The sequence below is a fragment of the Lycium barbarum genome, chromosome 11 (assembly GCF_019175385.1).
Source record: "Lycium barbarum isolate Lr01 chromosome 11, ASM1917538v2, whole genome shotgun sequence".
NCBI lineage: Eukaryota > Viridiplantae > Streptophyta > Magnoliopsida > Solanales > Solanaceae > Lycium > Lycium barbarum.
This window is the reverse complement of record NC_083347.1, coordinates 88,138,345-88,210,433: the sequence shown is the minus strand read 5'-3', so window position 1 is coordinate 88,210,433 and position 72,089 is coordinate 88,138,345. Positions and strand designations below refer to the sequence as shown.

At 38.6% G+C, this 72,089-nt stretch overlaps 1 protein-coding gene across 1 annotated transcript; it reads left to right on the top strand.

Annotated features, from left to right (window-relative positions):
• The first annotated feature begins 40,193 nt into the window (after positions 1 to 40,193).
• On the top strand, positions 40,194 to 42,002 carry LOC132619968 (uncharacterized). The gene is made up of 3 exons (XM_060334724.1): positions 40,194 to 40,542; positions 40,854 to 40,927; positions 41,883 to 42,002. Exons 1-3 carry the CDS (start codon positions 40,194 to 40,196, stop codon positions 42,000 to 42,002), a joined length of 543 nt encoding a protein of 180 aa, XP_060190707.1.
• The last annotated feature ends 30,087 nt before the right edge of the window (positions 42,003 to 72,089 follow it).

Below are 72,089 nucleotides of genomic sequence, written 5' to 3'. Positions count from 1 at the left end.
AATATATTCTAACATGATTCAAGAACACTTCAAACAATTTACACAATATTCAAAACAACCCAACCAATATGCCATTCCACCCGAAACCTCCAAAGTGCAACAATAACAATAACAACACATTTCCTTCCTTCAAATTCATGAACTATACCAATAATTCACACAGTAACCACATTATTTTCAACAAATACAAGAGACTACATTCGATCCACATTGGCTTCCAAAATAGCCCACAACAATTTCAACTTCAATTTGAATCATTGAACTCTCATTTTCATCATAGAATCCATGACGACAACAACCAAAATACTAGATAGAATTAATTCATTCTTGCCATACAAAGTAGCCTATTTTCGGCCACCACCCCAACACACAATTTTCATGGTTTTCATCCATTTCCACACACTACAACATGTACAAAACATTCATAACATATGAACAAGAAGATTATATCTTACCTTTCTCACTTCACTTCTTAACTTGGCTAGGGTTTGTAGATCACCCAAATAAATGCTTGGCTTGTTCCAATAACTACTCCACGTTAAAGAGAATGTTCCAATTGGTTGGAATACAAGAAGAAAATATTTTTTTGATCAAATTTTTTCTAGGTTCTTGGTCGGCCAAGTATGGCCGAAGATGGCCTCTTTTTTTTTCTTGAAGGTTCTCCAAGTTTTCTTGATTTAAAAGATGAATATATCTTATTTTGTCATGAATTGTCTATATATATATATAGCTTCTACCAATACAAGGTGGACACATGTCCCCTTCTCCCTCTTTCTTGAAGTTTCTTAAAATAAAGCAAAGATGAATAATGTCTTGCTATGTAAGATTTGGTCCATATATATAATTAGCCCCATCAAATAAAAATGTGGACACATGCCACATGGCCACTTGTGGCTTCATGACCGTATGTTTTTGAATTTTTCCCTTTTTGCCCCTAGCCTTCCACAATATTACCATGAACCACCATGTGAATTTCCCTTTTTACCCTTAGCCTTTCTCAATAATTCCATGCTAATAAACAACTTGTATATTAAAATAACTTTGGAAAATAGTCTTGCACTTAACTTACCACGACTATCTTGAAATATCCGAATGTACAAAATACGGGATATAACATTAATGCAGCACGACAAAGTTATTGCTTATGCTTCAAGACAGTTGCGGAAACATGAAAAGAACTACCCAACTCATGATCTCGAATTGGCTGCAGTTATTCATGCATTAAAAATGTGCAGGCATTACTTGTATGGTGTGCATGTTGATATCTATACAGATCACAAGAGTCTCCATTGCATTTTTAAGCAGAAGGAGTTGAATCTGCAGCAGAGGCAGTGGTTAGAATTATTGAAAGATTATGATGTGAGTATTTTATACCACCCCGGGAAGGCAAATATAGTAGTTGATGCACTTAGCCACCGATCAATGGGCAGCCTATGTGAAGTTCCTCCGGAGAAGAAAGAAATAATTCTTTAGCTCCACCAACTAGCTAATCTTGGAATTTGTCTAGTTGATTCAGGCAGTACAGGAATTGATGTCAATAATCCCACTATTTCATCCTTGGATATGGAGGTAAAAGAGCGTCAACATGAAGACCCTCAGTTAAACCACTATAGAGGCACATTTCATGCGAAATAGAAGTCTCCATTTGAAACTTCTATAGATGGGGTTCTTAGATACCTAGGCAGGCTATGTGTTCTGAAGGTTGCAGAATTACGTCGCCGAATTCTAGAAGAAGCCCATCATTCTCGGTATTCTATTCATCCAGGTGCAACAAAGATGTATCATGATCTCAAATTGATGTATTGGTGGGATGGAATGAAGAAAGACATAGCAGAATTTGTAGCTCAATGTCCGAACTGTCAACAAGTAAACATCGAGCATCAAAAGCCAGGAGGGTTATTACAGGCAATGGAAATTCCAACTTGGAAATGGGATGCAATAAATATGGATTTTATTGTAGGGTTACCTCGTTCCCGAAGCAAGTATGACTCTACATGGGTTATCGTGCACAGACTCACGAAATCAACCCATTTCCTTCCGGTTAGAACTACTTACTCAGCAGAAGATTACGCAACACTGTATCTTAAAGAAATAGTGTGACTCCATGGTATTCCGATGTCCATTATTACTGATAGAGGAGCACAATTTATAGCTAAGTTTTGGAAGTCTTCCAAGAAGGTTTGGGTACTCAGGTGAAGCTTAGCACAACATTTCACCCACAAACTGATGGGCACGCCGAACGTACTACTCAGATCTTGGAAGATATGTTAAGAGCATGTGTTCTAGATTTTGGTGGTAGTTGGGACGACCACTTACCCCTTATCGAGTTTGCATACAACAACAGCTATCATTCCAGTATGTAAATGGCTCCGTACGAAGCTCTATATGGAAGGAAGTGTAGATCCTCAATTGGGTGGTTTGAAGTCGGGGAAACACAATTAATAGGCCCTGAGTTGATCCAACAGACAGTGGAAAAGTTCAAGGTTATCCGAGATCGATTGTTGACAGCCTAGAGTCGTCAGAAATCTTACGCGGACAACCGCTGGCGGGATTTAGAATTTAAATTTGATGGCTGGGTATTCCTAAAGGTGTCACCAATGAAAGGAGTGATGAGATTTGGTAAAAAAGGAATGCTGAGTCCTCGATACATTGGACCTTATAAGGTTGTCCGCAAGGTGGGTCGAGTAGCTTATGAATTGGACTTACCCTCGGAACTGGAATCAGTCTATCCGGTTTTTCATATCTCAATGCTTCGTAAGTGTGTTGGAAATCCTACTAGGATCGTCCCAGTAGATGATATTCAAGTGACAGAAAATTTGGCTTAGAAATACCCATTGCCATACTAGATAGACAGGTACGGAGACTTAGAAATAAAGAAGTAACCTCAGTTAAGGTATTATGGAGAAATAACAACAGGGATGAGATGACTTGGGGGACACTAGAAAATATGAAGGCTAAGCACCTACATTTATTTCATCCCCTGGAAGAAATCCAAGATGAAACGTCAAGATTATGAGGTATGCATGTTTTCTTTTTATGTTTTCGGGTAGTATGTGGCCAAACTTTATTACGATGATGTTGTGTCCCTGTGAGGCATTGTTATGGACTGTTGTGACAGGTTGGTAGTGCCATATAACAGAGGAAATTCTGGTGAAATTTTCGTAAAATTATCGAGAACTTAACATTCGAGGACGAATGTTTTAAAGGGGGGAAGAATGTTACACCTCCCATTTTATTTCAAGGAAATTTCAGCTTATTAGTGATGTACACCATTGGTACGGTAGCCCGCACCAAAGTCTTGGTTATGGGATATTTTGCTTGGTATGTGTGCAGGTGTATAAGTATGTATTCTGGACATTTCGAGGGAATTGGAAATGAAATGAATTGAATCGGAGTAGTTCAGGAAACTGCAGACACCAGTCAGCGTCGACAGCCCAAGGGACGGACTATCGACATGTCGACGATTCGTCGCCTGGCACTGTCGACAAGGTCCGGTGATTATACATCTCAGGAGGAGGATTGACGGTGCACGTCGACGAGCCGTCGACATGTCAACGGGCCGTCGACCCTGCTCGTCGACCCGCGGATCTAGAAGTTTCCAGCCCTGTCTATAAATATAAGAACCCATGTTTTATTTCATTATTTTCCACAAAAAGCAGATTCTATATCTCTCTAAAACCCTCCCTCTATTTTCATAACAATCTATACCAAAAAGACACGATCAAAGCTAAGAATTAAGAGATTCAAATACTAGGAAGCCTATTAGGGTTTGTGAAGGGTAAGAATTTCTTGGGCACGCAAGTGGAGGATATCATTCTAATGGAGTGGAGTAACTCAAGGCTTATTTCCAAGTGATTAAGATATGTTTTATGATTCTTCCATGTTATTTAAACTATTGAAGGGTTAAAAGACTTGAATTATGGAGAAAAAGGGAACATAAGGTGAAAGTATGAAAATAAAGATATTTTTAAAATCATGACTTGACTTGAATCATAGTTCTTGATATGTAATGAGTGCAATCTTGCTATGAATGGTGGTAAAGATGTAGTAGAGGCATTGTGTGAGGATGGACACGGATGGTGCCATAGCTAGGGTTATGAAGGAGTGATAGGGAATGTTGGGATTGATAATGCCTAGATTGATGAAATTGTCGATTAAGATATGGTGGTTGTTGTTGTGATTTTGGGAATTATTATTATATTCATTATTATTATTATATGGAGGAAGTTATCGAAATAAAGGAAGATGTTAACCTATTTTCGATACCTTAGTTAAGCATAAGTATGTCTTCGATTGTCTAATTTTGGTGCAAATTTCCTTGAAGGTAGAAATGTGAGTATTGGAGAGAAGCATCCAAGTGATAGAGTTAACGAATCATTAAGGTATGAAAGGCTAGTCCCTTCCTTTTAAGGCATGATTCCCATGAAACGAATTCCTTTTTCCCTTCCATGACTTTCTTACATTCCGGGAAATATGAGTCAACATTATATAGAGATTCTAAAGCCCATGGTATGACATTAATTATTATTGATAGACCCACCTTACGATACTAGTTCCTTCAAGGTGAGGTAAGATGATTATGATTTCCCCATAATAGAATCGGGGGTTCTCGACCTTACGTCACCTCGATATGGTTATATATTATCTTGGCACTCTAATGTATGTTTTATGATGAGGTTATGTAATGTACGTGATGATACGATTACACCGCGCCTAGATGGCCGGACATGTCACCGCTAATGCGGGCTGCATATGATTCTACCGCGCCTAGATGGCCGGACATGTCACTGCTAATGCAGGCTGCTTGTGATTTTACCGTGCCCAGAGGGCCGGACATGACACCACTAGTGGGCGGTGTATGATGGTACCCGGACGCGGGTAAACGAGGATTATATATGTGATAAGTTGATGTATGTGACGTGTTTAAAATGCATTTACTTTTAAAGGCTAAGCAGGTTGTGTTTTCACCTTATATATATGGATCTCTTTATTATTCCCATTTTATTTACGCCTTACATACTCAGTACAATGCTCGTACTGACGTCCCTTTCTTTGGATGTTGTGTTCATGCCCACAGGTAGACAGGGAGGTGATCCAGACTCATAGGAGCTATCAGCAGACTTGAGAGCATTTCATTGTTCCGGAGGTGCCATTGCTTATGATTTTGTGTATATATATCTATTTTGGGCACGATGGGGTCCTGTCCCGTCCATTTGTTTAGTACTCTAGTAGAGCCTCGTAGATACGCATGTGTGGGTAGTATGGTCTCACGATTTTTCCCATATGTATATATGTATTATTTTGATAGCCAGAGGGCTTATGTATATAAAAGTAATTATGTTTCAAATGGAAATGGTTTTCCTATGATTATAAGCAAGTTATTAACGAATGATCACAGAATGAGTATGATTATGAGTAATATGAGTGATGCTCGGTGGTTATCCCTGGGTACCCGTCATGGCCCTTAGTCGGGTCATGGCGCCCTTAACCACTTTAATCTTCAGTTTGATCCTAGGTTTAGGCTTTGAAATATGTTACAATACATTTGGAGAAGTTTCTAGAACTTCCTAGGACTTGGGGCTATGCTGAAATGAAATAAAAATGACCAAAATTGTCATATAGACTTTTAGGAATATTCATGTATGTTATGGAAGTTGGAGGAAGGTTCTGGAGGAGTTGGGAAGGTTTTGGATCTTGGATGAATGTTGTGGGAAGTTCTAGAGAGGTGTGGAGATGAAAAATGGTGAAAAATAAATGATTTAAATGGACAGCCAGAAGCCCGCGAACCTACACGGGAAAAATACCTCATTGAAGTTGACCCAAAATTGTCCCCCATCTTTTCTCTAAAATTCCAACAAACTTAATTTCCTTAATTCACTTGTCCTCCAATCCTTCCATAGCTTATTATATGAACTTAAACCCTTATAACCATAAGATAGGCGCATATAATTTTATATACCCTTGAAGGTAACTCTAGTGTCCTTACTTAAAACAGCCAACGCATAACGAATCTCAACATATAAAGCTACAAGGTGTAACAACTTAGCCATAGTTCAAGATACTTACATTCAAATTTGATAAGTGCTTCTCCGAAAGTACGGGGTGTGACATCCTTCCCACCTTAGAAACATTCATCCTCAAATGTTTAAACTAGTCTTGTACTCTGTCCTTGATCCCATTCTTCGGTACATCCCCTTATCGAATCAATCTTCCCATTAACATATCGCATTTAATCGTACCATCACTATAACAGGTCTCCATTGGTTATTACTCACTTTTTCCTACGCTTACTTCTATCCTTCCCAAAATCTTGTCGTCCATTCCCTGATTATTAACCTGTTTAAATCCGTTCATACCCTTCATAGCCTTTTACTGAATTTACTAACATCATAGGTTTACAAACCTTTCTCTACTCTCGTAGCTAATCTCTTTGTTCTTGAACTCGTAAGTCGGAGAACATGCTTCTGAAGAAATCACTAACATACCTGGATACCGAACAACGGGGCTTCTGGCCTTTTAACTGAGGTTTGAACCAACTATGACCTCATGTACTCCAATAGCTCGTATCTTTCTCATTTTTACCTTACTTACCTTTAAATCTTATAACATAGCTCTTGATACTCTCATAACCCTCTTTCTGCACTTGTGTTAACTCTCTAACTAGTCGTAGCTCTTCTCAATGTAGTCATCTCCACATCAATGGCAAACATAAGTTCTGACTCCACTTCATTTTACTGACAACTCCCGATCTGTAGGAACTAAGTACCCCAAAATCACCAATCTAACTTATATAAAAACATCTTAATATCTCCAGCATCCATAGTATGACAAGAACAACCCATATATTTATGACATTCTTTAACTCAACTTTAACATATAATCGATTCCATAATCCTTTCTATAAAACATTTCTTTTAGTTAGCTGCACTAACCTTCTCCTTGTATTGAGCCACTCATTTGTCAACTTTCCCCGAATCCCGCAATAGACCTTGTTCCTACAAAACCTCGAATGTAACTCATTTTAATCCTTTGGACTACTAATAATCTTTCTTATAAAAGTCATTCTTCAAACCACACTAAGACTATCTTAAAATTCCCTTAAAAGTAACTCACAATTAACAACTCGACATATCTCACCTATCATCTTGCCACCAGGTTTCCCTTTACTCTGCTTTTGTAATATATACATATTCAAATGACATAGTTTTCGAAATAAATTTTTTGGCAGAGTCTCCCCTGTAATTCCTACTATCCCAAACCTGCACATAGCCCAGAAAACACATCCAATGCCTCACAGGGCAACCACAGAAATACAAACGATCTATAACTCTGCTATACCAAATTCTTCTCATATACCAACATCAATAGACCGAAAACCTACCTTTATGATAACCAGGCTTCAATTCTTACGAATACCGTTCAAGGTTGAACAACCAACTGCTTATCAACAATCAAATCACTCGAGGTTAGAATAAGGGATTTCTACCCTATGACTTAGCTTTATAGCATGATCTAGAACAAGAAAGAAGAGTAACCATCCTAAATGCCCTGTATCCTCCTGTTTATAAATGTGGCATGTAACACACCATAAACAAGACTCTACTAGACACGACTTTACAGAGAATCTCTAGGACGAACTGCTCCGATACCACTTCTGTAACGACCCAAACAGGAGGGCCGCTACTTAGACCAAAGACCCTACTCGGCAAAGTGCCATACTACCATTTTATTCATAAGTCACACATTTTTGTAAACCTTTAAATTATGAAATAATGCTTCCGTCAAGTAAAACATGAAAACTTATTAATAGAACTCTTTCATCATGTCAGGGACTTCTCCCTTATCATTTAGTCAAATAAAAACGTTAGTCACAATAAAATCTTTGAAACAATGCATATGAACATGTCGATCTATGTGGCCGTTTTACACAACTGTCGACATCTCGACGCACTATCCACATGACACTATCTGCAAAGTCTCTAACATGAACCAAGATACCATAACATAGGTCGGGATAGGGCCCCGACGTACCCACAATGCATATGACACATATATATACATATGTACTCCGACTCGGCAATACTTCGAATAGAAATGGAGTTCACCAAACTAGCTGATAGCCCGAGGATATCCTATGGCAAGTGTCCTCTACTCAACTGTCTGCACTTGTGTGGCATGAAGCATAGTTCCCCCAGGCAAAGGGACGTCAGTACGAATAATGCACCGAGCATGTAAGGCAGAAATGAAACAACATATCAAGATTCAAAGGATGAGAAAAATGTATAAGTCACCCAGTACCTGTGACTGTCGCTAAGGACCATGAATATGCATAATGTAATTTTGAAAACGGGTATATATGTATATGCACCTTTACCCATTCGCTCATTCGAGCTTCGCCCCGTCGGGCATCATATCATAATGGCCCTATCGGGCAGCCCCTTCGGGCATCTCAATCATCATATACCCGCTGATCAGGTGGTTTGCATATATAATGCCATAGCCCTTTCCTTTTCCCCATAAAATCATGATACATGATAATTTTTGTAAAAGATCAAAAGACTTCCTTCGGAGCAAATTTTAGTTCAAAATGGGAACTTCTTCCCCTTTTTCATTTGTCTCCTTCGAGACTCAAAAATCAAATATGAAATGCATATGAATAAAGAAACCTCATGAATGTCCCCTTCGAGATTTAGACTCCATTATGGAAACATATGTCCTATGGATGCCCCTTCGGAACTTAAGAAGCCATGGAAAAATCACAAATGGGCTACAAGAACATCAAAGACTGAAGTACTCCTAGAGCTTCTAAGAGCAGAGTAATATGGAAGCTCGCTTACTGGTTTATTCGTTCAGATCATAGGATCATGCAAAAATGAAAGAAAGGATAGGCTTAACATAATTGGAATCTCGCTTCTCGACTTCCCAACATACCTCCTGTCTTGAAATCTACATATAAAACCATTCATACCATTGTTAGGCTCATCGACATACGTGTTACACCTTGGAAAATTCCCCGTTAGTGTACAGTGAATAAGCTAGCGAAGGACACGATGTATACGGTGGTTTGATAAGTAAGAGATAGCATTTGATGATCTTAATCGGGATTCGAAGACATTAGACATAAAGAAAGAAGTTTGATGAAGAAAGTAAAGGGTATGTTATGTATCGGGTAGGAATTATGGACGACGAGTTAATGAGGGCCTAATGATGTCTTAGAGACAAGTAACGACTTCCCTTAGATTGGTATTGAAGTGTTAAACAAGTGTTAAGAAGGTTCCATAAGGATCAGAGATCAAACGAGTCGACGAGAACAAGTTCCGGACAACTGGACACTATACGGCCAGACATACTGGCCGTATAAAATTCACAGACCGTATATCCAGGCCGTAGATTAAGTCTAGAGAAGCATAGCTAACTGGACCAAACATACGGTCCAACATACGATCAGTGAAAAATATACGGACCGTATGTTGGTCCGTATAAGTTGGTCAGGACAGCTTGTGTGACTTAATATAAGGGACCCTTCTCATTTCATTTTCATTCCATTTTCACTCTACAAGTCAAGAAGCCTCTAGAATATTCTCTAACATACATCCATAAGAAAATCAAAGGATAATCTAGGATCAACCACTTCAATCCATGAAAACAAATGTACGAAACTACGTAAAAGTCATCCAAACCAAGAAAATCCCAAGAGAGGTGAAATAGGGTTTTGGTGCCAGAAGAGTATTTCCATTCAAGGATTGTTCATCCACCATTTAAGGTTATAAGACACTTGAATTGTAGAAAGACATAGAAAATGGGTCATAAATGAGTGAATAGTGTCATGGTTGAAGGATAGTTGGATTGAATCATGAATGTTGGTGCGTTGTGATTATGAATATGTTATAAATGACGTTTAGACCATGAAACAAGTATTATATAGGAGAAAACGCAATAATGAGCCATAACCATAATTGTGGAGAAATTGAAGAGAATTGGTGGATTGTGGTAAATGTATAAAAATGATGATTGTTATTTGCAATAATGTGAATGTTGTTGTAAACGTTTGGGAGCTGATATAGAACATGGGAAAAGTAGTATAAACAAAGGAAACGCTGCCCAATTTTCTCTAGCGTTAGTAAGTCCGTTCTTATAATTGTTAGCTAATGTCAATGCGAATTCTCTCTTGAAGGTAGAGACGTGACATTGAAGGAGAACAAGCGAGCAATAGACTAGTTAAACGTCAAAGGTATGTGAGGCTAGTCCTTTCCTTCTAGTGGCATGAATCATATATCATGACTCCTCCTTCCTCTTCATGAACTCTTACATTCCGGAAAGCTAATAGTCTATGTCCATGAACAGCTACATAAGATAAGAGATATGCTATGAGCCCAATGATGATGATGAGTTAAATTATAGAGATTATAAAATGTATGATATGATGTCATTTATTGCTTACACTCACCTTATATGCTAATCCCTTCAAGGTGAGGCAGAATGTCAATGAATGTTCCACAATGAAATCGGGGGATCACGACCTTACATCACCCCGATAAAGTATAGTTGTTCTTGAGCCTTATGCATGCACTATGATAGGCATATTATGATGAGCATACTATGATGAGCATATTATAATGATGGTATAAACCGCGCCTATATGGCCGGGCAGTCACCCCTAAGGCGGGCAGCATATACACCATGGCCAGATGGCATGTGCAGACACCACTAGTGGGCGGCCTGAGATGATACCCCGGACGCGGGAGGCCTGGACGCAGGATAATGTTATGATTATCACACCGATCCGATATGGACAGGCAGCTTATACATTTATGCATATATGATATGATGATGAGCATGAGTAAGACAGTATGATTTATTTCCTTTATAATTGACAGTCAGATACAGATGTTCCATATTGATATTTCCTTTATATTATGGTGTTATTTCATTGTTTAAGCCTCTCTTACTCAGTACAATGTTCGTACTGACGTCCGTTTCTTTGGACGTTGTGTTCATGCCCACAGGTAGACAGGGAGGTGAGCTTGATCCTGGTTCGTAGTAGCTGTCAGCTGACTCGAGAAGCACTCCTTTGTTCCGGAGGTGCTTATGATGATTCCTTTGTGTATATTTATGTATATGTATTTTGGGCATGACTGGGTCTTGTCTTGTCCTTATGTCTAGCACTCCAGTAAAGGCTCGTAGATACGCAGTGTGGGTTATATGGTGTCATGAGGTGCTATTATGTATATATATTATTTTGATGGCCGAGAGGCATATGAAAGTATTTATGTTTTCAAGTGAAAGATGATTTTCTTATGATTTGAATATAAAATTGATAAAAGAGCATTAAATGGGTAAGATGAGTAACAGAATGAGCGGTGCTCGGTGGTTAGCCCCGGGTACCCGTCGTGGCCCCTAGTCGGGTCGTGACAGAAGTGGTATCAGAGCAGTTCAGTCGTAGGAAGTGTCTACGAGCCGTGTCTAGTAGAGTCTTGTTTATGGTGTGTTGCGTGCCACATCAATAAACAAGAGGCTACAGGGCATTAAGGAAAAATTACCATCTTTCTTCTTATGAGATCGTGCGATAGAGCCATGTCTAAGATTTTATCCTCCTTAATAGTGAGTTGTGATTTCAGAATGCGCCAATGGGAAAAGCTACAGCTGCCCAGAAGGGCAAGACTACGACAAAATACGGGTGGAAAGAAAACCTTCGATGAACATAGAAGAGGGCGAGTCACAAAATGAGGCCCCATCTAATACTTCCTCCACCCCACCTAATGTGGAAGAACAAGGAGGAGCTCCAGCTCCGGTTGCTTCGGGTCAACAAGTGACCGACACCATACATCTATTGACACAGTTGGTTGCCGCACAGGAACAGCGGCAAAATGTGAGTTCAAGTGATCGGGCAGCAAGTACCAGAGCTCGTGACTTTATGAGTCTAAATCCTCCGGAGTTTTTCTGGTCGAAGCCGGATGAAGACCCCCAGGGTTTCATTGATGAGATGTTGAGGACGTTGAGGATTGTCCATTCCTGCGAAACTGAATCCGTGGAGTTGGCCTCTTATAGACTCCGAGACGTGGTGGTATTGTGGTATAACAATTGGGTATTATCAAGAGGAGAGAACGCGCCTCCTCCGGTTTGGCAAGAATTTGTAGATGCCTTCGTTTGACACTATTTGCCACCCGAGGTCCGCCGAGCTATAGCAGATAGATTTCTAAATTTGAAGCAAGGAAATATGAGTGCCCGGGAGTATAGCATGCAATTTAATTCATTGGCTAGATATGCCCCGACTATGGTGGCCGACATGGGAGATCGGGTACATAGATTTGTGAGTGGCCTAGGGCCACATTTGTTCAAAGATTGTTTGACGGCTTCCTTACAAGATGGGATGGATATTTCCTGAATACCAACCCATGCCCAGAATCTAGAGGGACGACAGCAACCACAAAGAAGCGATCGTGATATTGATAGAAGGAAAAGTAAGAGGACAAGATATATAGGAGCAGGAAGTAATTATAGAGGGGGATCAAGATAGACACATTCTAGGTACTAAGGCCAGTCGGTGACTAGTGCACCTCCTCGAATCGCAGGTAGGAGATTCGATCGCTCCTTCCGCTCAGGACAGGGCTAGAGTTCGAGAGCCTCAGATTCCCAGTTCAGGGAAGATTATAGCCAGAGAAGACCCCCGGTGCCGCGATGCAGCCAGTGCGGTAGATTACATTCCGGACAGTGTCGCCAGGGTTCGGATGCTTGCTACGCTTGTGGCCAGGTTGGGCACATGATGAGAGATTACCCGCCGATGAGTGGTAGAGTCGGAGTTCAGCCCACAGGTTCAGCAGCTGGTTCTTCCTCAGTGCGCCCGGTAGGGCAGACTCCCCAGATGTCAGCAGGCCGAGGTAGAGGCAGAGGGGAAGAATCTACTTCAGGTGCCACTCAGCCCCGTGTATATGCTTTAGCCGGACGACAGTATCTTGAGTCCTCCCCAGATGTGGTTACAGGTACATTGTCTATATTTTCCTGTGATATGTATGCATTGATAGATCCAGGTTCTACTCTCTCATATGTTACTCTATATGTGGCTGGTTGTATCAGGGTGAAACCTGAGCCAATCAAACCTTTCGAGGTATCTACTCGGGTTGGTGAACCCGTGATAGCAAGGCAAGTGTACAAAGAGTGTGTAATTGTGATATGCGACCGCCGAACTAAAGCTGATTTAATTGAGCTAGAAATGTTAGATTACACTGTAATCATGGGTATGGATTGGTTTGCATCATGTTGTGCTAATGTCGATTGCCGAATGAAAGTAGTTCGATTTCAATTTCCGGGAGAGCCCGTACTTGAATGGAAGGGTAATGCAGCATCTCCAAAAGGTAGGTTTATTTCCTACCTTAAGGCGAGAAAGATGATATCCAAGGGCTATATTTATCATCTAGTTCGAGTTCATGACACCGAGGCAAAGTCGCTAACTTTCCAATCAGTTCCGGTAGTGAATGAATTTCCGGATGTATTCCCAGTGGAGCTTCCAGGTCTTCCTACAGAAAGAGAAATTGACTTCGCCATTGATGTGTTGCCGGACACCAAGCCTATTTCTATTCCTCCTTATAGAATGGCTCTGGCAGAATTGAAAGAGCTAAAGGCGCAGTTGAAGGATTTGCTTGAAAAGGGGTTTATTAGACCCAGTTCATCACCGTGGGGAGCACTAGTCTTATTCGTGAGAAAGAAAGACGGATCCCTACGAATTTGCATCGATTATAGGCAGTTGAACAAAGTGACGATAAAGAACAAATATCCCCTTCCAAGAATTGACGACTTATTTGATCAACTACAGGGCGCCAAATGGTTTTCAAAAATAGACTTGAGATCGGGTTATCATCAAGTGAGGGTTAGGGAAGAAGATATTCCCAAAACATCCTTCAGAACGAGGTATGGCCACTATGAATTTCGAGTGATGTCGTTTGGGTTGACTAACGCTCCGGCAGTGTTCATGGATCTGATGAATAATGTATTCAGGCAACTCTTGGATTTATTCGTGATAGTATTTATTGATGACATCTTGGTATATTCTCGCACAGAATCAGAACATGCGGATCATTTATGTATTGTACTCGGAATTATCCGAGCCCGAGAATTATATGCCAAATTTTCAAAGTGTGAGTTTTGGCTAAATTCTGTAACATTTCTGGGCCATGTTATTTCAGATCATGGCATTCGAGTCGACACTCAGAAAATTGAAGCTGTGAAGACTTGGCCAAGGCCTACAACGCCTACAGAAGTTCGTAGCTTTCTGGGATTGGCTGGTTATTAGAGAAGATTCGTAGAGGGCTTCTCATCTATTTCAGCCCCATTGATGAAGCTAACTCAGAAGTCAGCTAAATTTAAATGGAATGATGCTTGTGAGCACAGCTTCCAAGAGTTGAAGGACAAGTTGACCTCAGCTCCAGTCTTAACACTTCCAGAAGGGTCAGATGGCTATGATGTGTATTATGATGCTTCCGGTGTCGGATTGGGATGCGTATTGATGTAGCATGGTAAAGTTATTGCATATGCTTCGAGACAATTGCGGAAACATGAAAAGAACTATCCAACTCATGACCTTGAATTAGCTGCGGTCATTCATGCATTAAATATGTGGAGACATTACTTGTATGGTGTGCACGTTGATATCTATACAAATCACAAGAGTCTTCAGTACATTTTCAAGCAGAAGGAGTTAAATCTGTGGCAGGTTATGTGTGCCATTACAGAGACATATCTCGTGGAAAAGAGAAGTCTCCATTTGATGTTTCATTGGATGGAAATCTTAGATACCAAGGCAGGTTATGTGTGCCGAAGGTGGCAGAATTGTGCCGACGAATTCTAGAAGAAGCCCATTATTCTCGGTATTCTATTCCCCCAGGTGCAACCAAGATGTATCACGACCTTCAACTAATGTATTGGTGGGATGGCATGAAAAGAGACATAGCAGAATTTGTAGCCCAATGTCCAAATTGCCAACAAGTAAAAGTCGAACATCAAAGGCCAGGAGGGTTACTACAAGCGACGGAAATCCCTACTTGGAAATGGGAAGTGATCAATATGGATTTTATCGTGGGGTTACCCCGTTCTCGAGGCAGGTATGATTCTATATGGGTTATTGTGGACAGACTCACCAAATCAGCCCATTTTCTTCCGGTTAGAACCACCTACTCAGCAGAAGATTGTGCGCGATTGTATCTCAAGGAGATTGTACAACTCCATGGTATTCCATTATCCATTATCACAGATAGAGGAGCACAGTTTGTAGCCAAGTTCTGGAAGTCTTTTCAAGAAGGTCTAGGTACCCAAGTGAGGCTCAGTACGGCATTTCATCCGCAGACTGATGGACAGGCGGAGCGTACTATTCAGACCTTGGAAGATATGCTACGAGCATGTGTGCTAGATTTCGGTGGTAGTTGGGATGATCATTTGCTGCTAATCGAATTTGCATACAATAATAGTTATCATTCCAGTATTCAAATGGATCCTTACGAGGCTTTATATGGAAGGGAATGTAGATCCCCAATCGGATGGTTCGAAATAGGGGAAGTGCAGTTAATAGGCCCTGAATTAGTTCAGCAAGCGATGGAAAAAGTTAAGGTAATCCGAGATCGACTGTTGACAGCCCAAAAGTCGCCAAAAGTCCTATGCGGACAATCGCCAGCGAGACTTGGAATTTCAAGTTAGTGATTGGGTATTTTTGAAAGTATCGCCAATGAAAGGGGTGATGAGATTTGCCAAGAAAGGGAAGTTAAGTCCTAGATACATTGGACCCTATAAAATTATCCGCAAGGAGGGTCATGTAGCCTATGAATTCGACTTGCCTTCGGAGCTTAAATCAGTCCATCCAGTCTTCCACGTTTTGATTTTACGCAAATGTGTGGGAGATCCCACAAAGATTGTCCTGATAGATGATGTCCAAGTGACAGAAAGGCTAACCTATGAAGAAGTGCCTATTGTCATCCTAGACAGGCAAATACGAAGACTTCGAAATAAAGAGGTAGCTTCAGTCAAAGTCTTATGGCGAAACAGCAACCGGGAAGAAATGACTTGGGAAGCTGAAGAGAAAATGAAATATGCATATCCATACTTATTCCAAACCCCAGAAGAAATTCAAGATGAAGCCCTAACACTATGAGGTACGTACGCTTACTTTTCATGCTTTTGGTCGTGTGTGGCCATAGATATGTTGCTATTATGTTGTGGCCCCGTGAGGCAATGATATTATGGGTTGTTGTAACAGGTTGGTAATGCCATATTACAGGGGAAGCTCTGGCGAAATTTTCGTAGAATCCCGAGTGTTCAACATTCGAGGATGAATGTTCCAAAAGGGGGGAAGAATGTTACACCTTGGAAAATTCCCCGTTAGTGTACAGTGAATAAGCTAGCGAAAGACACGATGTATACGGTGGTTTGATAAGTAAGAGATAGCATTTGATGATCTTAATCGGGATTCGAAGACATTAGACGTAAAGAAAGAAGTTTGATGAAGAAAGTAAAGGGTATGTTATGTATCGGGTAGGTATTATGGACGACGAGTTAATGAGGGCCTAATGATGTCTTAGAGACAAGTAACGACGTCCCTTAGATTGGTATTGCAGTGTTAAACAAGTGTTAAGAAGGTTCCATAAGGATCGGAGATCAAACGAGTCGACGAGAACAAGTTCCGGACAACTGGACACTATACGGCCAGACATACTGGCCGTCTAAAATTCACGGACCGTATGTTCATGCCGTAGATTCAGTCCAGAGCAGCATAGCTCACTGGACCAAACATACGGTCCAACATACGGTCAGTTAAAAATATACGGACCGTATGTTGGTCCGTATAAGTTGGTCGGGACAGCTTTTGTGACTTAATATAAGGGACCCTTCTCATTCCATTTTCACTCTACAAGTCAAGAAGCCTCTAGAATATTCTCTAACATTCATCCACAAGAAAATAAAAGGAAAATCCATGATCAACCACTTCAATCCAAGAAAACAAATGTATGAAACCAAGTGAAAGTCATCCAAACCAAGAAAATCCCAAGAGAGGTGAAATAGAGTTTTGGTGCTAGAAGAGTATTTCCATTCAAGGATTGTTCATCCACCATCTAAGGTAAGTTTCATGACCATACCATTCTATTTAAGGTATTGGAAGGCTAAGACACTTGAATTGTAGAAAGACATAGAAAATGGGTCATAAATGAGTGAATAGTGTCATGGTTGAACGATAGTTGGATTGAATCATGAATGTTGGTGCGTTATGATTATGAATATGTTATAAATGACGTTTAGACCATGAAACAAGTATTATATAGGAGAAAACGTGATAATGAGCCATAACCATAATTGTGGAGAAATTGAAGAGAATTGGTGGATTGTTGTAAATGTATACAAATGATGATTGTTATTTGCAATATTGTGAATGTTGTTGTAAACGTTTAGGAGCTGATATAGAACATGGGAAAAGTAGTATAAATAAAGGAAATGCTGCCCAATTTTCTCTAGCGTTAGTAAGTCCGTTCTTATAATTGTTAGCTAATGTCGATGCGAATTCTCTCTTGAAGGTAGAGACGTGACATTGAAGGAGAACAAGCGAGCGATAGACTAGTTAAATGTCAAAGGTATGTGAGGCTAGTCCTTTCCTTCTAATGGCATGAATCATATATCATGACTCCTCCTTCCTCTTCATGAACTCTTACATTCCGGAAAGCTAATAGTCTATGTCCATGAACAGCTACATAAGATAAGAGATTTGCTATGAGCTCAATGATGATGATGAGTTAAAGTATAGAGATTCTAAAATGTATGATATGATGTCATTTACTGCTTACACTCACCTTATATGCTAATCCCTTCAAGGTGAGGCAGAATGTCAATGAATGTTCCACAATGAAATCGGGGGATCACGACCTTACATCACCCCGATAAAGTATAGTTGTTCTTGAGCCTTATGCATGCACTATGATACACATATTATGATGAGCATACAATGATGAGCATATTATAATAATGGTATAAACCGCGCCTATATGGCCGGGCAGTCACCCCTAAGGTGGGCAGCGTATACACCATGGCTAGATGGCATGGGCAGACACCACTAGTGGGCGGCCTGAGATGATACCCCGGATGCGGGAGGCCTAGACGCAGGCTAATGTTATGATTATCACACCGATCCGATATGGACGGGTAGCTTACACATTATTACACCGTACCTATATGGACGGACAACTTATACATTTATGCATATATGATATGAAGATGAGCATGAGTAAGAAAGTATGATTTATTTCCTTTATAATTGACAGTCAGATACAGATGTTCCTGTTACATCCGACATTTTTGCTTGTTAAAAAAAAATTGAGATAAATTGACTTGTAATAAATAAGGACATATTTGGACATTACTTGGTATGAATGTGTAGGTTATGAATACAATGGTGTGGAATTACGAAAGGTGGCCAAGGGCAAAAATTGGAATTTTGGAAACTTGTTCCATGAATTATGAAAATTAGCCAATTGGGCTCAAAAAAAAAAGAGAAAAACAAAGCCCAAATTGGGAAGCCCAACCGGCCAAGGGGGCCTTTGAACCAAGTCCATTAATTAGTCATGTGACTAACTATATAATTGGATAATTCTCTAGAACTTTCAAGAAAAACTCAAAGCAAGAACAAAAGAAAAAGAAAGGGAGCATTTCGGGTGGAGAAAAGAAAAAAAAGAAAAGAAAGAAAAAAAAAATTCTTGGAGCTAATCCTTGGTTCAAAAATTAAAGTCTTGTGAGATTAGTACTAAGCTCAAGGCCCTCTACAAGTTGATATAAGTATTGTGGCAAGAAAGAAACCTTAACCCCAAGTGAAGAAAGGTAAGAATTTTATGCTTTTGACATGTTATGAGAGGTGTATGTATGTTGTAGTAAGTTGAAATGAATGAAAAACATGAAAATTTTGTGTGTTGTGGTTGTATGTATGTTGGCCGAATATATGCATATATATTGCATGATTATGGTGACTTGAATTCATGTTGAAATTTAGTTGTAGTGTGGTAGAAATTGTATTAGAAATGAATTGTGGAAGTTGGAGAAACATAGGTTGTAGCCGTGTGGTGTTGTGTGGTGATGGAATATGAATTTAATCTTGTTAATATGTTAAGTGTGTTATGGTGAAGTGAATGGAAAGATAACAATCTTTATTGTCATGGAAAAGTGGTTATTAAGTTGTTGTAGGAAAATATGCAACTTTGTTATGGTTTATGTAAAAATGGAAATGAAAGTATCAAGAGGCAAATTATGATTAATGTTGATGAATTTGGAAGATGGAAATGTATAATGAACTTGTATGTTGAAGGTTAAGAGAATTGGATAAGTAGTGGCTTTGATGGAAAGTTTGTATGTTTGTATATCTTATGTATATCTTGTGAGGATGGTATGATATACCTCCGAATCGTGTTGTAATGAATTTGATGGGTAATGAACATCAAAATAATAAGTTTGGTTTGGAAGTGTAAGGTCGGAACGGAAAATGTTAAGTTATGACGGAAAGTTGGCAAATTGTGCCTTATTATGTATTTTGAGCTACTTGTCGTTATTATGAATATTGTTGTTGGGTTGTGTTGATTGTTTGGCTGTGTTTAACTTTTGGGGATGTCATATATACAGAGGAAATGCTGCCGAAATTTCGGTAGGCAAGTATGTGTTAAGTTTGGACTATTGAAAAGTTGAAACTAACAAATGGTAAACTTGACCATTTCTAGATTTTAGACGAAATTGGAATCGACGCCAAGCGAGCGTATGGCGCTATCGAGGTATGTAAAGCCTTCCCCTTTATTCTTAGGCATGTTCTGAATGTAATAGGCTCGGCCGCGAGCCTTGAATACGACTCCGTTCCGCGGAATTCGAGATGGAAATCCGCTCCAATTCCTTCAGTACGATTGAAACTAATTTCTCATAAAATGCCTTTAAAGTGAACTTTTGTACGAAACTTTCTCAAACGGAGTCTGAATACTTCCGAATGATTATGGATGACCTCATAAGGTCTTTTATCAGTAATTTACGCATGTCACCTCGAGTTGGTCCGAGGTGGGCCCACGGGGCCCCGATACCTCTTGTATGGCCTAAATTGCCTTATTTTTTTGTCTGTTTCTCACAACAAATATCTGAACTATCATTTTGACCATGATATGACCGTTGTTATATAAATCTTGCGAAATGGTTTTGGACATCTGAAAATCTGATTCTGGTAATAATCTGTCGTGCCTTCCCAAGCAGGATATAGCCGCATTTTATGAACGCGATCCGATTACTTCGATTTGACTCGCCATTTGGCCTACTTCAATTTGATTGGGTCTGTATAATGATCTGTATGAATGTGGTTTCTCATTAATCAGTTCGTGCATGTGCTATGATTCCTTTCACCGGTTTATATCGTGCGGATGGGCCGCCGAGTCCCTTGTCGGGGGCCGGGTCCCAAGTATGAATTCCGAAGTATGATGTGTCCGGTTCCGTGGTACTGTGGTATATGTCCGTCCCCGGTTACCGTGTATATGTTACGAAGTATGATGTGTCCGGTTTCCCGGCGTGTGATCTGTCCCCGGGGTTACCGTGGTCATGATATGGTGTGTTATGTGACGGAGATGTTCGAAGATATGAAATCTTCTGAAATATTATGTGTTGTGGCGCCAAAGGCAGGAGTGGCGACCACGTTTCTGTACCCTATGTATGATTCTGTCTGTCCGACGGATTATGATTCTGTTTGTCCGTCTGGATTCTGATTCTGTCTGTCCGTATGGATTCTGATTCTGTCTGTCTGTATGACTTATGATTCTGTCTGTCCGTCTGTCGGGATTACGATTCTGCCCGTCCGTTTGATTTATGGTTCTGTCCGCTATAATTCTGTATTCTGGTTCAGACTATGATTATGTTTGTTATGTTTCTGCTTTACATACTCGGTACATTTTTCGTACTGACCCCCGGTTCTTCGGGGGCTGCGCTACATGCCCGCAGGTACAGACGCACCAGGTGATACGCCGCCAGCGTAGGGTTCTGATTCTGCTGTTCTGAAGAGCTCCTTTGATCCGGAGCGTACACTTTTGGTATATATCTTCTGTTTTCCGTATATTTTGTATGTATGGAAACTCCGGGTACGGCGGGGCCCTGTCCCGTCATATGACTCTGTAAGTCTATTAGAGGCCTGTAGATATGTTTGTGGGTTAGGGTCTTTCTGTACGGATGTGTGTATGTTGTGTTTGGGGCGACCCCATTCGCCGTGGCGGCCGGTCCGCATATGTTTATATGTGGCTTTGTTGGCCGGTGTGGCCTTTGTTGGTATTTTCTGTGCGCAGGGTTATTTTGGATAGTCTGTAAAACAAAGGAAACTCTACCAAAATTTTTCTGGAAATTATCTAAATTTGAAATATAGCCTTGACGGCTTCTGCTTTATACTTGAACGCGTTTGATAACAGTTGAGATAGCATTGGATATATGTGTTTGGGTGCCCAGATCGGGTACTAGTCACGGCCTACGGGGTTGGGTCGTGACAGTTCCATATTGATATTTCTTTTATATTATGGTCTTATTTCATTGTTTAAGCCTCTCATACTCAGTACAATGTTCGTACTAACGTCTGTTTCTTTGGACGTTGTGTTCATGCCCTCAGGTAGACAGGGAGGTGAGCTTGATCCAGATTCGTAGTAGCTGTCAGCTGATTCGAGAAGCACTCCTTTGTTCCGGACGTGCTTATGATGATTCCTTTGTGTATAGTCATGTATATGTATTTTGGGCATGACGGGGTCTTGTCCCGTCCTTATGTCTAGCACTCCAGTAGAGGCTCGTAGAGCTGAGCGAACCCTCTGGCTTTCACATAATGAAACTGGACATATAGAAACATTTCAGAAATATAATAAAGTACTTTCCGTCAAACCATAGAAATTTGCGAACGATACTCAATTAATCAAAAACCGAGTAAGTCAAACTGACATATCAGCCTACATGGTCGCTTTACTCAGCACATGACATCTCAACATACTAACCACAGGGCACTGTCTGCAAAGTCTCTAAGAGCAAACACCTGAATCATATAAGTCGGGACAGGGACCCGACGTACCCATACACACATATGATAACCATAATGACTTGGCACTGCTCCAGGAAGAAAATGGAGTTTGCCAATCCCAGCTGATAGCCAACCATCCTAGCTGAATACTTTTACCTGCAAAACAATTTGGGACTGTGTAGCATGAACACAACGCCCCCAGGCAAAGGGACGTCAGTACGAACAATGTACCTAGTATGTAAGGCAGCAGTAATCATAAAGAATGAGATATAAGCCATAATGAAAGTCGGAGAAACCACCTGTCATATGAATAGCCCCGAAGGCAGAGAATAACCATGTAAGTAGCCTAAAATGCAATGACTAGAAATGTAAATATATACCATACTCGGCCCTTTAGTAAGGGACTCGGTGAAATATAAATACATACCGTACTTGGCCCTCTAGTGAGGGACTCGGTGAAGTAATAATACATATACCGTACCCGGCCCTCTTGTGAGGGACTCGTTAAAATAATCATATATATACCGTACCCGGCCCTCTAGTGAGGGACTCGGTGAACAATGCAATGAAGCTGTGCACGAATACATACCCGGCCCGGGACTCGGTGAAAGATATATTAACAGCATGCACGAGTAGAATATCATGAGCAACCATATGCAAAATATATCATCATCTGGGACTTAATAGAATGATTAGAATGAACCGACACTTGAGAATCAAAGACAACTGTCATGTCAAGTATAGCTGAGAAATAGAATTCATTGGAGTCATGTATGTTCATCGTTCGCTCGTTTATGTAATTCATGCCAAAAAGAAAGAAGGGATAGCTTTACATATATATATAGAAGCAAATGACTGCAAGTGAGACTCATAAGATTATTTCTGAAACTATTTGAATAACCTGGAAGCATAATACCCTCGAATGTCACTATGGATTATAATATCAAAATAGGACTTCAGGAATCATAGACACGTATCAGGACATAATGAAATAGCTTTTGGAAATCAAGAACATTATCCATTCTATTATTTGAGAATAGAAGCTTCTTTGGAGTTTATACGTTCATCGTCTGTTTGTTCCATATAGACCATGCCAAAAGAAGAAAAGGGAATAGCCTTAACATACCTTGTCGCTTCTCAAGTTAACCATAACTTAGGTCTCGAGCTTCGCCAATCTACAAACAATACCAAATATGGCAATAATCAAATTAGGATACTCCTTCAAACCAATCCTTAATTACTTAGAAATCTAACGATATTCGGATAGCATCTTCCTTAAAACCTTAATAATCCTCATCATTCCAACTTAGCCAAAATATCAATCATAATACCAATAACAATATCAACAAATACATATCTAAATAGAATCAAATCCATTCTTAGGTCACCTCCAAAACAGCCCAATATACATTCCTATACCGATGCTTGTATACACTTCTTTATTTTCGTATATACATAGTATAACAACAAACACAACAAAAACAACTACAGCCAATCCCACGATATTCCAGCACACAAAACAATTCATAACAATCACCAAACAGTCCACATGATAACAACAACAATTTATCCGATTTCCGATATAGTTTTCGTAATACTTTCATCTAGCAACGTAGACACGACCCGGATAACTCAAATACATCTAGGAGTGAGGATTTCTTACATTATATGCCAAGAAATGATCTTTCTCCACCATACTTCACTTTGAAGATCCCTTCGATTTGATAAATCCAAAGAGCAATCGGTGTTGAATTACATAACCGATATGGCATAACTTCTACATTGTTCTTCATGTTTGCCTCCATAGTAGAACGTAGTACCATTATTTCTGTTGGAAAGTATATAATTTATGTCAAAAAGGGAGATGAAAACATTGTTGATCCCATAATACTTTCTGCCCAAAAAAATGCATTACATTCACTTAAGATGATTTATGTAAAAGTGCTTTCCCCTTGTGTTTTACACGTAAGGTCTATTTGGCCCACACATATGACACTTATTATGGAATATTGCCACCCATTCTATAAATATGACACTTATCCATTGCTGCCACCTCACCTCCACTCACGTTGACCATGCCAATCAAAGAATTAGCCCACAACCTTAATTAATTCCTAGACTTCCATTATAATTCCCCACGTAAAAATTATACCCATAATTAATTCCTTAATCTCGATTCACTTAAATAACAATCATTTTTCAACACACTTCATACCCTTATTATCATAATCATGTGGTATAGCTCTAGTCCATAGCCTCTTTATACATGCACCAAATATTATTCCCCATCACTATCGTTACACTTGTTAAGTCCTAAATTACTTTAGCACCTTATCCTTTTATACACCGATCTCTTTTTTGCATACTTGAATATGACGAAAATTTTCCGGTGTGAACAGTTCGAACCATAGTCCGAAGGTACCGGTATAGTATTGATGAAACTTATACTATTCAATTTGTGTAACCTCCAACCTTCACGACACCTACTTATCACTTGTTAAGCATCGCATAAATACTTATAACCTCAAAAATTAACCTTGTCCTCGGACTTATGTCGATTAACTTATGACAAGTCCAATGTACAAAAGTACGGGATGTAACATTCTTAACCACTTTAATCTTCACTTTAATCTTTGGTTTAGGCTTGGAAATATGTTGGAATATGATTGGAGAACTTTCTAGGACTTCCTAGGACTTGGGGCTATGCAGAAATGAAATAACAATGACCAACATTGTCATATAGACTTGTAGTAATATTTAGGTATGTTGTGGAAGTTGGAGGAAGGTTCTAGAGGATTTGGGAAGGTTTGGGAAGGCTTTGGATATTGGATGAATGTCGTGGGAAGTTATAGAGAGTTGTGGAGATGAAAAATGGTGAAAAAGTAAATGATTTAGATGACTTAAGGGGTATATATAGTAGTCCAATTCGGTTTGGGGCTAATGGACTGAAATTGGTCGGCTTTTAAATGATTTCCAAAATTTCCGCGTAGGTTCGCGGGCTTCTGGCAGTCCATTTTAAAATGCCCATAACTCCCTTCTCCGATGTTGTATTGATGAACGATTTATTGCATTGGAAACTAGACTTGATGAACTTCATTTTCGGCTCTTGAAACACCTCAAAAATACTAATATACTAGGAGATATGCCTCCTTGAATTCGACCCAAAATTGTCCCCCATCTTTTCTGTAAAATTCCAACAAACTTAATTTCCTTAATTCACTTGTCCTTCAATCCTTCCATAGCTTATTATATGAACTTAAACCCTCATAACCATAAGATAGGAGCATATAATCTCATATATCCTTGAAGGTAACTCCAGTGTCCATACTGAAAACAACCAACACATAACAAATCTCAATTTACAAAACTACGGGGTGTAACAACTTAGCCATAGTTCAACATGCTTACGTGCAAATTTGATAAGTGCTTCTTCGAAAGTACGGGGTGTGGAAGCTTATGCCTACATGTTTTGGCATTCTTGAAATACAATCCATAATTATGCAATTACACTACCACCGTAACTTGGCTTCAGTACTAGTGTCAATACCCATCACATCATGGATACGAGACCCCCTTTTGCGCCCCCAACCCTTATTATTAATTTGTTATCGGAAAAATCCTTCAAAGGGATTCTAGAAGTTTTTTAAATTACCTCAAAGCTAAGCTAACAAACCATAAATGAGTTGTGCTTTTTCGGAGTTGTAACGACCCGTTTGGTCGTTATTGCACTTTTGACCCATTTATCCCCATTGACACTTCCCCGAGCCCTGTTAGTATGATTTTGACCCTTGGGGATAGACGATATGGTTCCTGAGGTAATCAAGCGAGTTTATTTGTGATTTATGAGAATTAAAGCCTTAAAGTAAAAAACCTTTGACCAATAGTTGACTTTTGGATAAACGGACCTTGTTCGGAAATCTGTCGCTTCCGTGAGTTTTGGAGGGTCAATTATGATTTGGTGGGGTATTCATTTCAATTCTTGCCGCATGCAGGAGCATTTTGTACCAATGGTTGGAAAGTTCGTTTTGGCCGTTTGGGGGTTGACATGTTCAAATAAACCTCTGTTGGAAATTCTGAGGCCACGAGTGAGTTTTTAGCGTGTTTTTATGTATTTGTGCATATCTTGTATCAGGAGGTCTCGGGTGGATGTTAGGATTTGGGGTGAAACTTAGTGAAAACCAAAACTTTGTTGGTTAGAACTTTGCTAGTTTCTGGTGTCTCGTCCCGACGAGACTGTTGCGCCTCAGTAGGGCTTGGTCTGCAGGCGCGGATCCCTATTATTTTAATGAGGTCCACCTCATTAGATGGTTCTCTGCCGAGGCGAGACCGCGGAATCTCTTTCGCTGGAGGGGACATCGCTGAACCAGAATCATTAAATGTCCCATTTCGAACCATTCTTTTCCCATTCCCAAAAATTAATCTCTAAGTGGCTCAAGGGTGATTTGAGGGCAAGTTTCTTTAACCTTGTTCATGTTTATTAACCTTCCTAAAGCTAGAATCTATGGTGGAACCTAGTGAGGCTAGTTGGGGAAGATGAGCTTTTACTTAAGTTTGATATTTGAATCCTAAGCTATGAATATGAGTTTAATTGATGTATCTTGCTACTCTAAACATGGAATCCTATGGATTAGTGGATAATAAGCTTGAATCTCTAACTTTCCGATTTGAATACCATACCTTATCTCTCTTAATATGCTACACCATATCTTATTATACTTGAAAATACTTTACATTAGGTTACTTCCTTCATTTATAATAGATCGAGTAAGCCATATAGGGCGCATAATAGACAACCTGCCAAGCCACAAGGGTCTCATGTATATAATAGCATGCTCGACTGATGTTATAGGCTATCAGCGGTGTATAATAGTAATAACATACCCGTATGATGAGCTACAAGGACATCAACACTGTATAGTAATAATAACATGCCCATGTGATGCTATAGGCTATCAACGGTGTATAATAGTAGTAACATGCCCGTCGGGTGAGCTACAAGTCTATCAATGTTGTATAATAATAATAACATGCCCGTCTGATGCTATAGGCTATCAACGATGTATAATAGCAGTAATATGCCCGTCTGATGAGCTACAAGGCTATCAACGTTGTATAATAATAATAACATGCCCGTCTGATGCTATAGGCTACCAGCGGCGTATAAAAATACTGTAACATAGTAGTAGTGCTTGATTTTATCATTCTATTATGTTATGACAGATTCGGAATTACATATGATTACTGACCTTCTGAAAGATGTTATAGATGTTACGTATGGCATATACTTCCCAATGAAAAACATTAACTTCCAAAATGGAAAAACGAGACTACAAGTATGATATAAGGATTGACACAACAGAATAGTATCGAATGACAAACATATGGAACTATCAAGTACTACAAGTGGAGTATTTACAATTGTTCATTCTTCAGAACATTTGTAAAAGAAGACATATAGTTAGGATCACGCCGAAAGAGTTGAAAGGATAGTCATTACATACCTCGGATATCAACTCTTCAATCACTACGATGAAACCAACCGTCCGACACAAGCTAATCTACAAGAACAACAATAACGCTAGTATTAACATAAGGGACATAACAACGAAACGACGAGCAACAAGCCCGCTTATGTAATCAACTATACAATGTTTCTCCCCGACCTTCTTTCTTCCAAACTTCACAACAACATACAACATATATACAACCTCAAAACATTTCCAGAACCCTTATCCCATGAAGAACAGCCCAAAATACATCTTATATCACTTCAAAAAAATGAGCTCACGAATTTCGGTCACTATCCAATGAGTCCTTACTAAACAACATATCTAAAGCTCACACTAGCTCATACACATGAAAAAAGGAATAATTCTTACCTTCGTTGTCAATAACTTATCCTTTTTCACCTTACTTCACCTTGAAGAAGGCTTTGATTCACAATCTAAGTGGAAGAAAAAAGGTAGGTTAGCTTCACGGTGTTAACAGAGAGAATCTGCGTCTAAAACCTTGAATAACTTACCTTGATTTATGAAGGATACCTTAGACCAGTTCGGAGAGCTCCCTAACTCTACTTGGAAGAGAATAATGAAATTAAATGAATTAGAACTGACTTGGGAAGATATATAAATTTTCTATGCCCCAAAATACAGTTGGACCTATGGTCCGTAAAACATAAAGACGGTCTGTAGCTTGGACCGTATTTCCAACCAGAATTTCCAAGTTTTTGATCTTGAGTTACGGTGGGGGTTTGCACATCTATAGTAATTAATCATTTTTACGGTTCGTAAAGCATCTTCAATGTGCCTAAGTTCGACAAAACTTGTTTTCTTCTATTCGTACCCTTACAAAACTTTCGTAACATTGAATTAATCACTTATAATCTTGAAATGATCTTAATCCTCCAAGCTTACATGGATTTACTATAACATACTCTATCTAAAAGACATAGGGTGTTACTATACCCCCCCCCCCCCAAAGGAATATTCGCTTTTGAATGAAAAGCAATACTCAATGTAACTAACTCTGAAGATTTTAAAATATTTCAGTAGGGTTCCCTCTGTAACTAGGACGATCCCAAACCTGTAGACCAACCAGAAGATACAACAACATGCCTCACAGGGAAACATAGTGCATATCATATACAAAACTAAATACTCACAACTTCAGTCTCACACGAGCAATCTAATACCAAATATATATATTATAGATCATAACTTACCTCAACTCTCATGCCTCTAACTTAGGCGATTCCATAATATCTCAACTATGAACCTTACTTCCTGTTTGGAACAAGTGCGGATATTTGGGCTTCATTTCATTCTCTATTTTCCAAGTAACCTCTTCACATTCTGATTCCTCCATAGCACATTCACGGAGGCTATTTCTTTGTTCCTCAACTTCTAGACCTGAAGATCAAGGATAGCAATTGCAACCTCTTCGTATGATAGATTCTTGTAATCATAACAGCTTCAACAGATGTGATACAAGAAGAATCTCCTATACACTTATGCAACATGGACACATAAATGACAAGATGAGCCATCATTAACTCTAGCGGCAACTGTAACTCATAAGCTACATCTCCGATTCTACGATTGATTTTACAAGGTCCACTATACCTTGGTCTAAGCTTGCCATTCTTCCCCAACTGTATTGTCACGCCCCAAAACCCACCCTAGACGCGACCGGTATCCGACATCATGAACAACATCGGAAGAACCTAAAAGATGCAATAACTACACTTGAACCTGCCAGGTTCAATATTCACCTCCAACAGTTTATAAAATAAATACAATCAAATCATGATATATGAATTAAATCAGCGGAAGTCTTTAATATTATAAAACTTAATCAAAACGTGACGAACGTCCCAGAGTTAAGCAAAACTCAACAACTACCCACAAGAATATGTACTATGGAGCTTCTAAGATAAAAGAGTAATTTGTCTGACACATCGGGACGCAGCCCGAAAAAAAACCAGAATAGTAAATAAATATGATAAGGGGTGTCCCACGAATGAACATGTGGGCTCACCAAGTCAGCAGCAACCACAAGTCCTTCATAAGCATTTTGAGTAACGAGAACCTGCTCTTCTCCGTTACCTGCATACCATCAAAAATAACAATGGTATGCCTGAGTACGAAGTACTCAGTGAGTGTCTAAGGGGTAATAGTTAACAAAACAAGATATGATGAATAAAATCAATAAAATAATATCAATGAAAATCACAGTTCAAACCCAGGGATAAAGTAAGTCAGCACCATTAAAAAGTCATCAGAGAATCCAACAACGAAGGACACATTAGCTTAACTCCTTACCATTTACTAGGCCAAGTATTTCACTTTCGAATTCAATATCACCACAAGCCACTCACAGGCAACAAGATACGAAACAAGCCACTCACAGGCTAATCAAAGTACGAAACAAGCCACTCACAGGCAAATTAATTAATCGATACTCCGGGTTAGGAAACCACAGAGGCTAATCGTCCTCTGGACTAGCACAACAATAGATACTCCAACGGAGGCTAATCGTCATCTGGACTAACACAACGACAGATACTCTAACGGAGGCTAATCGTCCTTTGGACTAGCATAATAATAGATACTCTGGGATAGGAAGCAACAGAGGTCAATCATCCTCTGGACTGACACAACAGCACTTGTATCGATACGTTAGGATCCATAACGACTAATCATTCTCTGGACTAGCACAGCTTGCCCATACAGGCCCAAACACAAACAAAATATAAATCATGGCATATTACCGAATCATCAATCATGGCTTAGAGCCGAATCTCACTTCTCAAGTCATCATCCTAAAATAGAGGCATTTCGAGTCATAACCGATATAGAATCTTATTCAAATCTCTTATTTAATTTCAAGTTCAAGAAACCCATTCAACAACAAAATAAGTTTAAGGTCCAAACATTAGAAAAATGAGTTCAATCATCCAATAATGGGAAAAATGAGTTTTACAAAGTAGTATAGTTCGTATAAGGTTCGATACGGGCTTGACCCTAGACAAGCATGTCCTTGTCTCAAAGAAATCATCTTTAATTCCGAAATAACTTCCACCAAACAAGAGTTATAATCATGTTCATATTCTAGAGGGAGATTTCAAGTCACAAACAATCATCCACACATTTCAAACAAGATAACATAGTTGAAGGGTTTTGAAAAGTAGACATACTTCAAGAAAGGTTTTTAGAAATCTAGACATATCTCAAATCCGGTTCAAACGCACTTCCCAAGATTCAATAATCACACAACAATGATTTTAGATGATAAAGATTAGAGCGTTAATCTAATTCTACTCATATGCCCCTTTATAGAAAAACTAGGGTTGTCATGTCTAGAATGTGTTCTTGAACACTTCATGAATCATTCATGGATTCTAATCCTATAGGAAAACCTACAATAGTTAAACCCTTTCAATAACATCAAAAAAATCAAGGGTAATACCTTTGTGAAGGAATCTAAAAGTCTCCGACGTTCCTTTCTTCTTCTCTTTCTTTAGCTTTCAAGAATCTACGGTTTGAGAAGATGAACTAGTGTTTAAGAGTAGTGAATTGACGTTAGACTGATGTACAAATGATAGGAATTGATCACGAACTTACATTATATTTTTTGGGGAAGCCCTAGGGTTATTTCTTCTCAAAAGGTCGGCCAAAGATGAAGTAGAATGAAGGTTTAAGAAAATTTCACGTTCTGGGGGTTTTTATAGTCGAGCAAGGCGCGTGATACATCCCGTGAATCACACGTTTGACCCGTGATATGTAGTCCTGCACACGACGTGACGGAGGGGCATGATTTTTGGTGTTCATCCTGTGATTCGCAGGATGATCCTGCGAAATTCAAGTTAGTAAACTGGCCATAACCTTTTACACACAAGTTCATTTAAGCTCCACTTTATATCTTTTGAAAGGTATTTCAAATATCTACAACTTCTATTAGATGAAGTATTCCCAAATTCTTAACGGATTTTCACTAAATTGGCCTACAAGACAGGTCGACAAAAACATAGACAAGTTTAAGAACTCTTACGAACTTCACTATTTGGTTTGACTCTATAACGACTATCTTTCACCCAAATGCTTCCCGAAAGGATTCATATTGTTAAAATATAACATTTACACCCATTATACACATTCACACCTAACCCGAATTTACGGAGTGTTACACGTATATGACCCTTCAATAGCGAAACCTTCAGAAATACCCAATCGTCTACGACAAACTCTAAATCTCTACGTCACACATCTAAATAATATTTCTGATAACTTTGAGCTATTGCAAACCGCATTTGTGTTAACTTAACTTCCTCCAAGGATTGATGAACCAAGTCGGGCTCAAATGACTTAGTCTCACCAACCTTGAACCTCCCGATCGGGGACCTACACTACCACTCATACAATGCTACATGCGATGCCATTTTACTGCTGGAATAATAGTTGTTATATATGTGAACTCAATGAGGGTGTAATGATGTCAAGTCTCAAACCCACCATGGAAGCAATAGGCATCCAATGCTATGAACAACACCGGAATCACCTTATAAAATCAATAAACATCTATTCTCTTTCAATACACTTTTAATATTTATTTAAAACAGTCATTTATGGCTAACTGAAAGCATACTGAAACCTCAAAAAAAAATTGTGCGGAAGTTTAATAAAAATAAGATGTCGTAAAATATGGAAAACGCCCCAACAAGTCCTAAGAGACTTCAACAATCTAACCACAATTTTGACAAGTATCTATGGAGTTTCTAAGATAAATAAATGAAGGGAATAACTTCGGGATACAACCCGGAAACTAAAAGCAACAAACTAAGATAAAGGGGTGTCCCACGAACAAGCATGTGGGCTCACCAATAAGTTTGGAAAGCAGCAAGCTCTTCTATCTGTACGCGTATCACGAAACTGCTCTTTATCCTTACCTAACATACCATAAAAAACAACAATTGTATGCCTGAGTACTGGGTACTCAGTGAGTGTCTAAGGGACAATAGTTAATAAAATCAAAATAATATAGTAAAATCAATAAAACAATATTAATGAAATAAAGTTCAAAATCCAGAGATAGAGTAAGCCAGCAAACTTAGTAAAATCACCAGTAAAAGCCAAGACACAGGAATATATCAATTTCAACTTATTATACCGGTTATCTCATTACATCTTTCACTTTGAACTATAGATCACCACAACCACTCACAGGCAACCCAAAATATCAACACATGCTGACTCAGAGGCGAATAATCATTTGATACACAGGGGATATTATCCCACGGAGGCTAATCATCCTCTGGACTAGCATAACAATAGATACATCGGGCTACATGCCTTGGAGGTCAATCATTCTTTGGACTGACACAACAATAGATACACCGGGCTACACGCCATAGAGGCAATCATCCTCTGCACTGACACTGCAATTCTCAAAGTGATAGGTTAGGATCCATAAAGGCTAATCGTCCTCTGGATTAGGACAACTTGCCCATACATGCCCAAACACAAACAAATACAAGTCACGGCATATTATCAAATCATCAATCATGGCTTATAGCCGAATTCACTTCTTAAGTCATCTTCTCACAATAGAGGTATGTCAAGTCATAACATATTTAGAAACTTATTCAAATCACTTGTTAACTTTCAAGTTCAAGAAAACCCATTCGAAGGCAAAAACAAGTTTAAAGCTTCAATCGTTAGAAAATAAGTTCAATCATCCCATAATGGGATAAAACACGTTGATCACAATAATATATTTCATATAAGATTCGATCCGGGCTTAACTCTACACACGCATGGCCTTGTTCAATACCATCTTTAATTTTTAAAATAGGTTCAAAAGAAGCATCCATCAAAAAAAGGGTTTTCAACCATGTTCATACTTGAGTATACTTTCACTAAAAGTAGACATGCTTCAAAAGAAGATTTCGAAAGACGTCTACATGCTTTAAAAGGGAATTCCAAAACAAAAACGTACTTCAAAGACAATTTCAAAAATAGACATACCTCAATTCTCGCTCAAACGTGTTCCTCCAAGTTAATTTTTTTTTCTACAACGATTAATAGTGATAATGTTCAAAATTTTAACCAAATTCTTGGATTTCTTACCCTTATCGAAAAACTAGGGCTTGTTTGTGCCCGAAACGTGTTCTTGAATCCCCCATGAATCAACCATGGATTCGTATTATTTCTAATACCCTACACTAGTCCAAATACTCTGAATAATCTAAGTAAGGATCAACAAACATACCTTTAAGAAGTTTCCCAAAGTATCTTTCAATTTCTCTTTCTTCAGTTTTCCAGAATCGATGGCTTTAAAGGATGAACTAGTGTTAATTTGATGTTAGATGGATGTACTAATGATGGAAATTGATCAAGAACTTACCTTACATGCTTTGGGGGAATCCTTAAGGCTTTTTTGTCTCAAAAGTTTGGCCAACACGAAGTGGGGAAAAGTTATAACGAAATTATAAGCTTATAAAATTCGAAAATAGAAAAATCAGGGTCGCGCTATAACCTTCGTTTGTACACCCATCGCACGTGATGGGGTCACGCGATGGCCACGGATTCCACACCCATTGTGCCTGTCTATGAGATTCAGAGACATGTTATTGGCGCGGGTGTCCCGACAACCTGCAACGTTCAGTAAAAATGGGCATAACTCAAAGAATAGATCTCCGTTTGAACTCCACCATATACGGTTGGAATGGTATTGCAAAGATCTAAAACCTTCATGTTTTATGTTTTCTCATATTCTTAGTGTAACTACCCGAAACGGGAAGTCAAGACGACCGCAGACCTAAACGAATTTAAGAACTCTTACAAACTTCACTATTTGGTCTAACTTCAAAACGACTATCTTCTACCCAAATTCATCTCGAAAGGATTCATATAACTAAAATGTCACATCAATACTCATTAGACACGTTCTCACCTAACCCAAATTTACGGAGTGTTATATATGATCATCCCTACTAGCCTTGCAGTCCAGCATACATGCTTGTAACATTTCCTCGAGCGTTTAAATCATGCCCTCGGGGCAATAATTTATTTGAGGATGGAATGTTGTATTGAGATTTATCTGAGTGCCCAAACTCTTCTGGGATTACTTTTCTTCATGTCGTTCCACTAATAAAATTCTGTGAAATTGCGTTACATCTTTGTCGAGCCTTGAAGACAGAATATCATAAATGATGGATTTCTGCCTTTATTTCTTTCCGAAACCTTTTCCATATCTGGGACACACAAACGACTTTAATATCTAAGGACCCCATCTCCCTTAAGATAAATAGATTTCATCTTGTGCTGCATAATTCGCTTCCTGAGTCGCAATACACCGATCTACTCATGGACCGCGGATAAGGGTGTCAGTTACAACCTTAGCCTTGCCTGGATGGTACAGAATTTCTACATAATAATCTTTTATTTACTCAAGCTATTTCTCTAACTCAGATTCAGCTCTTTTTGCTTTAAGATGTATTGGAAAGTCATATGATCAGTGAATATATCCACGTGAACTCTATGTAAAATAACTACACCATACCTTCAATGCGAAGACAACTGTATTTCTAAATATCCCTGCTGCCACATTCATTTGGTTGAGCAAGGTCTTCCCTTGTCTTCTTTGTATGGCTGGCTCTTTTTGATCTTGAGTCCATAGGTTAACTCGACTGCAGGGAGAGTGGTTGAAGAAGCCCTTGTCTAAGTCTATCTATTTATATCTTTGGTTTAGGAGCTCATAGGTCTCAATGGTTGTTTTCCAACTTGACGGAGGACTCTGTTGAGATGTCGACTGCTAAAGGAACGTCTTCCGGATCTATCGCAGAGGGAGGTGAAAAGATTTGCGTATATCATAGCAGACCGCAGGTTGGATACTATCTGTTTGCAACAAAGATGATCTTTTCCACAAAGGTAAACTCACTCTTACATTCAAGATCTTGACGTCAGGTCATTTTTTGATTAATTAGAAAGACCAACCCCGGTCCTTGTGGGGAACAAGATGGGTAGAAGCCAATTGAAAGAGTGGTATTTTTATCAATGATGACTGGGTGGCTCTCTTTTCCCTTTCGATCTACTTCCTGAACTAAAGAAAGATGACGAGGTGGAAGATGTCCCAGCTAGAAAGTAAGCCTTTTCATATTAATGAATGCCCTATTGGAGATTCTAACTATGTATGCACTTATGCATTTTTGTTTTATGCAACAAGTAAGTGACCTTAGGAATTAGGTTGGGGATTTGCTTTAGAAAGTTTTTCTTGCTCCAAGTGCCATTAATATAAAAATATTGGATTAGGAAAGACCATGGTGGTTGCCAGTTCTATTGAGGAAGCTTCTCATCGAGAAGAAAAATGAAATAGGACAAAAGCTAACTAACCTCTGAGCTCTTTTTCTGTAAAGATATTTTTCTTAAAGGAACATTTCCAAACTCATTTCAAACATAGAGGTAGGGCTTCAGTCGAACAACCTTCTCCCTCACTTCTAGAAATGAAACTACTCTTGCAAAGTCATTCGTATAAGCTTTCTTCCAGTCAAATAGATTATATGAAAGCAAATCCAAGAGGCAATAGTGGCATCGGTCTTCTCGTTCTATGAAGAAAAGGTCCAGAATGGCCTATTTTCATGTCTAAATCGGGAGTTTACGAGCTCCGTAGGGTCTCCATCTATAGGCTCACTAAATATACTCAAAAGAAAGGGCTTTCTTTGAATAGAAATATTCAATTTTCCTTTAACCATCTTTCGTATCTATTCAAGCCTTGCATAAGTCTAAGATCTATCGGTAGTTGATATTTAGTAGGAAGCCATGTTAAAGCCTAAGTCTAACTCAAAGTAAAGGTTTAACCCAGACAAATGGCGGTTCAATTATTCCTTCTAGTAGGTGCAATAACGCACTAGGATTTCCAAATCTTAAGAACTGGAACTTCTCTCCTTCTAGTCAAGTGGCTTTTATCTCTTTAGATTGAGCTGAGTAGAGTGGGGTTTGATCTTTTGTTGCTTCTATTGACCACAGAGATATGGAATGATTCAAAGATTGAAGAGGCTTTGACAAGACCTCGACATTTTCACCTACGTTATTAGGACTCACTTGTCTTCCAAGGCTTGGGCCTACTACTAGAGATCCCGTTAATATGGTTGCCTTGATGATCTCCGAGATTTATCCTTATTATAAACCAAAGGGGTCAGGCCCACTTCCCAAACACGCTCTTTACATTCACGTCTCAGTCTATGCGACTGTCCCTAAGGAGGGGTTTCCATTGGCTTGCCTTGATTTGAAACTACTACTGTATTAAACAGTTGAAAGAGCATAGTTTTGACCTAAATTCCCTGCATGACAAGTTCCTCTCCTTCGCAAGATAGGGCACATTCCATTTCACCATAAACACGTTTTAAAACTCGATTCAGCTCTCAAACTATATGATCTTCATCACCAGTTAGCTAATACCGATAGTTGTCCTCCTATGGACCTTTGCCTTCCCTGCATTTCCACAATAAGAAGAAAAAGAAGAATTTTTCTTGAATATGAATATGAACTACATCAAGGAAAAACCATCTTTAGAAAGACAAACATTACATTATTTTTGTGTAATATATCCCGTTTTTTCTTTGTCTATTGACTGAGTTCCTCTTTTTAGTTTGCCTTTTCTAATATGTGAGCCGTGGGAATGAAGCTCCGAAGCAGGAGCTAACTTTCAAACGCAGGCGAAACTTCAATCATTTTTAGGAGATCTACCTACGTACCTTCTCTTTTCAGCAAAAGATGAATCAAGTCCTACGTAGTTCATAGTTAATCAGTTAATAGATCGCTTTTAAAAACCAATTAGACTGTTAGAGGTATACAACTTGGACGACAAAGTCAGGCTAGAGTATGTGTCAGGGTCAGATACAGAAGGGCCGAGAGAATGGTTCCCAATTATTCTTTTAGAGAGAGAGAGAGAGAGAGAGAGCTATTGTACATGGAAGTTGCGTACACATTTTCAAAAGAAAAGCGAGATGTTGCAACCGCACCCAAAAAAGCAAGCAACAAAGCTCTTTTCCTTTCTCATTGAAGTATGCAACGAAGAATCAATGGGATGAGACCCGATTCAATTATGTGATTAAATTAAATTCTTCCCTTCGTTATTTTATCCACTATCACTGACTGTCACATCCAATAAGAGCGTGAGCATCCCACTATTCTTTCTTTTTGTGGGGTCATTCTACTAGCAAAAAGACTCCTATCAGTGGTAGTACCTAGTTGGGGCTTTATGGTATAATTATTTGCCGAAAGAGGTCTCCATTGACCTAATAAATTTATCATGTGATTGACAAGAAATGGGGCATGGAACAGAGTTTAATTCACCGCGATACGAGTTCACCAAATCTAATAAAGGGCCGGGTATCCACGAGAAGGGGTAAATCAGGTCAGCCAGCTAAGGCCTACTTTTACCTTACAGATCAAGGCTTGTGATTGAAATGCACTCCACTGGGTAGTTGTAGGAACAAGATGTAGCAGATCCATCTGTGGCAACGAGAAGGGGGGCTTCACCTGATTAATAAGAAGGAAAGAAAGATTTTAATTTTTTAGATAAAGTGGAAGCTCATTCCAAGCCTCTTTCGTAGAAACTAATCTTAATTCATTACCCACTATCTTTGGAAGAAAGCGTCAAATCTTGCCCAGGAAAAAGAGCAATGGACAATGGCTCGCAAGTTTTAAGAAATGGTAAGCAAAAGGGCAAGTTGATTCAGAAAAGGAAAGAGGAGTAGGCTAGCTCAGTTCTTGTTTGTTTACCTTAGCGGTGTAGTACGGCACACGGGAAATCATAATCAGAGATAAGTAACGATATGATAGATCCGCAAAAAGTCGTGAAGTACATGAATTCTCTATCTCTTTCCTTAGCTGAGAGTGGGAGCGCACCCTCGACATGCAGGCATATCTCATTGAATCTGTCTTTTTGCCCCATCACGTATAAAGGGAATTAGACCCCCTCTGCTGCTAGTAGGCAGATGTATAATGTACTACTTCGATCTAACAACTTCTTAGGAGTAGGTTTTGGCTTGGGAAAAACCCGTTGATTAGTGAGAATATACGAATATTTTTATTAGACGTTTTTCCCTTACATTGTTTTTTTAAAATGAAGGCAGATGGGTGTCTGCATTATTTGAGAAGTTGGATTGTACAATCAAGAATGTGGCTGAATTCATGGCCATCTACCATGGCCTTATGTTGCCATAGGATTTGGGTTACAAGCAGGTCATTCTTGAAACAGATTTGGAATATTGTTTGTAGGCTGTGATTCATTTGATTTCCCCTAATCACCCTTAAGAACAACTGATCCAGGGTTGTAGGAATCTTGTACAAAGGTATTGGCAAACATGTTTTTGAAGCATACTCATAGTGAAGAGAGAAGGTAAGATCGCGGCCGACTAGCTGGCATAAGAAATTTTGATGCAGCCATTAGGTTAAATTTTGAGGCATCCATTAGGTTATCACCAAATTTTGACCTATCTACCTAGACATAAGATACGGAAAAAACAAGAAGGAAAAAGAAAATTTGTAATGTAAATGGCACGAGAAATGGACTCACTCTACAAATAATTGTGTAAATTTTAGGAATCTGATTCAAGATTACTTAGATAAATGTTTGTCCCGGATAGCAGACCGACCAATGGGAATTGAGACATCACCGTTTCCGGGAGCAATAAAGATCAATATGATGTCTACTGACTTAAGTAAGTTGTCTGACGTACTGAAAGAGCCGGAGGCGGCTGAGCACATCCTATCCCATAACAGTCAAGCTAGAAAGTGTGGCAAGTCATTCTCCAAGGCCTTTACCAGAAACAGGATTATGTTCAATATTTCAACTTGAAATCTAGATGAATCGATGAGAAAAGAATCTATCCTTTCGAAAAAGGATGGAATAGTGACCTGTGATAAGAGAGCCTTTAGAACAAGAGCCAAGACTAATCCAATTGCTCTCTCTACTCAATTAATTGAATATAGTTATGTGAAGCAGCATAAATGCTAACCTAATATAAGGAAAGAGGGGGAACGTGAAAGAAAGGCTATTTTGGGGTCTCAAGCATCTGTAGGCCTATAGGCCATGAAGTACGCATAAGGGGGAATGGGCAAAAAGGATGGTTATAAGGAATCTAGAGGACCCATTTTCAGTTGTTCATAACTAGAACTCTTATGTTAGGGGGATAAGACTAGTTCATTCACCCAGACCATGGCTCGAGACCGTTGAGGTGAGGCTTGTCACACTAGGAAGGATTTTCTTAAAGATCATACTATGGCTTAGCACGCCAGGAGTGGGGGTCAAATTATAACACAAAGATTGGAGGAATAATGATTTTCACTATTCACTAAGGTTGTAGTTAAGAGAAGGGCTTAGCGCAAGGAAAACAAGCTAGCCAAGATTGGTAAGTCTAGAACATAATCCAGAGGGCATGGAGTTCTTTCTACATATGGGTTGAAGCAAACTGAGGTTGATCATTTAGTATTTTTTGTCATATCCAAAGTGGATCTCTAATCCTTGATGTCTATGTTGATGATTTTGTAATTACAGGTCGTGAGAGGACATGAATTGTTGACCTGAAATAGTATTTTAGTAAACATTTTTTACCAAGGATCTACTAAAGCTTTGATACTTGTTAGGTATTGAAGTAGCACGATCAATGGCGGAAATATCACTTTATCAAACGAAGTATTTTACAAACTGGATTGTTGGGAGTTATGTGGATACTCCTATGGATCCGACTTTGAAATCCAGTAAGGATGATCTCTTGCTCTTTGAAAATCCAGAGAGGTCTAAAAGTTTTGTTAGAAATCTTATCTATCTGACTATAACCCGACTAAATCTAACCCTTGCTCTTGGATTTGTTAGTCAATACATGCAAAATCCAAGACAAGATCACCAAGAGGCTTTTTGTTCTATCTTGAGGCATCCCAAAAAACTCCAGGCTAGAAAAAAGGGCATTCATAGGATATTCTTTATGCGTGGCTGCGAATATCTTGACTATCGATGTAATTGTTTGAGGAACAGGGGGCTCAATTTTTGTTTTGGTTAAAACATCTTAGGCATGTTTCAATTAGAAGGAAATAATCTATGATGGGAATCAGCTTCTCAGCCTACCTAAAGAAAGTGAGGCAGCACTATTCCGCTTGAAGTATAGTATGGCTTGCTTGCACAAGCCCTATTTTCTTGACGCTCTCTTCCCGTGTAGATGAGGGACTATTCCCACTACGTGCTAACTCGAAAGATCATAAGAAAAGATTCTATGGAATCGTCTCTTAGAGATTGAAAGTGAACTCCTAAAGGCTTAATTCTAACTCAGATCAAGTTTGGGATCATATGAAGACGTTGAGGAAGGGCAAGTCCATTCATGAGCTTTCGGACTTGAAATCTAAGGTAAGTTGAGATTTACTTGACCCTTTATGAAGTGTTTATGTTGGCTAATCTAATTAAGGGGCGTAATAGAGAATTAGGGGTCCCGTACTCGTGAGGTGACAAGTACTTGTGCGGGTACCAATGTATTTTTATGGGTAATTAATGAAAATTAAAATAATTTTGTGAAAGGGATGTATATTGAGCCTAAGGGAATTGGTTATATTGTTAAATCTACAGGTTTTGGTATGGTTGTTGATTATGTGGGCTTATGATAGCCATGTTTGATTAATACTTATAAATAGTGATTTATTGTGCATTGATTACCCCACATCTCGTATAAATCATGAAAAGGAATTATCTATTTCATACATTCGTGATATTGCTAGTATATTACTGATGAGAAACAAGGTCATGTAGATCTAATTAGTTCTAGGTATAAATAACTTAAGTTAGGATTTATTGGAAAGAGATTATGTGGAGGAAAATTGATACTCTTTATGAGTTGGTTGATTTATCCTTTTGTCTCTTTATTGAGTCTCTCCTGAATATCTCATTGTGAGGACATTCATGTATGAGTTCAATTCTCTTACCCCTTGGATTTGTACATGCACTTGTATGATTAATTTAGAGGTTCTCATTTGTTAATTGTGGGTCTTTAGATTTCTTCAATTTTGTGTTTTGACCTTTCTTTCTTAGATCTATCTTTACTTTATCTTGCTATCTTTAATTTATTGTCATGCACGTATTTTATATTACATCAATTGGTATCAGAGCAAGGCTAAAGAATTGTTCCTACAATTTTTAATCCTTGATTTTATTATTTTCTAAAACTTAAAAAAAAAAACAGTTGTTCTTGGTCAAGTTTCACCATCGCTTTTGGTTGAGAATCTAGAATTGGTTTTTTATTTGTAAGTATGAATTGACACTGAAAAAAAAATCTTGTGCTGCTACTATTTGGGAGACCTGGAATGTGAAGATAGTAAACAAAAAAACTCCAGTGAAGCAGCTTCGTGACCTTGGGTTTGAAGATTTTGAAATCGTTGGCCTTGGATTTGTTATTGGCTGTAAAACAAAAGCTAAAGCTAAAAACACGTGATTGTCTAGTATCTTGGAAGTTTGAAAACGTGTGGAAGGAATTGAAAAATCCATGAGTAGCCATTAAAAGGCTCTTGAGCTTCGATTTGAGGGAAGCGAGGGTGAGACGGTTTAGGCATGTGAAGAGAAGGGGTGCGTATGCACCAGTTAGGAGCTGTCAGAGGTTGGGTATAATAGGTTTTAGGAGAGGTAGAGGTAGGCCGAAGAAGAACTGATGGATGTGATTAGATTGGACTTCCCATCTTTAGCTTATTGAAGTCATGACCCTTGATAGGATGTTCTGGAGGTCGTGGATTAGGGTAGAACGGAAGCAGGTATCCGAGTGTTGTCATATTCTTATGTGAGATAGGCAGGGGTTAATCTCCTATACTCATCTCATCCTAATTTAGTACTATTATATAATATTCTCGTAATATCGTATTCTTTATTTCTTGCTAGTAATGTAGCTTCTTTTGCTTTGTTTATCTTGCCTTTTCTTATCATTATTTTTTCTTTCAACACTTTGTTTATTACTTCTTTTGAGTTGGGGGGTCTATCGGAAACAACCTCTCTACCCCAAAAATATAGGGCTAAGGTCTACGTATATCGACCCTCTCTAGACCCCACTTATCGGAATAAAGCAGGCATGTTCTTGTTGTTGTTTATTTGTACATTAACTTCGTAAACTAGTCGTGTTAATTTTAGATGGCCAAGCGACGCGTTCTGTAGTTATTTAATGAGGGCGATTGATCGACTTAGGAAGAAAACATAATTTTTTTCTGAAGTCCATTGCAGCAGATTAGTTAAAAATAAACAGTGAATTAGGAGATAGAAAGCACTAGTTTTAAAATGTATTGGCAAAGTTGTCACTCATTGCAATGTTATTTTGAACTTACCATTGTAAAAGTGGAACACATATAAATGAAGGGGGAAATAATACCATGAGCACCCTATAAATTCTCTTCACATTTTAGAAAATTATAGTGCATAATCGGTACTTTTCTCTACCATTTCTAGCTTTAGAGAAAACAATTTTCATTCACAAGTCAAATATGCATAATAAAAATTCCTTCCCCCCCCCCCCCCCCCCCTTCAATTGTAATAACTTGTCGCATAGTACTTCAACACTCTTTATGCTATGGAATATTTTGTACTCATTTAGAATTCATAAATCATGTATAAACTATAGTTGTTATCGCTTGAGCAATAAGGCGTCCTACATTCTGGTATAGATGCATCTAATATTTTTTGCCAGGACAACTGCTATCAGCTCAACATGTGCACGCATAACATGTTAGTTTGTGAAGAAATGCTAGAGCAGCTGTCCTGCCAACATCATCTTCGAATCATAACCACCCTATCAGAAGTGGCAGAGGTGTCACGACCCAGCTAGGGGCCGCGACGGGTACCCGTGGCTAACCACCGAGCACCGCTCGTACTATTACTTCTTATACTCATTCACAATCATTTATCGATTTCATACTCATTTTACAAAAGATACTGCTTTTCATTACAAAACATAATGCTTTTGTACAATAACATATATCAATAAATTTACACAATATCTACGTCGTGAAACCACATAACCCACATTGAGTATCTACGAGCCTCTATTGGATTACACATACAACTGTACACAAAGATTCATCATAAGCACCTCCGGAACAAGGGAGTGCTTTCAGTCAGCTAACAGCTTCTAAGAGTCTGGAGCAAGATCTCCTCCCTATCCACCTGTGGGAATGAACACAGCGTCCAAAGAAAACGGACGTCAGTACGAACATTGTACTGAGTATGTAAGGCAGGAATGAAATAAACAAGCATAGTATAAGGAGCATGAGTCATGAGAGAAGGATATAACCTGCATGTGGATCATAGGCAACATACTTTCAACATATATCGCATTTTACATAATCATAGTGCATGCGTTGTCATATCCCATATATCATCACATACATCGTCATATACATCATCTCATACATTATCATGTACATCATCATATACATCATCTCATACATCATCACGTCGTAATCTGTATCGTTACCCGCGTCCGGGTAATCCTCATATGCCGCCCACTAGTGGTGATCATGCCCGGCCCTCAAAGCTCGGTGTAAGCATAGCAGCCGGCATTAGCGGTGACATGCCCGGCCAAATAGGCCCGGTGGAATCATACGCAGCCCGCATTCGCGGTGACATGCCCGGACAAATAGGCGCGGTGGAATCTTATCATCACAAAATCAATCATAACACATCACTATTACACATATCATGCCATAGCATTCATTTTATCATTTCTTGGTATTTTATACATCACATAGTCGTATTACAAGTTAGCATTATTCATCATCTTATTGACATATCATATATTAGCATTAAGAGCATACATTAGGATTTAAGGCAACCACACTATGTCGGGGTGACATAAGGTCGTGTACCCCCGATTGTATTATGAACATTTATGAGAAGAGGGGTCAGTACGAGTAATGTACTGAGTATGTAAAGCATGAATAGTACCATAATAAATGAATATACAGTATGAACAATAACAGAATAGACATAAGGAGCTTATACTGGGACAGATGTAACCTGTGCATATGAATGCCTTTCTGCAGATGTCATGCATGCTTAGTCTCTTTTTCAGGAAAACGGTGTCTCTTATTTACATATACAGAAAACAGAACATTTCAGAAAACGGTGTCATTCATTTACATTCACAGACGCCGAGTACATCGGCTCTCCCATCCCCCTCCCCAACAGTGTCCCAACATATTATATATAAATATCACAAATACAGACACCGTATCCGGCTCTCCCATAATCCCGCGACCGGGCATCCCGCGTCCGGGACGAAATCCAGCTGAATCAGGTGGTGATATAACAGTGGCCCTTCCCCTTTCCCTATATACATATACATATACATATTCACATTCATATACATATGTCATACAATTGGCATGCATGAGAGCCCAAAGAAAGTCATGTGTCCATCGGAGTGACGTAAGGTCGGTGACCTCCGATTACGTTATGGAATAATCATGGTCACTTTGTCTCACCTTGAAGGAACGATAATTGAGGCGAGACTACCAACGAAAAATAGCTTTAAGAGGAGACATAGAACAAGATCATAGGCATTATAACCATTAATCCATATGCTTTGAAGTCTTTTAGAAACTAGTATAACACTTCCATATTCACATTGGATTCTTATCTCAAGACTCTTAGTCGTGGGATCATTCTTGTCGTACTTATCTTAGACATATCCTCCTTTCTGACATCATCGTTATCATTATTATCATGGAAGTAGTCTCGTTGGGATAGGTACAGTACTTGTCATTTGGTAATGGAATAAGGGTCGAAGGTTTCCTTTGGTTTCAGCATCAAAGTAAGTCAAGCGGAGTAAAAAGGTAAATCAGGGAAACCGTGGGCCCACCTCGGATCAAATGAGGCGGCGTACCAAATTTACATATATTACATGTCATGGAGTTACTTGTGAGGGTTTTATGGTAGTCGGGTCTCATTGGTGCAATTTCTAGCTGTTAGGGAGTTTTCAAACATTTGGTAACATTTTCAATTCAATCCTACTGAAGGAAAAAGGGGAAACTTTAAGTGCGGATTCTGGAGGGTAGAAGAGTCCCCGAGGTTCTTATCCAACATATTACGTCTAAGACATGCCATAGAAGGAGGGGTGAAGCCTTACATACCTTTTTCCGCTCCTTATGCTACTCCAGATTCGCGCTCCAAATCCGCCAAAATCTACAAATTGGTCATGTTTACCAAAACTTGATTAGAGCCTTTAGAAGTTGATTCTTTAAGGTAACACTTTGTCTGCCGAAATTTCGGCAGCATTTCCCCTGTAAATGTACCTACCCTGAGAATACGGCTCGACCCCAAATCGATTACAACAATCCGGGAATTTGACCCGGCCAAACCAACAACAATACTAGCAATTATTCCAGCAACAATTCAATAGTCGATTCAATCCAATTCAATTTAATTTAATTCAATTCAATTCACATAATGTTCCAATCAACTTATTCGACATACTATTTCATCCGAGACCTTTAACTTCAACCACACCATTCATTCTATATCGCATAATCCATAACGACGACAACCATAATATCAAATTACATCCATTTACCATAACTTACCAAACAATGCCATTCTCGACCACAACAACTTCTTACATATTTCCATACAATGTCATCCATCTCTACACATTACAACAACAACAACATGCTACATTAATTCAATCTTTCCTCACAACATCACACATACCATACACGACCACTTACAATCTCCATATCTTCATGACTTTTATTCCTCTCCACATACTATAACAACCATAACATTAAATAAAATTCATTCATCATTTCAACATAATACACAATACACACGGCCATACACTATATATATATATATTTCACGGCCACACATCAAACACACATACTTCCATATACTTCATCCATTTCTCTACTTTGCACACAACAATAATCCAACTACTAAGTAAAAAAATCATTTCATCTTTCTACACACACCCATGCATTCGGCCAACACACATAACACCATATTTTCAAAAACTTCATTCACTTCCACATTCCACAATCATCCACAAGCCACACATATCATATAAAAATCAAGATTGAGTCTTACCTCTTCCAAGCAACTTCTCCCACGGCTAGCTCCCCAATTACGCAAACAGATGTTTTTCTTGCTCTAGCAACTACTCCACGTCGAAGAGAACCTTATAATTAGTAGAGAGACAAGGAGAAAGAAATTTTCTCTATTTCATCCCCAAGGACCAATTCGGCCAGCCCCTATGGCCGAATGGTTGCTTCTCTCACTTCCTCTCTTTCTCTTGAAATTTCTAGAGTTATAACGTGGTGGTTTTGTCTTTATTTTCAAGACTTGGTTATATATATATATACAAGGGGCACATGGTGTCACATGCCCTAATTTTCTTTCTCCAACTTTCCTCAATTTTCTAGAGTTTTCTTGAAATTAAGAAGACTAAATTTTTCTTCTTTGCAACTTTAGCCCCCCATTAAATAAAAATGTGGACTTGTGCCACACACATGTGACACACGGCCAAATGGCCCCCTTTCAAGAACTTTCATGACATTTTCGTGAAATTACCGTTTTGTCCCTCGACTTTTCTCAATATTACCATTTTTGCCCTTAGCTTTCTACATAATTTTCATACTAATAATAGTCATAAATAATACTCATAACAACCCGTACATGAAAATGATTTCTTAAGAAATAATCTTACCCTTTATTCTCCACGTCGACTTTGAAATTTCCAAACGTACAATATGCGGGCTATAACAATCACCATCATATTCATATGTAATTTGATATATTGGAGGACTCATAGGCTTCGTCTTGTAGAAGGATTAGAGAAAACTTGAAGGATTCATGCCTTTTTGAAAGAAGAGATAAGCCTCACATACCTTTGTCGTTTAACTATGCTATCGTTTGCTGGATTTCCTTTGATGTCATGACTCTACCTTCAAGAGAAAATTCGCACCATCGTTAGTCAATCGATGAGAAGAACGCACTACTATTTATAGGGAAAATTGGGCAGCATTTCCTTTGTTTCTACTACCTTTCCCACCTTTCATTTCAACTACCTAACATTCATAACAACACTCACAATATCGTATCAACAATCGTCATTTATCTACATCTACCACATTTCACCATTTTCCTCCAATCTCTCCATATTTGTTGGTTTTGGCTGATCATCACATCTTGTCATACATAATACTTATTTCATTGTCTAAACGTCATTTATAGCATATTTATACTCTCAACACACCAACATTCATGATTCAATCCAACTATCATCCAACTATGGCACTATATACATTTTATGACCCATTCACTACACTCTTCCATAATCCAAGTGTTTCAATGTATGATTACTTCAATCATCATGAAAAAGTTATAAAACTTACCTTGGGTAGTGTTGGAACAAGCCTTGAGCAACAATACTCTTTTATGCCAAAAACCCTACTTCACTTCCTTTGCAATTTCTTAGTGTAGATGAGCTTTGATGAGCTTCACACTCTTGGTTCCATGGATTTCATGTAGTTGATCACTAATTTCTCTTAGATTCTCATGGATGAAATGTTTGGAATGTTCTAGAGTTCTCTTGAGTTGTGTAGATAAGAAATGAAATGAAAATGAATGAAAAGGGTCCCTTATATTAATCACAAAACCTGATTTTTATGAACAGTAGTCGGGGTGCACAGTGGCCGTAAACCCAGTTTACGGGTCGTATTCTGGTTTACGTTCCGTCCTTCACGACCGTATTTAAGCATAACAGACCAGAAAGGTTTGCTGGAGGTTGATGGTGGTTTACGGTCACAGTTTACAGGCCGTATTTTGATTTACGGTCCGTATTCTGAGTCGTATTTAACCATTTAGACATTTGGCAGAAAGTTGAGGTTTTGGAAGTTTGGAGGACGATAGCAGTTTACGGTCCGTAAACCACTTTACGGGCCGTATTCTATTTTACGACCAACTGGGCCGAAGTGTAAATCTGGAACTTTCGCATTTTCAAAACTCATAAGTAGTCATTCCCTTCTTAGTAAATCGTTCTATACTCACACTCTTTGTTAGTATATTCATTGTACGTTCACGGGGAATTTTCCGAGGCGTAACAAGAGGACCAACAATTGATAGGCAAAAAATGGCAAAAAAAAAAAATAGAGTTGGAGGCTCAAATTGAACATTTGAAGACTCAAGAGAGACTACTAATGATTGTTCTTTTTTTTTTATCAAAACTACAAAGCAGATTGCCTGATAGTGCTTTTTAACAAATCAAAGTTCTATACAAAAAGCTAAAAATGCAGAAAATAAGAGAAATAAAATACATGAAGCCAAATTAAAAGAAATCTAAAAGCTTGTCTATTGCAAATCTTTTGGCCTTGACTTGATACCATGTTGACACCTCAAGCTCTCACCAGGTGCTATGGATCGACAGTCCATTGAATTAAAATTTAGGCTTCAAGGATGGAATAAAATTCTTTAAGAAAATTCCTTATGTTCAGTTGTTTCTGTGTTTGATCCAGACCTATGTAATGTTGACCTTTTCCTTCAAGAATGATTGTATAAAAGATCGTTTGGATATGTGACAACAGAATGAGCATGTAATCACACTAATACTACTATTGTAACCTGTCCAAAATTCCTTCTATTCAATCTGCTAAATCTGTTCTAGGCCTGATTCCTGCAGTTTTGAAATCCTACAGAATCCTTATTTCATGTATTAATCTCCTAGAATGTGATGATCTTTGGCTTGCCTGATTCTGATGTATGGCATCTATGATTTTTCCGTATTCAGAATCTGTCTTGCTTTCCTTGGAAGTGATTGATAACTATTGAATTCATGATCACCTGCAAAATCAAAAACGAAGTTAGTCAAAAAAATATGCCAATCCATTTCCTTCCCTCAGTACATGTTCCACTCTCACTTCCTTATCCCTCCTTAACCTTGTAATATCCTTTATGATCAAAGAGATACTCCATAGTACTTCCCATTATCCTGTCAAGATCATTTTAACAGTCATTGAATAAGTCTCAAAGATTACTGGCAATACTAGGAACATGTTCCTAATATGAATAAAGCCATTGCTTCAGCAACTAAGTTTGATCCATCTAATATTCTTCTAGTTGTAGCATGCACCAGATCTCCCACAGAGTTCCTAATACAAAATTCCACTAAGCTTGGCCCTGGATTGCCTCTAGAAGCGCCACCTGAGTATACATTTAAACCACCCTAGCATAGGCAGATTCCATCTCACTATCTGCCTCAGAATGTGTGGTCTTTATGTTTCAATCATCTGCATAATTTGAGGAAGAGACTTTGGAACTTGCATTCTTGGATTTCTAACTCTGCACATCTGATGTATAGTCAAATTTATTTCATATATCACCTAATTGATAGACATCTTCCCTCATGTACCACAGTGTTCCTCCACTTCCATATTTGCCACATTGTGATCACTGGTATGGCTCTAATAATAGATTTGAACTTAGATGAAAAAGCAACATTCCACCAGACCTGTATCACTTGTCTCACCTAAAGCAAAGTTGTAGTTATTCTTACATCAGCTTTAACATATCTCCAAACCCGTGAAGCAACCTTTTCTGTGACAAACAGATGATCTACAGTTTCACATTGTTTAGGATCACAACAATATAATTTTCCTTCTGTATCAGTCCCAATCCTTCTTACTATATCCTCTACAGGCAGTTTAATTTTCCACAATCTCCAGGAAAAGAACGGAATTTTGAAAGGCAAACCTGGTATCCACATGCTTTTTCATATATCAGACTTCGCTATTTTTTTCTTAAAAGCTCCCATGCATTTCCAACTGTAAATTTACTAGATTTTGTCGTCATCTACCGGGGTTTATCCCATTCTTCTGTAGATTCATGAAAGTCTAATTCTTCCAGTATATGATCAATAATATCAGTGGGAAAAAGCTATTGTAGTTTACTCATGTTCCACCCTTCTTGATTTCTTAATTCCTTAACATCTTGTACTGTTTCATCCACAACTAACTCACCAGGAACTAAGTAGTATAGAGCTCCAAGTTTTATCCAATTATCAAACCAGATGTTAGCAGTTCCACTTTTTGGCTCCCACTACATTTCATGCTTTATGTTGTCTCTAGCTTCTAACATTATTTTCCAGACCTGAGATCCTCCTTTCCAAGGTACATACTGAGGGTAGTGCCTTTTACAATACTTGTTCCACATATAATTTGAACATAGAGTATTAGTAGTTCTGAATTTCCACTAGAGTTTAGCACATAATGCTTTAGAGACATCCAATAAGGATTTGAATCCAACTCTACCTTCCTTCTTTGGCAAGCACAGATTCAACCATTAAAACCAACGTCTTCTTCTTCCTTCTTCAATATTATTCTAGAAAAATCTTCCAAACACCCTATGTAGGTCATATATAACACCCTTTGGAGGTCTAATAGCTAAGAGTAGGTGAATTGGCATGCTCAATAAAACACTGTTGATCAAAATTGCTTTTCTTCCTTTCCAAGCTGCCAGTTGTCCTTCACTCTCTTGATCAAGTCATTATAATCAGCCTTTCTCTTTCTTGTATGTGTGATTGGGCAACCTAAGTATGTAAAAAGGAAAGATCCCCTAGTAAAACCAGTAATAGCCTCCACCTGTTGTACTATCACATTTGAAATTTTGCTATGCATGTAGAAGGAACTTTTTCCTTTGTTGATAAGCTGCCCTGACATGTGTTCATACTCTTGTAATATTCCCATGATCAGCTGCAATGAAGTATCATCTGCAGATGAGAAGATAATAGTATCATCTGCATAAGCAAGATGATTGAAATTAGCACTCCATTTAGGCATTCCATAGCTTCTAAAGCCATTGTCCTCAAATAAAGAGTTCAATACTCTAGAAAACACTTCTGCAGATAATATAAATAAAGCAGGAGACAGTGGATCTCCTTGCTTAACACCTCTTGTTGAGTGGAAAAACCCAGAAGCTTGTCCATTAAATAGAAAGAGTACCAATTGTTTGCTATCAATCTCCATATCATATCTATAAATACTTCTACAAATCCCATTTTCCTCATAACTCTTGCCAAAAAATCCCAGGACACTCTATCATAGGTCTTAGCCATATCCAGTTTAAGCACCACATTAGTTGGTTTTCCCCTAAGTCTTATATCTAATACCACCTCTTGAGTTAACAGTACATTCTCAATGATACATCTTCCCTTTACAAAACAGACTGATTAGCAGATATCAAAGAACACACCACATTTTCAAGCTAATTCTGTACCACTCTAGAGATCACTTTGTTAACAAAATTACTTAGACTTATGGGCCTTATATCTGCAAAGGTCTCCACATTATTCTTCTTTGGGATCCGAACCAAATTTGTATGAGTTATGGACTTTGGAAAAGTTTGTCCTTAAAAGAAGACGTTCACTACATTATACACATTAGCCCCCATAATATCCCAACATACTTGATAAAATGCTCCTATCATACCATCTGGACCACCTGAGCTATCTCCTGATAGATCAAAAACTGCCTTCTTAACATCTTCTAGAGTTGGCATGTTGGTAAGTAACTGATTATTCTCCTGAATAACCATATTAGGAACATGTTGCAGTAATGAAAAATCTGAAGAGATATCCTCCTGTGTAAGCTGATGATGATAAAATTGAGTTGATTCCTTAGCTAGAGCATCTTCCCCCTCAATCCAACTTCCATCTTGCTTTTTCATCCTTTTGACCTGCAATATCTTCCTCCTACCATTTACCATATTATGGAAAAACCTTGTATTCCTATCCCCCTCAGAAAAACAAGTAAAATGAGATTTTTGTCTCAAGAATTCCTACTCATAATGCATATACTTCTTCAATTCTGCTTGTGCTAGTTGGAGTACCATCCTGTTTGCAGGAGAAGGATCATCTTCAAAACGTTGTTCTGTAACTCTCACAATATCTTCTCTTACTACCAGCGGCTTGAAAATATCCCCAAAAGTAGCTTTACTCCATTCAGATAGCACAGACGTAACCTTTTTAAGCTTCAGTTTAAAAGTAATGAGCTCATCTGCTTCAAAATCAGTAGTCCACCCTTGATTTGCCACCTCTAAAAAGGACCCATATTCTATCCAAAACTTCAGAAATCTGAAAGGTTTCCTTACATGTTGAGATAAATCTCCACAAGTAAGTAGAAAAAAAGCATGATCAGAACATGTTTTAGATAAATGTTCACCTTCCATGTGACCAAACCAATACTGTAGTTTTGAATTACTGAGCATTCTATCCAACCTTTTAAAAATACAATCTCTGCCAGCTCTACCATTCCACGATGTGAATAAGCTCCATTTAAAAGCAACTTCAAAGCGTTCACATGAATTCACACAGAATGCAAAATCTTCATACTCATCTGGATAAACTGGTAGACCCCCTATTTTCTCATCTTCATTCATAATGACATTGAAATCCCCTCCCACAAGCCAGGGCATTTCCATTTGATCAGCCAGATTATACAAGTTATCCCAAAGATTAATTCTTTCCAATGCTTCACACTTTGCATAGACCATAGTAGTCATAAGAATCTTATTATCCTCCTGAAAACTTAACTTAACTGTGATCTGTTGATTTGTATCATGAATCACCTCCACATCTATGTTATCATTTATAAAGAACCAAATTTTACCATTACATTTGTGATGTGCATATCTCATGCCCAATCTCTTTCTAAATCTTTGAATGTGTCTAAAATGCTGAAATGGTTCTATTAATGCAATGATGGAGAATTTATGATGCCTATGTATCATTTGCACTCTATGAAAGGCTTGTTGTAAATTCATAGACCTGATATTCCAAAATAAAGTCTTCATAAATATTTATTTACATTCTTCATAGCTCTATTTGGTAAGATTCGTATAGGCATAATATCCACTACATTTTTTTGTTTGCCCTTCTTACCCTCTTTCTGCATTGACTTTGGAAAAATATCATCTTTAGCACATGATTAAACACCTACTCTATGGATTCCTTATCTACCACATCTTTAGCACAGCTGCTTACTTCAATTTTCTCAGGTAATGCCATATCTGCTAGATTATGGGACACTACATCATGCAGTTCCTTCAAAGGAGAAGGTTTATTCAAATATAGAACTTGTTGATCTTGACATTTTTCCACCAGATCCACATGCAAATTATCAGGTTCCTGCCTTTCAAGTGGAAAGGATCCCACTCCATCATGATTTATAGAAATAGTCAATTGGTCCTCCTATCTAATCACAATTGGAAGAGGTAAATCCTTCTGAAGATGCTCCTGATTAAAGACTGTGATACTTTTCTGATGCTCCTGAACATCCTGAGCTAAATTATCCACACAATCATTTAAATGCTAGTTCTCTCTATCTTCTACATGTTCTTGATTATCAGGCACTTTGTCTCCTCCATCATTAACTTTCTCTTGAGGATCATCTTCACTGTCAATCTTTTCTTCAGAACCCTAATAAATAACAATCTCAGTACCTGCACTTGCCTTCCCACTCTCATCCTGCACAATATGACCTTCTTCCCTAGCCACATTCAAACTTTCATCAGCAAGTTCATATTTATCAGCATCATCTGCATTCTTGGTCAAAACATCTGGTTCTTTGGATGTCCCTACTGAATCAGTCAGAGCCAAATCCTTTGTGTTATCATTATCCACCCATTCTTCAACATTGTCATTCAGTACTTCAAAATTATTTTGAAGTGTAACTCCTTCTGGTTGCTTGTCCTTTCCTGCATGACCATCCTCCTTCCTCGTCTTTCCCATGTTATTAGCATTTGGATAAGTAACAACTTTCCATACAACACCTTTGGAAAATATTGTTGCACTGGATATCTCCATCTATTATACCTTCTATGCCTTCCTAGATATTGAAATCCGTTAGATGTTGTTGCTACTGCTTGTTTCTCAATTGTCACTTCCCCACTCTTCTTCACTTCTGCCTATCCTTCATTGACATCCTCTTCTTATCTGCCTTCAACTCAGGATGTAACACTCTACACTCTTCCTTTGCATAGCCTTGTAACTTACATTTAGTACAATACTTAGGCAAATGATCATACTGAATCTTCACTTTCATAACATTCACTCCCTTTGTTTGATCATTTTTAATCGCCATCATAAAAAACATAGGAAGATCTGATAATAAATCCAGTTGTACCTTTACTCTAGCACAATTAGGCCTGGTTTTATTAATAATAGCCATGTCTAATAACAAAGGTTTCCCAACTGCCGATGCTAAGGTAAACAAAAATTCCTTAACACAATAAGTAGTCAATAAATAAGGAAAAGATATCCATGCCAGTCTCTTCTTCAACCCTCAAATGGGAATCATATATGAGAGGTCTGATCTGATAAGACTTACCATCCTTAGACTTCAACCAAAAGTCACTTTTAGACGAGATGTTTATGAAATCTTCCATTAAAGAACATCTAATCAAAACATGTAGATATAGGAATCCAACTTGACACTTTCCTTTAGCACCACATTGAATTGGGATAATATCTCTCAACTCATCCATTTTTGGCTAGCCATATGATAACTTACCTATAATAGCATGCTTTAAATGCTCCATTTGCTCCATATAGTCAAACGCACCACTAGGATACCATCTTCTAGGTTGGAAGTTGATGGAGGCTAACCAGCCGCCGTTGATGGTTGACCAGTGGCCGGAATGGCCATAGTTTGAAAGTAGGTTTAGTTTCAGGTTTGCATAGGAATAGGAGGAGAGAGAAGAGAGCTTTTTTGGCCATCTAGGTTGGAAAACCTTTTTAGTTGCCCGACTATAGACTACTAATGATTGCACATGATCATTGATGCTCAATATAATCTCAAAGTATAATCTACTATAATGGTAGGATGTTTACACATTTATTTTTTTCCATTACTAATTAAATACTCTTCCTATATGCTTATGTTTAACGTAATTAATTTCTACGCCCGTCTGTCGCACATGTATTCCCTATTTATTTTTGTATATTTTATATAAATGATCTCTTAATATTTTGTTTTACATATATGCTTTTTTCATTGAAAAATAAATACTCTTATCTTTTAATTATATTTAAAGTAACTGATTTCAATGCACGTGTTTTGCACGTATATCACCTTTATAATAAATTATATCTATAAATTATAATCTTTTGGCTGCAATCAAATCACAAAAATATCACTTAAATATCTTCTGAATAATCAGATTCAAAAAACAAATTAGATTGTTCGAATTCATTAACGAAAATAAAATCATTAGGGGTATTTACTTTGAACATTACATTTGAAAATTCATCTTATTAAATATAGATTGCCAAGTGAAGGGTTCTGTAGTTATTTATGGAGAGCGATTGATTGACTAGGAGAGCATACATAATCTTTTTTTGAAGTTTGCTGTAGAAGGTTAGTTGTAATGACCTGTTGGATCGTTTTGAGAACTAGTATTCCTTTTTCCTAAATTACCCTTCGCATAGCTTTAAAATGGTTTTTGTGACTTGCTGGGATGAGTGGGACGGTTCCCGTGGCAAGTAGATGAGTATCGGGATAAAAACCTTAAATATTGAAGTTCTTAAGTTGAAATAAGGAAGAAGTTTAACCAAAGTCAACATTTGGGATTAACGAACTCGGGTTCACCTTTTGACAGTTCTGTTAGGTTCGGAATGCGATTTATGACTTAGTTGGATAGGTTGCACGTGTCCCAAAAGTGATTCAGATGCTTAAGTTGCAAACTAGTGATTTAAAGGAATAAGTATTGACCATTTTCAAATAGTTGAGTAAATGAGTCCGATTACATGATTTGGAAGTTCCAAACAGGTTCAAACATTCATTTTAGGCTTGTTCGTATATTTTGGTTTAATTCTGATGATTTTCAGATGTGCTTTGAACATATTGGGTGTATTAGAGTTATTTTAAGCATAAAAATGAAATGACCCAGAGGTCCGTTTTAGTGCTAAAGATCAGAATTTTATTATAAGACTTTTGGAAGTTTGAGAATGATTTAGGCGACTGATCTAAAGTGTTGCTAGGAGTTTGGAACTATTGAGTGTTAAGAGGGTAGCGGCGGGACTATTTAGAATAGTTATTAGGTATTGCAAGCGAGATTAAAAACCTTAGGTTTGTGGGCTCGTTTAGTTTAGTGTTTCGAAAAATAGGATGTTTGGTGTAATCCCAATAAATCGTGCTCGGGTTTTTATCGCGAAACATAAAATAAATCTTTAAAGAGTGGAAACGGTATCTAATTGAGCAAACGACCTCGGAATTGAGTTTAATTGAACGACTAGATCTATATCATCATTTCTGTCATGACCCAAATCAGGGTTGTGCCGGCACCTACTTAATCCCATCTAGCAGGCGAACCCTTTTTCCAAACCAACACAATGTAAGACCCCAATCGAACAACTCATTTTTCATTATCATTAATTAAATGAGAAACTAGAACACTTATACAACTATCTCCCCAAAAGCGGGTCTAGACTAGTACAAGAGCTTCTAATACAACTAGGATAGAATAATTACATTGAAGTACAGCCCCTGTTGGAATGAATAAACAGAAGCCTTCAATATAGCCACCGACGAATCCTCGAGAGCTACTAATCACGAAGTCAACCTGAAACAATTCTACACCCCTCAAGGGGTGTAGCAAGAGTAGCATCAATACAACACTCGTATTGGCAAGCATCATAGGCTGACAATGATTAGAGTATCATAATAACAATAGCAAGCAATAGATAAGTATGGTAGGCAATATCTCAGTCAGTTTATAGATTAATACGGGGGAGGGATTCTACCAATAGCATCGATACAGTATTCAAGCCTAGATAGGAACCTCTAATCCACCACACTCCAACCATACGAATCAAGAAAAGAGTTTCAAAAATACCACTTAAGACACAACAGTAATGACCATACCCAAACCAATCGGAGAACAAGTTACACTTATTATTTTGATTTTGACCTTACCAACCGCAATAACTTTCACCTCACTTATCTTAGTACAAGGGCTATCTACTAATACAACAATATGTGACACGTAACTCGAGACTCAATTTCTCACTTATGGGTTCAACAATACAATTCCCACAATACCAAACTAGCACCACAAATACAGGAACACCAATTATAAATTATCACCACGATACACCATGCCATGTCTGAGTAGCATCATAAGTACAAGTACCAAGTCCAAATCCAACAGTAAGAATAAGTAAACAAGAATGCAGTGCAATGTAATGATACATATACTGTTACACCCCGAAAACATTTTCTGTTAGCATACAGTGAATATACTAACGAAGGGCACGATGTATACGATGTTTTGGAAAGTGAGAAATAACATTTGATGATTCTAAATGAGATTTCAAAGACGTTTGAGGTAGGAGATGAAAGTTATTAAGGAAAGCAAGGTATATATTGTGTGTCGGGCAAGATTTATGAGTATCGAATTAATGATGGCTTAATGATGTTTTGGAGAAGAGTTATAATGCCCCTTAGTGTTATAGCCCGTATTTCGTACGTTCGGACATTCCAAGGTAGTCGTGGCCAGTTAAGGGAAACGCTACGTTCAAAAATTATTTTAATTTATTAGTTGGTTATAAATATCAATTATGGATATTAATGTTATGGAAATATTGAGAAACGTTAAGGGTAAAAAGAGAAGAGAACTCTAGGAAATAAAGAAAGGAGCATGTGGCCATTCATAAGTGAAGGGGGCAAAGTGTAAATACGGAAGGGCTAAAGTGTAAAAAAAAAAAGAGAGAGAGAAGACATTTGGTCTTCTTTGACCAAGTAAAACAATTCAAGAAAGAAAAAAAAAAAGAAAAAAAAGAAAGAAAAATCAAGAAAATTGGAGATTATTCTAGAGAGGGGCATGTGCCCCTCACATGCTTGGGTATATATATATATATATATATATATATATATATATATATATGAGCTTGTCTTCCAATTCAAGACAAAAAGAAGAAGAACAAAAGAAAAAAAAATGAAGAGAGTGCAAGGGTTTCGGCCATGGCTCTAGAAATTGAGCCATGGGAAATTGACCAAGGAAAATTATTTTCTCCTAGCTTTTCTACTAATTGGAAGATGCTCTTTAACATGGTGAAGTTGTTGGAGCAAGCAAGACACTTGTATGGACAATTCATGAACCTTAACCAAGTGGAGAAGTTGAAGAAGAAAGGTGAGTTTTAATCTTGTTTTATATGTTATGAAGGGTTTACATGTGTTGTAGTATACTAAAATGGAAGAAATTCATGATAGAAAACAAGTTGGAGTTGTGGCCGTATGTATGAAGTGTTATGTATGGAAGAATGAATTAAAATTATGTGATGTATTGGTTGTTGTTGTAATGTGTTGTAATGTGTAGAAAAGAATGGAAATTCATGAAATATTGCATGTTCAAGTTGAGCCGTGTGAAGTGTTGTTTGGCCGTGTGTTGTGTGCAATGTGAAGGAATAATGAATTAAGTGTATTTAGCATAATTATGTGGTGTTGTAATGTATGGAAAATGAATAAAAAAATCATGGAATGGGTGTATTGTGATGTTGGCCGAAAATGGACTGTTTTGCATGTGAAAGAATGGACTAATTTTATTTAGTATGTTTGGGTTGTTGCGTTGTGGATTATGTGATGTAAATGAGAGCTTAGTGAGCCAAGATGGTGTCGTAATTGTTGCGGGCTGTTTTTGGAAGCCAATTTGAATCAAATGTAGTTTCTTGTAATTATGATAATAATGTTGTTAAAATGTGGTTTGTGGGTGTAGTTTGTGAATTTTGAAGAAAAAAATGTGTTGTGATGGTTCCTATGGAAGTTGGGAGATTTCGGGTTCCATGGTACATTGTTGGATTGTTCGAATGTTTTATGGTTTGTTCGAAGCGTTCTCGAATCTTATTTAAATGGTTTGGATTAGTACTTGAATGTATGAAGGTGGATGTTGGTTTGATTGCATGCGGTTGATTTGAATGAAAATGGAATATCGTCGAATTGTATAGAAAAGAGTCACTAATGATTAGAATGTGTTTTGAACCTCTTATTGATGTTCTAGCTTTGTTGTTGGTTGGGTTGTTGTTGAATTGGGCCGAGCCATATTCTCGGGGTTGGTACATTTACAGAGGAAATGCTGCCGAAATTTCGGCAGACAAAGTGTTACTTCAAGGAATCAACTTCTAAAGGCTCTAATCAAGTTTTGGTAAACATGACCAATTTGTAGATTTTGGCGGATTTGGAACGTGAATTTGGAGTCGCATAAGAAGCAGAAAAGGTATGTAAGGCTTCACCCTTCTTTCTATGGCATGTCTTAGACGTAATATGTTGGTTAAGAACCTCGGGGACCCTTCTACCCTCCAGAATCCGCATCTAAAGTTTCTCCTTTTTCAATCAGTAGAATTGAATTAAAAAGTGTGCAAAATGTTGGAAGAATTTCCTAAACCTCTAGAACTTGCATAAATAGGACCCGATGACCCTAAAACCCTCACAAGTAACGCCATGACATGTAACATATGTAAATTTGGCGCGCCACCTCATTTGATCCGAGGTGGGCCCACTGTTTCCCGGATTTACCTTATTATTCTGCTTGACTTACGTTGAAGCTGAATCCAAAAGAAACTTTCGATCCTTATTCCATTACCAAATGACAAGTACTGTACCTATCCCAACGAGAATACTTCCATGACGATAATGATAACGATGACGTCAGAAAAGAGAATATGCCTATGATAAGTACGACAAGAATGATTCCACGAATAAGAGTCTTGAGCTAAGAATCCAATGTGAATATGAAAGTGTTGTACTAGTTTCTAAAAGACTTCAAAGCATATGAATTGACGGTTATAATGCCAATGATCTTATTCTGTGTCTCCTCTTAAAGCTATTTTCCGTTGATAGTCTCGCCTTATAATTATCGTTCCTTCAAGGTGAGACAAGTGACCCGATTATTTCATAATGTAATCGGAGGGTTTCGACCTTACGTCACTCCGATGGACACATGACTTTATTTGGGATCTCATGCATGCCAATTGTATGACATATGAATATGAATGTGAATGTGTATATGTATATGTATATGTATATGGGGAAGGGGAAGGGCCACTGTTATATCACCACCTGATTCAGCTGGATTTCGTCCCGGACGCGGGATGCCCGGACGCGGGATAGGGGAGAGCTGGATACGGCGTCTGTATTTGTCATATATATATAATATGTTGGGACACTGTTGGGGAGGGGGGTGGGAGAGCCGATGTACTCGGCGTCTGTGAATGTAAATGAAGGACACCGTTTTCTGAAATGTTCTGTTTTCTGTATATGTAAATAAGAAACACCGTTTTTTCTGAAAAAGAAACTAAGCATGCATGACATCTGCAAAAAGGCAATCATATGTACAGGTTACATCTGTCCCAGGATAAGCTCCATATGTCTATTCTGTCATTATTCATTCTGCATATTCCTTTATTATGTTACTATCCATGCTTTACATACTCAGTACATTGCTCGTACTGACCCCTCTTCTTTGGGGGCTGCGTTCATGCCGCGCAGGTACTCCCAGATGATTAGAAGATTCCATAAGTTTTTGAGATCAAACGAAGTGACGAGAACAAAATCGGAGAAAAGATAGATTATACGACCAATTATACGGTCCGTATAATGTTATACGGTCTGTATAATGGTCCGCAGAATTGTCACAGTGAATGTTCCTCACTGATGGGATTATACGGTCACTTATACGGACCGTATAATGTGCCGTATAATGGTCACAAAATGAGTTGTTGCTGGGATAATTTTACGGTCACTTATACAGACCCTATAAATTTATAAGGACCGTATGATGGTCACAGAAGCGAGAAGTTGATGGGGTGATTTGACGGTCACTTATACGGACCGTATAAGTGTCCGTATAATTTCCCGACGGGTCCGATTTTCCAAATATAAATATAAGACCCCATGTTATTATTTTCATTTCCCTCACTTCTCCACTTCTCTCTAACCCTCTAGAATATTCCACACACTTCTTTTACAAGAATCTAAGACTAAACAAGAATCAACTTCATCCAAGCCAAGGAATTCCAATGGAAGTGAACTAGGGTTTTGGTGCAAGAGAAGTATTTTCACTCAAGGCTTATTCCTACACTATCTAAGGTAAGTTTTATGATATTTTCATGTTGTTTAAGGTATTGATAAGTTGAAACACGTGGATTGTAGAAGAATATCGAAAATGGGTCACAAAGATAGGAATAATGAGATTTTGAGTAGTAGTTTGGAGTGAATCATGAATATTGATATGTTGTAATTGTAAGTATGTTATGAATGACATTTAGAACATGGGATAAGCCTTATATGTGAGAAAACTCAATAGTGAACTATGACCATGGTTATGGAAGAATTGAAGTGAAATTGTGAAATGTGGATAATGTAGGTGAATGATGATTGTTGTCTATAATATTGTGAATGTTGTTATGGATGTTTGGGTGTTGATATGGAATATGGGGAAAGTTGTATAAACAAAGGAAATGCTGCCCAATTTTCTTAGCTTTAGTAAGCACGTTCTTATAAGCGTTTAGCTAATGTTAATACGAACTCTCTTGAAGGTAGAAACGCGAGCATCGAAGAAGAACAATCAAGCGATAGAATTGTTAAACGAAAGAGGTATGTAAGGCTAATCCTTTCCTTCTAAGGAATGACTCCTATGGCATGAATATTCCTATTTTTCCATGATCTTCATAAATAACGGAAATTATGAGTCCATGACTATAAATAGCTACAAACGCATATGATGAAGAAAAGAGATAAGATGTCCATGAAGCTAATGATCCTAAATATGGTTCCATTGATGCTTTTCTTTGTGTTCTCTCACCTTAAAATGTTAGTCCCTTCAAGGTGAGATATGGTGATTATGATCACTCCATAATGTGACCGGGGCTTCACGACCCTATGTGACCCCGACATAGCCACAGATGCCTTCTAGTTCTAATGTACGTTTGATTCTAAATGTAACATGACGCTAAGCTTATGATATTCCTATGCAATGTATGAAAATGTTAAGTTTACGATGGGTATATGACGATACGATTCCACCATGCCTAAATGGCCGAGCATGTCGCCGCGAAGGCGGGCTGCATGCGATTCCACCAGGCCTAAATGGCCGGGCATGTCACCACTAAGGCAGGCTGCTATGTTTACACCAAGCCTAGAAGGCCCGGCATGACACCACTAGTGGGCGGCATATATTGGTTACCCGGACGCGGGTTATGATGATGATATATGTATACGATACGATGATGTATGCGCTATGATGATACATGTCCTATGATTATATATGATATATGTATGAAATGTTACGTCCTTAAAGGTTACGCAGGTTATATCTTCATCTCATGTTTTATGATTTCTCTGTTGTATTCATTTCATTCATGCCTTACATACTCAGTACAATGTTCGTACTGACGTCCTTTTTCTTTAGACGTTGTGTTCATGCCCACGGGTAAACAAAGAGGTGGTCCAGACTTGTAGAAGCTAGGAGATTTGAGGGCACTCCATTGTTCCGGAGGTGCCATTGATTTACTCTTGGTGTATATATATGTTTTGGGCATGACGGGCTCCTATCCCATCCATATGTCTAGTACTCTAGTAGAGGCTTGCATATACGCATGTGTGGGTAGTATGGTCTCACGATTTTTCCCACGTGTATACATATATATTTTGATAGCCGAAGGGCTTATGCATATAAAAGTAATTATGTTTCAAAGTGAAAAAAATGGTTTTCCTATGATTTGAGTATAAGATTGATGAATGGACGCTTGATGTGTACGATAGGTAATGGTATGAGCGGTGCTAGGTGGTTAGACCCGTGTACCCGTCATGGCCCTTAGTCGGGTCGTGACAAAAGTGGTATCAGACCAGTTCAGTCCTAGGAAGTGTCTATGAGCCGTGTCTTGTAGAGTCTTGTTTATGGTGTGTTGCGTGCCACACTAATAAACAGGAGGCTACAGGGCATTTAGGAAAAATGACCATCTTTCATCTTAAGAGATCGTGCGATAGAGCTGTGTTATAAGATTTCTCCTTTTTAATAGTGTGCTATGATTTCAGAAATGCCGCCAAAGGGAAAAGCTACAGCCGCCCAGAAAGGCAAGACTACGATGAAAATATGGGTAGAAAGAGAGCCTCCAATGAATGTAGAAGAGGATGAATCACATAATGAGGCTCCATCTAATACTTCTCCTACTCCGCATATTATAGAAGAACAAGAAAGGGCTTCAGCTCCAGCTCCTATGCCTCCAGTTCTTCCACCGGCTACTTCGGGTCAACTAGTGACCGAGGCTATTCATCTGTTGACGCAGTTAGTTGCCGCCCAGGCACAGCGGCAGAATGCGGGTCCAAGTGATCGGGCAGCTAGTACCAGAGCCCGTGATTTCATGAGTTTGAATCCTCCGGAGTTTTTCGGGTCAAATCCAAATAAAGACCTACAAAGTTTTATCAATGAAATGCTGAGAACATTTAAGATTATTCATGCCTCCGAAACTGAATCTATAGAGTTGGAATCTTATAGACTCCGAGATGTGGCGGTATTATGGTACAATAACTGGATATCATTAAGAAAAGAGAATGCGCCTCCTCCCATTTGGCAAGAATTTGTAGATGCCTTCATTCACCACTATTTGTCACCCGAGGTCCGCCGAGCCAAGCAGATAGGTTCTTAAATCTAAAACAAGAAAATATCAGTGTCCGGGAGTATAGCCTTCAGTTTAATTCATTGGCTAGATATGCCCCGACTATGGTGGCCGACATGGGGGATAGAGTGCACAGATTCGTGAGTGGATTAGGGCCGCATTTGTTCAAGGACTGCTTGACGGCTTCGTTGCAAGATGGGATGGATATTTCCCGCATTCAAGCCCATGCCCCGAATTTAGAAGGACAACAACATCCGCAAAGGGGTGATCGTGATATTGATAGAAGGCAAAGCAAGAGGGCCAGATCTATGGGGACAGGTAGTGATTATAGGGATCAAGGCAGGTATATTCTAGACACTCAGGCCAGTCGGCGACTAGTGCACCTCCAAGATTTGCAGGTAGGAGATTTGACTGCTCCATTCCTTCAGGATAGGGTCAGAGTTCGAAAGCTTCAGGTTCTCAGTTTGGGGGTGATCATAGTCAGAGGAGACCACCAGTGCCGCGATGTAGTCAGTCCGGTAAATTACTTTTGGGGCTATGTCGCCAGGGCACAGATGCTTGCTATGTTTATGGACAAACTGGGCATTTGATGCGTGATTGTCCCTCGAGGTATGGTAGAGGTGGGGTTCAGCCCACAGGATCAGCAGTTGGTTCCTCTTCAGTGCACCCGGTAGGGCAGATTGCCTAGATCCCAACATGTCGAGGTAGAGGCAGAGGGGGAGCATCTACTTCAGGTACCACTCAACCCCGTATGTATGTTTTATCCGGACAACAGGATCTTGAGTCCTCCCTGGATGTGGTTACAGGTACATTATCCGTATTTTCCCATGATGTGTATGCATTGATAGATCCGGTTTCTACCCTATCTTATATTACTCCGTATGTTTCTAGTCGTATTAGGGTGAAACCTGAGCCAATTAAACCTTTTGAGGTATTTACTCCAGTTGGTGATCCCATGATAGCTAGACAAGTGTATAATAATTGTGTAATTGTGATATGCGACCGCCAAACTAAAGTTGATTTAGTTGAGTTGGAGATGTTAGATTTCGATGTGATCATGAGTATGGATTGGTTGGCCTCATGTTATGCTAATGTTGACTGCCGAATGAAAGTAGTTCAATTTCAATTTTCGGGAGAGCCCGTGCTTGAATGTAAGGGTAACACAGCATCTCCAAGAGGTAGGTTTATTTCCTACCTTAATGCAAGAAAGATGATAGCTAAGGGCTATATTTATTACTTAGTCCGAGTTCATGATACCGGAGCAAAGTCGCCAACTTTCCAATCCGTTCCGGTAGTGAATGAATTTCTAGATGTATTTACAGATGAACTTCCAGGATTTCCTCCAGAAAGAGAGATTGATTTCGCTATTGACGTGTTACCGGACACCAAGCCTATATCTATTCCTCCATACCGAATGGCTCCGGCAGAATTGAAAGAATTAAAGGCACAGTTGAAAGATTTGCTTGAGAAGGGATTTAATAGACCCAGTTCATCACCGTGGGGAGCACCAATCCTATTTGTATGATAGAAAGATGGTTCCCTATGAATGTGCATCAATTATAGGCAGTTGAATAAGGTTACGATAAAGAACAAATATCCTCTTCCGAGGATTAATGATTTATTTGATCAATTACAGGGTGCCAAGTGGTTTTCCAAAATAGACTTGAGGTCAGGTTATCATTAAGTCAGAGTTAGAGACGAAGATATTCCCAAAACAGCTTTCAGAACGAGATATGGCCATTATGAATTCCGGGTGATGTCATTTGAGTTAACTAATGCTCCTGCAGTGTTCATGAATTTGATGAATAACGTATTCAGGCCTCTCTTGGATTTATTCGTAATAATATTCATTGACTATATTCTGGTATACTCTCGCGCAGGATCAGAACATGTCGATCATTTACGTATTTTTCTTGGAATTCTTCGAACCCGAGAATTGTATGCAAAATTTTCAAAGTGCGAGTTTTGGCTAAATTCTGTGACATTTTTGGGCCATGTTATTTCAGATAATGGCATTTGAGTTGATACTCAGAAAATTGAAGCTGTGAAGACTTGGCCAAGGCATACGACGCCCACAGAAGTTTGTAGTTTTCTAGGACTGGCAGGTTACTATAGAAGGTTCGTAGAAGGATTTTCCTCTATTGCAGCCCCATTGACGAAGCTAACCCAAAAGTCAGCTAAGTTTCAGTGGAATGATGATTGTGAACGTAGCTTCCAAGAGTTGAAGGACAGATTAACCTCAGCCCTAGTCTTGACACTCCCAGAAGGGCCAGATGGCTATGTTGTATATTGTGATGCTTCCGGTGTTGGGTTAGGATGTGTGTTAATGCAGCACGGTAAAGTCATTGCTTATGCTTCGAGGCAGCTGCGGAAACATGAAAAGAACTACCCAACTCATGATTTCGAATTGGCTGTAGTTATTCATGCATTAAAAATGTGGAGACATTACTTGTATGGCGTGTATGTTGATATCTATACAGATCACAAGAGTCTTCTATACATTTTCAAACAGAAGGAGTTGAATCTGCGGCAGAGGCGGTGGTTAGAGTTATTGAAAGATTATGTTGTAAGTATTTTATACCACCCCGGAAAGGCAAATGTAGTAGCTGATGCGCTTAGCTGCCGATCGATGGGCAGCCTATGTGAAGTTCCTCCGGAAAAGAAAGAATTAATTCATGAGCTCCACCAACTAGCTAATCTTGGAGTACGTCTAATTCATTCAGGGAGTGAAAGAATTGGCATTAATAATGCCACAGTTTCGTCCTTGAATATGGAAGTGAAAGAGCGTCAATATGAAGATCCTCAGTTGAGCCGTTACAGAGACACATTTGATGAAACAGAGAAGTCTCCATTTGAATCTTCTATGGATGGAATTCTTAGATATCGAGGCAGGCTCTGTGTTCCAAATGTTGCAGAATTGCGCCGTCGAATTCTAGAAGAAGCTCATTATTCTTGGTATTCTATTCACCCAGGTGCAACGAAGATGTATCATGATCTCAAGTTGATATATTGGTGGAATGACATGAAGAGAGACATAGCAGAATTTGTAGCTCAATTTCCAAACTGCCAGCAAGTGAAAATCGAACATCAAAAGCCAGGAGGATTATTGCAAGTAATGGAAATCCCTACTTAGAAATGGGAAGTGATCAACATGGATTTTATTGTGGGGTTACCTCGTTCCCGAGGCAAGTATGATTCCATATGGGTGATCGTGGACAGACTCACGAAAGCAGCTCATTTTCTTCCTGTTAAAACCACATACTCAGCAGAAGATTATGCAAGGTTTTATCTCAAGGATATTGTGCGACTCCATGGTATTCCGATGTCCATTATCACAGATAGAAGAGTGCAATTTATAGCCATGTTCTGGAAATCTTTCCAAGAAGGTCTAGGTACTGAAGTAAATCTTAGCACGGCACTTCATCCGCAGACTGATGGGCAAGCAGAACGTACCATTCAGACCTTGGAGGATATGCTAAGAGCATGTGTTCTAGATTTTAGTGGTAGTTGGGATGACCACTTACCTCTTATTGAGTTTGCATACAACAATAGCTACCATTCTAGTATCCAAATGGCTTCGTATGAAGCTTTATATGGAAGGAAGTGTAGATCCCCAATTGGATGGTTTGAAATAGGAGAAGTACAACTAATAGGCCCTAAGTTGATTCAGCAAGCAGTGGAAAAAGTCAAGGTGATCCGAGATCGATTATTGACAGCCCAAAGCCGCCAAAAATCTTATGCGGACAACCGCCGACGAGACTTTGAATTTCAAGTTGATGATTGGGTATTCTTAAAGGTGTCACCAATGAAAGGAGTGATGAGATTTGGTAAGAAAGGAAAGTTAAGTCCTCGATACATTGGACCCTATAAGATTATCCGCAAGGTGGGTAAAGTAGCTTATGATATGGACTTGCCTCTAGAACTTGAATCAGTCCATCCAGTTTTCCATGTCTCAATGCTCCGCAAGTTTGTTGGAGATCCTACGAGGATTGTTCCATTAGATGATGTTCAAGTGACAGAAAAGCTAGTCTATGAATAAGTGCCTATTGCCATATTAGACAGGCAAGTACGGAGACTTCGAAATAAGGAAGTGGCCTCAGTTAAAGTCCTATGGTGAAATAACAATCGAGAAGAAATGACTTGGGAAGCAGAAGAGAGTATGAAATCTAAATACCCACACTTATTTCAGCCCCCAGAAGAGATCCACGATGAAACATCGGGATTATGAGGTATGTATGTTTTCTTTTTATGCATATGGGTCGTATGTGGCCAACTTATAGTGCTATTGTGTTGTGGCCCTGTGAGGCAATATTATTATGGGCTGTTGTGAAAGGATGGTAGTGCCATATTACAGGGGAAACTCTGGCGAAACTTCCGTAGGATTCCCGAGTGCTTAATATTCAAGGACGAATGTTCCAAAAGGGGGGAAGAATGTTACACCCCGGAAAAAATTTCCGTTAACATACAGTGAATAGACTAACGAAGGGCACGATGTATACGATGTTTTGGCAAGTAAGAAATAACATTTGATGATTCTAAATGAGATTTCAAAGACGTTTGAGGTAGGAGACGAAAGTTGTTAAGGAAAGCAAGGTATATATTGTATGTCGGGCAAGATTTATGAGTATCGAATTAATGATGGCTTAATGATATTTCGGAGAAGAGTTATAATGCCCCTTAGATTATTAATGAAGTGTTAAACAAGTGCTAAGAAGGTTCCATAGGGATTTGAGATCAAACGAAGTGACGAGAACAAAATCGGAGAAAAGATAGATTATACGACCAATTATACGGTCCGTATAATGGTCCGCAGAATAGTCACAGTGAAGGTCCCTCACTGATGGGATTACACGGTCACTTATACGGACCGTATAAAATTATACGGACCGTATAATGTGCCGTATAATGGTCACAGAATGAGTTGTTGTTGGGATAATTTTACGGTCACTTATACGGATCGTATCAATTTATATGGACCGTATAATGTGCCGTATAAGGGCCACAGAAGCGAGAAGTTGATGGGGTGATTTCACGGTCACTTATACGGACCGTATAAGTGTATACGAACCGTATAAGTGTCCGTATAATTTCCCGACGGGTCAGATTTTCCAAATATAAATATAAGACCCCATGTTATTATTTTCATTTCCCTCACTTCTCCACTTCTCTCTAACCCTCTAGAATATTCCACACACTTCTTTTACAAGAATCTAAGACTAAACAAGAATCAACTTCATCAAACCAACAAAATCAAGTGTATGAGACACATTAAAGTTCATCCAAGCCAAGGAATTCCAATGGAAGTGAACTAGGATTTTGGTGCAAGAGATGTATTTTCACTCAAGGCTTATTCCTACACTATCTAAGGTAAGTTTATGATCTTTTCATGTTGTTTAAGGTATTGAGAAGTTGAAACACTTGGATTGTAGAAGGATATAGAAAATGGGTCACAAAGATAGGAATAATGAGATTTTGTGTAGTAGTTTGGAGTGAATCATGAATATTTGATATGTTGTAATTGTAAGTATGTTATGAATGACATTTAGAACATGGGATAAGCATTATATGTGAGAAAACGCAATAGTGAACTATGACCATGGTTATGGAGGAATTGAAGTGAAATTGTAAAATGTGGATAATGTAGGTGAATGATGATAGTTGTCTATAATATTGTGAATGTTGTTATGGATGTTTGGGAGTTGATATGGAATATGGGGAAAGTTGTATAAACAAAGGAAATGCTGCCCAATTTTCTCTAGCTTTAGTAAGCACGTTCTTATAATCGTTTAGCTAATGTTAATACGAACTCTCCTGAAGGTAGAAACGCGAGCATCGAAGAAGAACAATCAAGCGATAGAATTGTTAAACGAAAGAGGTATGTAAGGCTAATCCTTTCCTTCTAAGGCATGACTCCTATGGCATGAATATTCCTATTTTTCCATGATCTTCCTAAATAATGGAAATTATGAGTCCATGACTATAAAGAGCTACTGTCACGACCCAGCCCGTGGGCCATGACTAGTACCCGAGCTGGACACTCATATAGACATAGTTAGACTGAGACTATAGACAATATGGGAATTGGCAAAGAACCAAAGATTCACAACGTCACATATCACGATAACCTATCTCCTGAGGAGTCACAACCAATCACAACGTAATAAGATACGCAAGCCGACAAGGCTGCCACTATATACCAATATGATACGCAAGCCGACAAGGCTGCCACTACATGTCAATATACTACGCAAGCTGACACGGCTGCCATTACATATTGATACAATATGCAAGCCGGCAAGGCTGCCACAACAATCAGAAATATCCACAACAAACCATATAGACATAGCTGATCATAATCTATATACAACCCACACTTATGTCTACAGACCTCTAAGAGTATCGATAGTGAAATATGACGGGACAGGGCCTCACCGTACCCCTGGATAAACATATATATACATCAAAAGATTTGTACCAAAAGTCTAGGCTCCTGAACAATGGAGCTCTCCAAGATAGCTGAGTGGAAATCCTAAGCTGGAGGATCAACAAATCGAGTATCTGTACCTGCGGGCATGAAACGCAGCCCCCCCCCCCCCCCCCGAAGAAAGGGGGTCAGTAGGAGATATGTACTGAGTATATAAAGCATGGAATACAATAAAGAGGGTCATGACTAAAATAGAGATCATAGGAGACAAGTATGACATTCAAAATACCAATACACTTACCTTATGAAATGTAAATCATGCATATCAATATCATATATCATATCCGGCCCATTATAGGACTCGGTGAATAAAGTCATCACATACCATCCTTGGCGCCATAATCACATCATCATATCATCACATTATCATATCATCATATCATATATATATATATATATATATATATATATATACCGTATCCCGGCCCTCTAGTGAGGGACTCGGTGAACAATGCAGTGAAACTATGCACGAAAACGTATCCTGGTTCGGGACTCAGTGAAAGATATATTGAGGCATGCACGAGCAGAGTAGTGAGCAACCATACACAAACTAAATCATCATCAGAGACTCAATAGGATAAGTAGAATGACTAACACTTGAGTATTAAGACAGTAGTCATGTCAAATGCCCCTCGAGTGTCATTATGGATCATATCAAATAGAACTTCGGGAATCATAGACACATATTAAGACATAAAGAAATAGGTTCTGGAAATCAAGAACATTAACTATCCTAGTGTCTCTAGGAATAGGAGCTTCTTTGGAGTCATATACTTGTCGTCTGTTTGTTTCATAAAGATCATGCCAAAAAGAAAGAAGGGTTAGCTTTACATACCTTTGGCGCTTAATCCGTGATACAGTACGTATACGCCGCCCGAAGTGCCTCAACCTATATTAAGACGTCAAGACTATGGTTAAGCTACGGAAAGACATAAAACATATTTTAACGTTAGTAACTCATTTCTAGACAATTGGGCAGCACTTCCCCTATATCGCTCAATTTCCTCACATTTACGCCAACTATACAACAACCAACATAGCAACAACCAAAGCACGTCTAAGTTATCGCATTAAGAACTAGTCGAAGCAAGATCCGAGGATACTCCAAAACAGCCCACATACGTTTCGCATACGATATTTTATACGTTTGTTTCTTATCAATTAGTGATTCACATTAGCAACAACACAACAACGGCCTTAACTACACTTAGTCCTCCAATTTCACAAGAACAACAACACGTATACCCACTTATAACGATATTTCCATTCCTTTCCACACAACCAAATCATTCTCGAATACAATACAATTGTAACCTTAAGCATCAAATTCTTTCACTTTCATCACACGATCAATGACAGCCATAACGAAAACAACATCAAAATTAATTTATCACTTTTAAGTT

Bases quoted from the DNA above. Each gene is read 5' to 3' on its own strand.
- LOC132619968 (XM_060334724.1), top strand. From the start codon at position 40,194: ATGGCGGAAATATCACTTTATCAAACGAAGTATTTTACAAACTGGATT. The intron at 40,543-40,853 runs GTAATTGTTTGA...ATTCTAACTCAG, and splicing joins CGAATATCTTGACTATCGAT to ATCAAGTTTGGGATCATATG. The intron at 40,928-41,882 runs GTAAGTTGAGAT...TGGAATGTGAAG, and splicing joins TTTCGGACTTGAAATCTAAG to ATAGTAAACAAAAAAACTCC.